We start from the raw sequence: 72,089 nt of genomic DNA, 5'->3' as shown, positions 1-72,089 counted from the left end.
CTTGTTAAGTAAACAATAACCAAACAATACAGCAAATAGAGAATATCAACAGGGGCACTCCCGAGGTACCGCCTCGTAGTCCCAAATCATAAAAATAACTCATTTTCCTTTTATCACCGCGGGAGCCTTTACATTTAGTTTTGAAAATCATTTTCCCAAAATAGCATCCCACGTTTTACCCCACCTTATCACATCGCATGGCTTCTAGAAGTTCCCCTAATAGCCACGCATATCAAGCCCACCATATCTCACCGCATACGTATCAATACCCACACCTTATACCACCGCATGCGTATCAATAATCACAACGGCACGAAAGAAACCTCGTGCAAATAGTAACAACCGCACGATAGAAACCTCATGCAAATAGTAACAACAACATGACAGAAACCTCGTGCAACAACCAAGTAATAACACGAAAATCAAAGCATAGAAACTAAATAAAATGAAATTTCACAACTTACACCTTGCCTCAACAGAAACCACGATCTTTTGCAAATCAACACCAAACTCAACAACAAGATATTTCAAGGATAGCAATTTCAAGTAGAGAATCTCTTAGGTAAGTAATGAATATGGAATTAAGAAAGCAAGTAACTCAACTAAATATGTAGTTCAAGTTGCAAATAAGAGATAAGACAGTAAGATGTGTGAAATTAGGCTAAACATGATGACTACAACATGCTAAAGTAACTCAATTAAGGCATAAAAAGGAAACTACGTAGCTAAAATCGTAATTTAAACATTTAGACCGCGTACACACTCGTCACCTTGCGTACACGGCCTTCATATATCACAAATTATCACCACAATACCAAATCCTAAGGGGAATTTCCCTCACATAAGTTTAGACAAGTTACTTACCTCAAAACACGCTAAATCAATCAACTAGAATGCCTTTCCCTCGATTTTCCGACTTCAAACGGCTCTAATCTAGCCAAAACAATTGCATACTATAAATATAACTATAAGAAACTAATTTAAATAATGAAATCATGATGTTAGAAAAGAATTGGAAAATCGCCCCCAAAAAGTCACCCCGAGCCCGCGTCTCGGAATCCGACCAAAATTATAAAATCCGAACACCCATTCGCAATCGAGTCCAACCATAAAAGAATTACTCAAATCTGACCTCAGTTCACCTTTCAGAACTCAAATATTAAGTCTAAGTACTTCTACACTTTTCTCCCAATATTTCCATCCCAAATCTCTAATTACATGATGAAATCAATGATAGATTAGTGGAATTTAATCAAAAACGAGTTAAGAACTCTTACCCCAACAATCCCCATGAAAATCCCTCGAAAATTCGCCTTAAACCGATCTCTCAAAGTCCAAATTGTGAAATAAGAAAATAAACCCTCGTTTTAAAATTTAAGTCTACTGCCCAGTTATTTACACTACCCGATCGCAAAAATTCCTACGTGATCGCGAAGAACAAAAATACCAACAACTCAATAACCTACTACGCGAACGTGGAAGACCGCACGAGAATGCGGTGAGAAACTTTCTAGGGGTTACGCGATCGTGTGAACCAAAACGCGACCGCATAGAGTAGTGCACTCACCTCCCAGACCTCCCCTTCCTTCATCGCGAACGTGGCATCACCCACGCGTTCAAGCGATGCACCGATCTACCCAGCCTCGTGATCGCATAAGCCATCTCGCGATCGCATAGCACCAAACCATGCTTGCCAAATCTCAGAGCTTCGTAATCGCATAAGAGAAAACCAGAACTGGGAGAACCAGAATTTCTTTAAATTCCAAAATGAATCGAAATGCGTCGAACATGGTCTGAATTACACCCGAGGCCCCCGGGGCCTCAACCAAACATACCAACAAGTCCTAAAATATCATACAAACACGCTCGAAGCGAAAAATCACATCAAACAATGCTAAAATCGATTCAAGCCTAAGCACTTATGAACTTCTGAATTTCAAAACCAACGCCGATTCATACCAAAACAACTATGATTAACCCCAAATTTTGCACACAAGTAATAATTGACATTACGAACCTATTCTAACTTCCAGAATCAAAATCTGACCCTGATATCTAAAAGTCTACTCCCAGTCAAACTTCCTAAAATTCCACCAATTTCCAACTTCCGCCAATTAATGCCAAAATGACCTACGGACCTCCAAATCAACATACAGACACGCTTCTAAGACTCAAATCACCATACGGAGCTATAGGAACCGAGGAAACTTCATTCCGGAGTCGTATTCACACAAATCAAACTACGATCAACATTTATAACTTAACCTTCCAGTGTAGGGACTATATGTCCCATTTTACTCCGAAACTTACCCGAAACCAAAACCAAATATCCCAAAAAGTTATGTAACCACAGTATAACACAGAGAAGGAAATAAATAAGGGATTGGGGCTAATACAGTCAAAACGATCGGTCGGGTCGTTACATTCTCCCCCTCTTAAAACAAACGTTCATCATCGAACGAGTATAGAGACATATCTGAAGTGGTGAAAAGATGAGGATAACAGCTGCGCATATCATGATTGGTCTCCCAAGTCGCCTCCTCGACTAGCTGACCCCTCCATTGAACCTTCACTGAAGCAATATTCTTCGACCTCAACTTTCGGACCTACCTGTCCAAAATGGCCAACGACTCCTCAACATAAGACAGATCCTTGTCCAACTGGACTGAGCTGAACTCTAACACATGAGACAGATCCCCATGATACTTTCGAAGCATAGAAACATGGAACACTAGATGAACTGCAGCTAGACTTGGTGGTAGTGCAAGTCTGTAGGCCACCTCTCCAACTCTCTCAAGAATCTCAAAAGGTTCGATATACCTAGGGCTCAGCTTGCCCTTATTCCCGAACCATATAACACCCTTCATGGGCAAAACCCAGAGCAAGACATGCTCCCCAACCATGAATACAACGTCACAAACCTTCCGATCCGTATAACTCTTCTGTCTGGATTGGGCTATATGATATCGATCTTGAACCAATTTAATCTTTTCCAAAGCATCCTGAACCAAGTCTGTACCCAATAGCCTAGCCTCACCCGGCTCGAAGATGGGCGTCATCATACTGACGCTCTCTGATACTATCATAAAGAGAAGACCGAGAAACCACACAAGACAAAACTCGGCTCGGCTCAGAAACATTCTATCTAACAAACTGGTTGGCCAAGGCCCGATCAACTAAGGCTAATGGCCTCTCTACTACTGGTAGATATGCTAAGCTGCCCAAACTCTCCCGCCTTGCAACTCAAGGCATCAGCCATCACATTGGCCTTCCCGGGATGATATAGAATGGTGTTATCATTGTCCTTAAGCAAATCTAACCACCTCCGTTGTCGCAAGTTAAGATCCTTCTGTTTGAACAGATGTTGTAGACTCCGGTGATTGGTGTAGACCTCACAAGGGACACCATACAAATAGTACAGCCAGATCTTCAAGGCATGAACAATAGCTGCTAAATCGAGGTTGTGGACAAGATAGTTCTTCTCATGCACCTTTAGTTGTCTAGACGTGTAGGAAATCACCCTACCATCCTGCACCAATACCGCGCCGAGACGAATAGGCAACGCATCACAGTATACGGTATAAGATCCCGAACCCGAAGGCAACACCAACATTAGGGCTGTAGTTAAAGTTGTCTTGAGCTTTTGAAAGCTCTCCTCACACTCCTCGGTCCACCTGAATGGAGCACCCTTCTGGGTCAATCTAGTCATAGGTGCTTCAATAGACGAGAAACCTTCTACAAATCGATGGTAATACCCCGCCAAACCTAGAAAAATCTGAATTTCCGTAGCTGAAGATGGTCTTGGCCAACTATGGACTGCTTCAATCTTCTTTGGATCCACCTTGATCCTTTCACTCGATACTACATGACCATAAAATGCCACCGAATCTAGCCAAAATTCGCACTTTGTAAATTTTGCATATAACTTCTTTTCTCTCAAGATCTGAAGCATAGTCCTCGGGTGCGTCCTAAGTAAGTGTTGAGCCTAACCCCAATGAGGTAGTAACGAGACTAAGTGTCACGACCCGTAATCCCAACCTCGGGGTTGTGATGGTGCCTAACATCCACTTGTTAGGCTAGCCGGCGTGAAATAGGTAATTAGCCAATTTTAACAGTTAAAAATAAAATAATGACATTCAACAAGAAATCAATGTCAAACCCAACACAGTGCGAATATAAACCACATGATACTAACTACTCCCAGAAATTTGGAGTCACGAGTACACAAGCAACTAGAAGTCTATAAACATAGTCTGATATAAATAAAACTGTTCGAAAGAGATAAACAATAAAAGTAGGAAATTAAAGGGGACTTCAAGGTCTGCGAATGCCAGCAGATCTACCTCAAGTTTTCGAAGTGAATGTGATTCGAGCCGTCGCATCTCAAGCATCGATGTGACCAATACTGGTATTTGCACAAGAAGTGCAGAAGTGTAGTATGAGTACAACCGACTCAATGTACTCCGTAAGTATCAAGCCTAACCTCGATAAGGTAGTGATGAGGCTATGACAAGACACCTACATAAAAATCATGTACAAGTATGTATAAAGCAGCAAAGTAACAAGAAGAATGATAGAATATTAACTTGGAGGGGACATACGAAAGGAGAAAATATCGTAAAAATGGCAAGTACGAAATTATGAAATAACATCCTCCGAATTAAGCAACAATATAACCAAGTGAATCACCAAAATCGGAAATCAAATTAAACAATGATATAAAAATGGCACGGCATCAGCCTTCGTGCTTTTACTCTCGTCCTCACCATGTAATATCATGAATGTAATGGCACGGCATCACCCTTCGTGCTTTTAATCTCAAATCTCTCAATATGTGATGATGAATGCAAATAAGGCACGGCAACACCCTTATATTATTCCTCACCAAGCAACAATATAAATTTGAATAATAAAAACAAGGCGGAAAATAATTTCACTTCAAATTTTGTGCCATGATATCAAACTTCAACTTCTAAAATATTCAACAACTTTAAAATACGCAATAAATACAAAATGATTAATTAAAAGAAGTAATAATCTAACCTAAGCACGGATAACACAATTAACGAAACAATATAATACAGAGAAGCAATTTTTGCCCGTATGCTTTAACCCAATGACAACGCATAGGTACCCGTCACTTCACATATATGTTGTCCCCACACATAAAACATGTAGTAAATAGACCAACAAGTCCTAATTCCTCAAGTTAAGGTCAATCACGACACGTACCTCACTCCGTAACCAAATCAATGCGCAACCGCAGTTTTTCTTCTAGAATTAGCCTCCCAACCAATCAAATCTAACCAAATATAGTTCAAATAATTCAAAATAAGCTTTAGAAACTACCCATGAGTGAAAAAGATTCAGTCTTCAATGTTTTAGGAAAATTCAACAAAAGTCAACCCCATACCCGCTTGGTCAAAACTCGAGATTCAGACCAATACCCAATTACCCAATTACCCATTCACCCCCGAGCCCGGTTATGTGATTAGTTTCGAAATCCGGCCTCAATTTGAGGTCTAAATCTCAATGTCTCAAAATCCCCAATTTCTACCTAATTCTACCATGAGAAAACATAGATTAAAGGTTAAAAACAATGGGTGTTTATGAAAATGTAAGGAAACAAGTTAAAATCTACTAACCTATGAAGTTGGGGTGAAAAACCTCTTCAAAATCGCCTCTAGTCCGAGCTTAAACTTGAAAATAGTGAGAAATGGGAAGAATCCTGATTTTTGGATTGTTTTAATCACTGGCGTCAGGTATTCTTCGCGTTCGCGAAGGACCTGACGCGATTGTGAAGCAGCAGCAGCCAAAGGCCTTCGCATTTGGGAGCAACTCTTTGCGTTCACGAAGGCTTACTCCCCCCCCCCCTGTCATCACATTCACGGCCCAATGAGCGCGTTCGGGAAGAGTTACTGACAGGCTCCCTCTCAGGACCCCATAACCATACGCGTTCGGGAGAGAGAGGACGCGTTCGCGAAAAGTGGGGTCTTTCAACACTTGCAAACTTCTCAGGGTTACAACATTCACTGTTTCTTTGGGATTTCTTTCAGTATTAGCAGGGAGAGTTCATGGAACCCTCTAAGAAAATATTGTTGCAATTTGTCCCACTTGCTTCTCTAAAATTCGAATTGATGCCCCTTGTACTTCAAATCTTTCATCAGTTTTAGCAATGAAGGCCTCTCAGTATCAGCAGGGATAGTACCTGGAATGCCTCTCGTGCATCCAAATCTACATTATCATCTTCGTTTCTAGCCATAAGTTCTTTGGTTGAGGATTGCTCGACCTTTTCTAACGTCTGAGCGAGATTTCTTTCCTTCTTCAGTTGTCATAGTTGTTTTTCTATCTATGGCTCGTATGGTATCACTTCTTTCATAGAAGATCGAGTCATGCACCAATCTTAACCTGTAACCTGCGCACAGTCAAAGAACACCAACCGTAGAAAGGGAAAAATAAAATAAAATAAAAGAAAATTGAAAGAAAAATTCCTGAATTAGCACTACAAACTATTTCAAACACTATTGATTGCCAATCCCCGGTAATAGCGCCAAAATTTGATGAGCGCATAACACATACTTAAATTCTGCTCGCTAGACAAATATAGTATTGTATAATATCGTATCCACATGGATTGGATTTAAACAGTATTCTCTTAGTTTATAGCTTGATTGCTATCCAACATGATCAACAGCTGAATTTTATTAGATGTCTAGCTAAAATTACTAAGAATTCTAAAGTTATTGACTAATGGCAATCGAAACAAGGACTAAGCCAAGAAGGCTATCAATAGGGGAAGATAGGGTTTTGATAGGATAGGTGCAAGCTAATTGTTCGGGATCTAACTCTAGATAATTAACTTCTAAGGTTCAAGTGAGTCTCTCGAATTCACTCAATTATTAGTTCAAACGTTCAGGGAAAACTCCTCTCTCGATTAAGTTTTAACCTCACAAGATGAACCAATTTAAGCACGTGAAAATATGCAAGAATGCTTAATGGATTGGTCTTTAGGAAAATCTCTTTTGATTATTCTCCTAACTAGGTTTAATCAATGATTCAACTAGCCTCTTTCGATTACTTAGAAGAATCTATGAACTCAACCAATAATATAATGCAAAGATATCACAAGTTATGCCTCTCTCGATTACATGAACAAGTGAATATAGATGCAACAATTAATTCATCCAAAAATGAATCAATACATAAAACTAGAGTTATAATCCACAAACAATAATCAATACACCAAATCCATCAAACCCTAAAAGGAACTACTCCATAGATATGGAGCAATTCATCACAAATAAAATTAAAGTATAGGAAAACATAAATTCAATCCAAACTCGGGTCTTGAGTGAGGAAGGAATGATGAAATTTTTGTGCTCGTGTTCTTCCAACTCTTCCTTAGCCTCCTTAGGTCGAATATATGTCCAGATTTGAGAAAATAATATTTTTTCATGTATTTATATCAAGTAGGGTCGGGCCCAGATGAAATCACCTTTTCCTAGCCGAAATAGGATATTTACTCTGTAAAACAAATACACAGGCGCGTTGCATGATGAGATGCGCTATGCGGGGCATTAGTGGGGAAATCCAGAGAGCTCAACATTTGTGAGGCAGCAAAAATTAGGCAGCCGCGGCGCCCCACGCACCGCGACAGTGGGGTTTTCTCAGAGTATGGATCAAACTTCAATTTTTGACGTCCAGACTTGGTCCTCGACCCCCGAACACGATCCCGGCCTAATCCCTTGGGCTTTTTCTCAGACTTCAAAGCTCCAAATAGCTTGAATTCATTCCATAACATCTACATAGCTCAGACTCACTCCTACAAGGCATAAAACACACATTACGTGCAAAATACTACCAATTAAAGCTCAAACACAAATAAAGTGCAGTGAATTAGAGTGTAATATGCGACTAAAACACGAGATTATAGCCTACCATCAACACCCCACACTTAAACCATTGCTCATCCTCGAGCAATTAAACTACACTTCATATAGACACGACATTTTTCAACAATTCTCATAACTCATCACACCAAGACTATTTAAAACAGATTAATCACAATACCGTAACATCCTCGCCACAAGATTTGACTCAAAAGCACCATGCATTTCTCACAACCCGCTCACTTACTCTAACAGTGAGGTCAACGATATTACCTTCAAAGACACTAGTAGCTGCAGAACGGATCAGAAAGGCAGCTCACCACTATGCCCCTGGATAACGTGGGTGTAAGACGATAGGTCCCCCACTAGTACTTGCCTCAGGTCCTGCACAAAAAGTACAACAAGTGTAGTATGAGTACATAAACAACGTGTACCCAGTAAGTATCAAGCCTAATCTAGAAGTGGTAGAGACGGGATAGCCGACTTTGACACTCACTATAGGTCAATAATGATAATTGTAACATAACTAGGATATTTAAATCAGCATGATTTACAGAATTTAAAAATAATTTATTTAATCAGCGAAAATAATCAAATTCCTTCAAATGCAACCATTCTCAATATATTAATTAAATTCCTTAAAATTCAAATAATTTCCAATTTATCAATTAAATATCATTTACAAGAATAACAATTAATTCTTTAACAAGCAAGAATAATAATTCATTAAATTCCATGTATTTTCCAATTTTTCAATTAGCTTCGCAAACTGAAATAAACTATTAAAGTATCGTGTAATTATTATTATTATTAAGCACGATTTCTGCCGAGGACGTACGGCCCGATCCAGAGTGTCGTGTACATTGCCGAGGGACGTGCGGCGCGATCCATAGATGCATCTATCCTGCCGAGGCATTCGGCTCGCTCCACAAGAAAGGAGGACATTTTCTTATGTACCTCCGGAACGAGAGTATATTTATTATAAGATAAATTCGGGAGGAAGAATAATTTCTTTTAATAATTAATTAATTAAAACAGAAAATCAAACAAATGAGATTTCCATCCTTTAATATCTTTATCTAAGAATTCACAATATATTCATATATATCAATTAATATTAATTAAACAAAGAATACAAGTTACACAAGTAGTTCATGCTTTGAGTTCTAAACTACCCGGACTTTAGCATTAATAGTAGCTACGTATGGACTCTCGTCAGCTCGTGCGTACGTAGCCCCCGCAATTAGCAACAATTATTCAATTTAATCCCTATGGGGTAATTTTTCCCTCACAAGATTAGACAATAGACTTACCTCGTCTTGCTCCAATTTAATCCACTAGTAGGCCTTTTCCTCGATTATCCAACTTCGATTGGCTCGAATCTAACCAAAAATAATTCGATACAATCACTAAAATTTATAGAAATCAATTCTATAAGGAAATACTACATTTTCAATAAAAATCCCGAAATTAATTAAAATTTCGTTTGTGGGGCCCACAACTCGGAATCCGACAAAAGTTACGAAATCCAACAACCTATTCAATTACGAGTCCAACCATACCAGTTTCACTCAAATTCGACTCTGAATCGATACCGAAATCTCACAAATTTGTTTCTAAAAAATTTCCAAAATTTCAATCTCAAAGCACTAATTAAACGGTGAAAACAATTATATATTTGTGTATATAGACCAAATTCGAGTTAGAATCACTTACCCCAATGTATTTCCTTGAAAATCTATCCAAAATTGTCTCTGCTCAAGCTCCAATTTGTTAAAAATGGCGAATGGGACGAATGCCCTCTTTTTATAAAACTGCCTAGAAAGCCTTCGGAACTGGGCGTCGATCGTGTCTTCGATCAAGGGCCTCGAGCCTAGGCCTCGATCATGGCTTCGATCACAGGCTCGAGCATGCACCTCAATCATGGCCTCGATTATGGCATCGAGCTTGTTCCTTCGATCATAACCTTGATCATGGCATCGAGCCTGAGCCTTCGATCATGGCCCTCGATCATGGCCCTCGAGCTGGACCTTCAATCATAGCTTCGACACACAAGCTCGAGCATGAGCCTCGTCAACCCTGCGCTCGATACCTGGGCTCAATATCTGGGCTCAATACCTGGGCTCGATCACAGCGCACAATGTCCAACAGAAGAGGAAAAATTGCAGCAGCTTTTTAAGTTCAACTTTTGATCCGTTAACCATCTGAAACTCACCTGAGGCCCTCGGGACCTCAACCAAATATACCAACAAGTCTTAAAACATCATACGAACTTATTTGAAACCTCAAATCACATAAAACGATGCTAAAATCACGAATCATGCTCCCATTCAAGCTTAATGAAACTTAAAATTTCCAACTTCTACATTCGATGTCGAAACTTATCAAATCAACTCTGATTGACATCAAATTTTGCACACAAGTCATAAATGACATAACGGAGCTATGAAAATTTTCGGAACTGGATTCCGACTCCGGTATCAAAAAGTCAACTCCCCGGTCAAACTTCCAAACTTAAATTCTTGTTTTAGCCATTTCAAGCCTAATTTCACTACGGACTTCCAAATAAAATTTCGATCACACTCCTAGGTCCAAAATCACCATACAGAGATGTTGGAATTATTAAAATTCTATTCCGGGGTCGTTTGCACATAATTCGACATCCGGTTACTATTTGAACTTAAACTTTTAATTTTTCATCAAAATTCCATATCTCGGGCTAGGGACCTCGGAATTTGATTCCGGTCATACGCCCAAGTCCCAAATCACGATACGAATCTACCGAAACTGAAAAAACACTGATCCAAGTCCGTTTACTTAAAATGTTGACCAAAGTCAACTCAATTGAGTTTTAAAGCTCTAATTCACATTTTAATCCATTTTTCACATAAACACTTTCCGAAAAATTTTACGGACTGCGCACGCAAGTCAAGGAATGATAAATTATGCTTTTCGAGGTCTTAGAACACATAATTAATTATTAAATTTAAATATGACATTTTGGGTCATCACATTCTCCACCTCTAAAACAAACGTTCGTTCCCGAACGGGTTTAGAATTATACCTGAAGTGCTAAATAAGTGTGGATATCTGCTCCGCATATTTTCCTCGGCCTCCCAAATCGTTTCCTCGACTGGTTGGCCCCTCCACTATACTTTAACTGCAAAAATCCTCTTGGACCTCAACTGGCGAACCTGTTTATCAATAATGGCAATTGGCTCCTCTTCATTACCCAAGATATTATCTAGTTGAACTGTGCTGAAGTCTAACACATGTGATAGGTCGGCATGATACTTCCGGAGCATACCGGATGAACTCCCGATAGGGTGGCAGGTAATGCAAGCTCATAAGCAACCTCCCCAACTAGTCTCAACACCTCAAATGGGCCTATAAACCTTGGGCTCAACTTGCCCTTCTTCCCGAATCTCATAATTCCCTTCATCGACGAAACCTTCAAGAGAACCTTTTCACCTACCATAAATGATATATCACGTGTTTTCTGATCCGCATAACTCTTATGTCTAGACTGTGCTGTACGAAGTCACTCCTGAATCAACTTTACCTTTTCCAAGGCATCCCTTACCAAATCAGTACCATATAACTTAGCCTCACCTGGCTCAAACCATCCGATAGGTGAACGACATCGTCGACCATACAAAGCCTCAAATGGAGCCATCTGGATGCTAGATTGGTAACTGTTGTTATAGGCAAACTCGGCCAAAGGCAAGAAACGATCCTACTGACCTCCAAAGTCAATCACACATGCCCTGAGCATATCCTCCAAAATTTGAATTGTTCGCTCTGACTGACCATCGGTCTGCGGATGAAAGGCTGTGCTGAGCTCTACACGGGTCCCCAACTCACTCTGTACTGCTCTCTAGAAATGTGAAGTAAACTGAGGGCCCATATCTGATATGATAGAAATTGGAACATCGTGCAACCAAACTATCTCCTGAATATAAATCTGGGCCAACCTCTCTGAAGTATACGTAGTCACAACGGGAATAAAATGTGCTGACTTGGTCAACCTGTCAACAATGACCCAAACTGCATCAAACTTCCGCAAGGTCAGCGGCAATCCAACTACAAAGTCCATATTGATGCGTTCCCATTTCCACTTCAGTATAGTCATCTGCTGAAGTAGGCCACCTGACCTCTAGTGCTCATATTTAACTTGCTGGCAATTTAGACACCTAGCTACATACTCAACTATGTCCTTTTTCATTCGTCACCATCAATAATGCTGCCTCAGGTCACGATACATCTTCGTAGCACCTGGATGAATAGAATACCAAGAAATGTGTGCCTCCTCTAGGATCTTTTTCCTCAGTCCATCCACATTAGGAAAACATAGATGACCCCGGAGTTGCAGAACACCATTCACACCAATAGTAACTTCCTTGGCACCACCTTGTAGTACCGTTTCATGAAGAACCATAAAGTGTGGGTCATTATACTGGCGAGCTTTGATCTGCTCAAATAGTGAAGATTGGGCCACAACACATGCAAGAACTCGGCTGGGGTCTAAAATATCCAGCCTCACAAGTCTATTAGCCAAGGACTGAATATCCGAGGCTAATGGCCTTTCCTCTACTAAAATGAAAGACAAACTACCCATACTCTCCACCTTTCTGCTCAAGGCATCTGCAGCCACATTTGCTTTGCCCGAATAATACAGGATAGTAATATAATAATCTTTTAGTAACTCCAGCCATCTGTGTTGCCTCAAATTTAGGTCCCTCTTCTTGAACAAATGTTGTAAACTGCGATGATCAGTGTAAACTTCACAAGACACCCCATAAAGATAATGCCTCCAAATCTTAAGAGCGTGAACAATCGCAACTAACTCCAAATCATATACCGGATAATTCTTTTTGTGGGGCTTCAGCCGACGTGAAGCATATGCAATAACTTGCCCTTCCTGCATCAATACACAACCCAAACCAATGCATGAAGCATCACAGTACACTTTATACATCCCCGAACTGGAAGGCAACACTAACATTGGTGTTGTAGTCAATGCTGTCTTGAGCTTCTGAAAGCTCACCTCACAATCATCAGACCATTGGAACGGAGAACCCTTATGGGTTAATTTGGTCAAAGGTGCTGCAATAGATGAAAAGCCCTCCACGAACCGACGATAATAACCTACTAAACCCAGGAAACTCTCGATCTCAGTCGCCGAAGTGGGACGATGCCAATTCTGCACTGCCTCAATCTTTTTGGGATCAACTTTAATACCCTCGCCCGATACAATATGTCCCAAAAATGCTATAGACTTAAGCTAGAACTCACATTTAGAGAACTTAGCATATAGCTTTTGTTCCCGAAGCACTACTCTCATATGCTGCTCATGCTCCTCCTTATTGTGCGAGTAGATCAAGATGTCATCAATGAAGACGATGACAAACGAATCAATATATGGCCTGAATACCCTGTTCATCAAATCCATAAATGCTGCCAGGGCATTAGTTAAACCGAAAGGCATTACCAGAAACTCATAATGACCATATCTAGTACGGAAAGCAGTTTTCGGAACATCCAAATCTCGAATCTTCAACTGATGATACCCCGACCTCAAGTCGATCTTAGAGAACAGCCTAGAACCCTGCAACTGGTCAAATAGATCATCAATATGCGTCAACGGGTACTTGTTCTTAATAGTGACATTGTTCAATTGGTGATAATCAATACACATCTGCATTGTTCCATCCTTTTTTTTCACAAATAATACCGGTGCACCCCAAGGCGATACATTATGTCTGACAAATCCTTTGTCTAGTAACTCTCCAAGTTGTTCTTTTAATTCTTTCGGAGCCATGCGATACGGTGGGATAGATATAGGTTGAGTATATGGAGCCAAGTCAATAGAGAAATCAATATCATGATCAAGTGGCATACCTGGAAGATCTGAAGGAAATACATCGGAGAACTCCCAAACTACAGGCACTGAATCAATAGCTGGAGTCTCTACAGTAGTATCCTAGATAAGCCAATCAACCCTTCTCAACCATGTGTTGAGCCTTTATAAAAGAAATAACTCGAGTAAATGAACTAACAGACTAACCCTTCCACTCCAGCCTAGACAAAGATGGAATAGCCAAGATAACAGTTTTGGCATGACAATCTAGAATAGCATGATATGGAGATAAACAGTCCATACCTAGAATAATTTCAAAATTGGTCATCTCGAGCAATAAGAGATCTGCTCTAGTTTCATAACCACAAAATGTAATAATCCAAGACCGGTAGATCCGATTCACAATAACAGAATCGCCTACAGGAGTGGACACATAAACATAAGTACTCAAGGACTCACGAGAAACACCCAAGAATGGAGAAAATAGAGATGACACATATGAATATGTGGATCCTAGATCAAATAATACTGAGGCATCTTTGTCACAAACAGAAATAATACTTGTAATCATAGCATCTGAGGCCTCTGTATCTGGTCAAGCCGGAAAAGTATAGAACCGAGTTGGAGCGCCAACTGGCTGGCCGCCGCCTGGCTGACCTCTACCTTTAGGACGGCCCCTACCCACCTGTCCTCCACCTCTTGGTGGTCATACTACTGGTGGGGCAACTGGTCCGGTAAGCATAGGTTGTTGACCCTACTATACTGGTCTACCCCAAAGCCTGCGCAAAACCTCTGCATGTGACTGGGATCCCCGCACACGTAACAACTCTTCGGTGCGATGGCCTGCTGACTAAGAGTCTAGCCCTGGGGACCTGAATACCCACTGGGAGGACCCTAAATAGCTGGTGGGTGGTAAGAACTCTCTGATATAGCACTGAGATAATGTCGCACTGGAGTACCCCGAGGAGGTGGTGGTGCTGGAAATGGGGGTCTGCTGGACTGCCCCCTCACGAACTGACCTCTGCCCCCAGACGGAGCACCTCTAAACTCTCTAGAGTACTTGAACCGCTTATCTCTCATAATTTTATCTCGGCTCCACTGACGCACACCCTCAATCCTCTGGGCTATCTCCACAACTCGCTCATAAGAAGTACCCATCTCAACCTCTCAAGCCATAGTGGCCTGAATACCAGTATGTAAACCGGATTCAAACCTCCGCACTCTCTCCGCCTCCGTAGGGAGTATCATAAGTGCATGGCGAGATAATTCAGAAAACCTCACCTCATAATCAGTCACTGACATCTGACCCTGCTGAAGCTGCTCAAAGTGAAACCGCAACTCTTCCCTCTGGGAGGGTGAAATATACCTGTCCAGGAAGATACGGGTGAACCTGTCCCAAGTCATGGGAGGAGAATCTGCTGGTTTGCCAAGGACATAAGACTGCCACCATCTACGGGATTTTTCCTCTAGCTGAAAAGTAGCAAAGTCTACCCCATTAGACTCCAATATCCTCATGTTGTGCAGTTTGTCCCTGCAACAATCAATGAAGTCCTGTGGATCCTCAGGTCGCTCACCCTCAAAGACAGGAGGATGTAATATAGTCCATCGCTCCAATAGTTTCTGAGGATCGGCGGCTACAGCTGGCCTGGGCTCAGGTGTAGCTGTTGTCACTGGCTGGGCTCCACCCACGGGTAGTGCACCCTGGGTCTGATATACAGCAGCTGCCTATCCATGAGCCTGCACGGTAGGGGTATGTGCTCTCCCGCCCGCCTGAGATATGGCTGGGTCTGTCGGAAATAAACCGGCCTGAGTCATATTATCCATGAACCGCAGCATACGACCCATGACATCCTGAAATCCAGGTACATATATGAAATCCACCTGAGCTAGCTCTGCCACAGGCACCTCACCCTGCTCCTCAATAATGGGATTCTCTGCTGGACCCACTGGCAGCATAACTGGAACAGTCCTGAGACGTCCTCACCCGCTACCACGGCCTGGAGCCCTCCCTTGGCCTCTGCCTCGGCCTCTAGCAACTGGGGGAGTAGCTCTTCCCTGGTTTGGAACCTCATTAGAGCGTGTTCCCACCATCTTTGAGAGAATAAGAAAAGGATATTTAGTATTACATTAATTGCACGATGGAATATAAAGAAAGGTAGTTTCCTAACACCCCTTAGCCTCTCGAAGATAAGTACAGACGTCTCCGTACCGATCCGCAAGACTATATTAGGTCTGCTCATAACTTGTGAGACCTACTTGAACCTAGTGCTCTGATACCATGTTGTCACGACCCAATTTTACCTATAGGTCGTGGTGGCACCCAACACTACAGTTAGGCAAGCCAACTTAATAAATTAAGCATATATTGACAAAATTTAAAACCAAGAAAATAATAAAACACCAAATTCTACCAATGTGTGTGCCAAGACCTGGTGTCACAAGTGTATGAGCATCTAGTAGATTATACATAACCTCAAACAATGTCTGAAATAAAAATAGACTGAATGAAAAATACAAGGAGAGACACTAGTAGCTGCAGAACGGATCAGAAAGGCAGCTCACCACTATGCCCCTGGATAACGTGGGTGTAAGACGATAGGTCCCCCACTAGTTCTTGCCTCAGGTCCTGCACAAAAAGTGCAGCAAGTGTAGTATGAGTACGTAAACAGCGTGTACCCAGTAAGTATCAAGCCTAATCTCGAAGTGGTAGAGACGAGATGGCCGACTTTGACACTCACTATGGGTCAATAATAATAATTGAAATATAACTAGGATATTTAAATCAGCATGATTTAAATAATTTAAAAATAATTTATTTAATCAGCGAAAATAATCAAATTCCTTCAAATGCAACCATTCTCAATATATTAATTATATTCCTCAAAATTCAAATAATTTCCAATTTATCAATTAAATATCATTTACAAGAATAAAAATTAATTCTTTAACAAGCAAGAATAATAATTCATTAAATTCCATAGATTTTCCAATTAGCTTCGCAAGCTGAAATAAACTATTAAAGTATCGTGTAATTATTATTATTATTATTATTAAGCACGATTTCTGTCGAGGATGTACGGCCCGATCCAGAGTGACGTGTACACTGCTGAGGGACGTGCGGCGCGATCCATAGATGCATCTATCCTGCCGAGGCGTTCAGTCCGCTCCACAAGAAATGAGGACATTTTCTTATGTACCTCCGGAAGGAGAGTATATTTATTATAAGATAAATTCGGGAGGAAGAATAATTTCTTTTAACAATTAATTAATTTAAACAGAAAATCAAATATATGAGATTTCCATCCTTTAATATATTTATCTAACAGTTCACAATATATTCAAATATATCAATTAATATTAATTAAATAAAGAATATAAGTTACACAAGTAGTTCATGCTTTGAGTTCTAAACTACTCGGACTTTAGCATTAATAGTAGCAACGCACAAACTCTCGTCAGCTCGTGCGTACGTAGCCCTCGCAATTAGCAACAATTATTCAATTTAATCCCCATAGGGTAATTTCCTCCTCACACGATGAGACAAGAGACTTACCTCGTCTTGTTCCAATTTAATCCACTAGTAGGCCTTTTCCTCGATTATCCAACTTCGATTGGCTCGAATCTAACAAAAAATAATTCAATACAATCACTAAAATTTATAGGAATCAATTCTATAAGGAAATGCTACATTTTCAATAAAAATCCCGAAATTAATTAAAACTTCGTCTGTGGGGCCCACATCTCGGAATTCGATGAAAGTTACGAAATACGATAACCCATTCAATGACGAGTCCAACCATACCAGTTCCACTCAAATCCAACTACGAATCGATATTGAAAACTCACAAATTCATTTCTAAAAAATGTCCCAAATTTCAATCTCAAAGCACTAATTAAACGGTGAAAACAATGATATATTTGTGTATATAGACCAAATCTGAGTTAGAATCACTTACCTCCAATGTCTTTCCTTGAAAATCTATCCAAAATCGCCTCTGCTCAAGCTCCAATTTGTTAAAAATGGCGAATGGGACGAATGTCCTCTTTTTATAAAACTGCCCAGACAGTCTACGGAACTAGGCCTCGATCGTGGCTTCGATCGTGTCCCTCGAGCATAGTCCTTGATTGTGGCTTCAATCACAGGCTCGAGCATGCACCTCGGTCATGGCCTCGATTATGGCATCGAGCATGGTCCTTCGATCAAAGCCTTGATCATGGCATCGAGCATGAGCCTTTGATCATGGCCCTCGAGCATTGCCTTCGATCATGGCCCTCGAGCTGGACCTTCGATCATGACCCTCGAGCTGGACCTTCAATCATAACTTCGATACACAAGCTCGATCTTGAGCCTCATCAACCCTGGGCTCGATATCTGGACTCGATACCTGGGCTCGATCACAGCCCAGAATGTCCAACAGAAGAAAAGATATTGCAGCAGCTTTTTAAGTTCAACTTTTGATCCGTTAACCATCTGAAACTCACCCGAGGCCCTCGGGACCTCAACCAAATATACCAACAAGTCCTAAAACATCATACGAACTTATTGGAAATCTCAAATCACATAAAACGACGCTAAAAGCACAAATCATGCTCCCATTCAAGCTTAATGAAACTTAAAATTTCCAACTTCTACATTCGATGTCGAAACCTATCAAATCAACTCTGATTGACCTCAAATTTTGCACACAAGTCATAAATGACATAACGGAGCTATAAAAATTTTCGAAACTGGATTCCGACTCCGGTATCAAAAAGTCAACTCCCCGGTCAAACTTCAAAACTTAAATTCTTGTTTTAGCCATTTCAAGCCTAATTTCACTACGGACTTCCAAATAAAATTCAGATCACGCTTCTAAGTCCAAAATCACCATACGGAGCTGTTGGAATCATCAAAATACGGACCTCGAAATTTGATTCTAGGCATACACCCAAGTCCCAAATCACGATACGGACCTACCGAAACTATAAAAATACTGATCCTAGTCTGTTTGCTCAAAATGTTGACCAAAGTCAACTCAGTTGAGTTTTAAAGCTCTAATTCACATTTTAATCCATTTTTCACATAAAAACTTTTCGAAAAATTTTACGGACTGCGCACGCAAGTCGAGGAATGATAAATAGTGCTTTTCGAGGTCTTAGAACACATAATTAATTATTAAATTTAAAGATGACATTTTGGGTCATCACAAGAGTAGTCCCACACACAATAAAATTTAAAAACAATTGGGAACTCAAACTAAAAAAAATTCGCTCACTATCAGAAACAACATTCATGTGCCACAAAAGACGTACCATAGGCTTGCCCGTAGTGTACTACTCTACTAATTGAGCTCATTCAGTCAAGGATCATGTATGACTTTAATTGGTTGTAATGTAGGCTACGGGATAGGTAGGATACATTTAGATATAAGAGTGACTACACCTTCCTAAGCACTTTAATACATACAATTAACCATTCAAACCCCACACTTATGTCAAACCATAAATCCACCTTCACATCAATATACTTTAAGTCCATGTTTCTTTTAGCACAAATACATAAAAAGTTATCACTATCAAGGAATATTTTTCACAATCATACACTACTTTTTTTTCTCAATTCAAGTGGCTCTTACTTTTTCAAAAGCCAAACTAACCACCCCGCACTTCAACTTTTACAAAGTTCATAACAAATTCAAGTGCTAAACATTCAAGTGCTCATAACAAATTCAGATAGATGGTCAATTAAAACAAATGGGTAAGACTTGTAATGTGTTTGCCAAAAAAATAGGATTACACATAGAAAATACATACAAAGCATAACATTAGTTAAAACAACCACATATGGGCATCACTTGAGTACATTAACTTTTAAGCAATTCTATTTTCGAAGTCAATTTGGAACAATTGAATCAAAGATCATTTCATAATCTTTCTTACATCATTTCATTTCATTGACGTAGAGGTAAAGCTTGATGCTCAAGTTATCCCCAAGAGAGCGAGTTTTAAGTATCTCGGGTCTATTATCCAAGGTAACGGGGAGATTGACAAAAATATCGCACATCATATCAGAGCAGGATGTATGAAGTAGAGGCTCGCTTCCGGTGTTTTATTTGATAAGAGTGTGCTGCCAAGACTTAAGGGTAAATTTTATAGAGTGGTGGTTCGACCGGCTATGCTGTATGGGGCTAAGTGTTGGCCAGTCAAGAACTCACACGTGCAGAAGATGAAAGTAGCAGAGATGAGGATGTTGAGATGGATGAGTGGGTGTACTAGGAGAGATAAGATTAAGAATGAAGATATCCGGGACAGAGTGGGAGTAGTCTCCATGGAGGACAAGATGCAGAAGTCGAGGCTGAGATGGTTCAGACATGTTAAGAGAAGAAGCATTGATGCTCATGTTAGGAGGTGTGAGAGGTTGGCCATGGAGAGTTTGAGAAGAGGTCGGGGTAGGCCTAAGAAGTACTAGGGAGAGGTGATTAGATAGGACATGGCACTGCTTCAGCTCATTGAGGACATGACCCATGATAGAAGGGTGTGGAGGTCGAGGATTAAGGTAGAAGGTTTGTGGGTAGATTTTAGTTGTTCACCGATAGTCTTAGTAGCATGCATGTCCCTTCATATTCTTAGATTTTTATTACGTTATGTGGTTTTGTTCGCCTCAGGTATTGTATTCCATGTTGCTATTATTTGGTACTACTTATCCTTTATCTCTCCTTTTTTCTTTTTTCTTCCTTCCTTGCTTTACTCTTTTTCTTCTTACCCTTCCTGAGTTGAGGGTCTATTAGAAACAGACTCTCTACCTGCATTAGGTAGGGGTAAGGTCTGCATATAGACTACCCTCCCCAGACCCCACCTGTTGGGAACATACTGGGTTTGTTGTTGTTGTTATTGGCACCACTAGCCACAAGTATAACTTTCACTCTTGGCACGTTGGCCACACTTTATATCCCCAATTCACTTATTTCACTTCCAATCATCTTTATAGATTATCCACAATAAGACATTTCCAGCCATGACTTTAGGTACATATATGAGCAATTAAGAGTCTTAAGCATATTAAGTTTTTCTCACATAATTTGGCATACTAGCTTTCATTTGAAACACAAATCAAAGCCATAACATTTTAATACACAACCCATACTTTGAACATATATAATTTGACATAAGGCTCAATCAGAATAGTTAAGTTTATAAGGGATAACCCGAAACATAGGAATTAGGAACTTGATCCAACAATACTTGAAACTTACGGGTACATTATAGAATTCGATTCTAAGAGAGTAGTTTAGCCAACATACCTGAAATTCTCCCCTTAATGATACTACAATGATACACTACACTAAGAAACTTCAATCTACAATAACAACATCCAATGGGAACAACATTAGTAACAAATCCCATAGTTTAGGCCATTTAGGCATTTTATCAAACACCTAGTAGGTATGAATCTCTACATCTCTTAACCATAGAATTAGTTCATCCAACTACTACCATTTACCAACAATTTATCCCACCATCATTATTAAACAATTCATGACTTCCAACATCACATACATGGCCATCCATCCACACCCAACCAACAAAATTCCATCAAATAATCACCTTTCAATCTTTACAATGGTTATGTATTTAAATTGGGAACTTATGGCTTCCAATCACCATACTATAAGTTCCAATACTTAATTCATACTCATATTCCAATAATATATAGATACATGTAAGTCTAAGGGTGTAGGATTACCTTTTGGAAGAAATCTTGCAAAATCCTCCTTTGAGTTCTTGAAGAAATTTTTTGAAGATCTATGTATTTTATGGAGGATTGAGTTAGTTTTAGGGTGGAATTGATGGAATAAAACACCAAAGTAGTAGGGATTACTCACCTTGAAGATGGGTGGATTTGGATGTTTTGAGAGAGTGAAGAAAAACCCCAAAGTTTGGCCAAGAGAAATGGAGAAAAATGAACCCCGAAATGAGTATATAGTGTTTCTGGTGCCACAGTGGCATGGGGCGCTACCTATGGCTCTGGTTCCAGAACCTAAAAGAAATCTCAGTGCCAGGGATAGCGCCCCCATGCTACCCTAGGCGTTGGCGATGGGAAATCATTTCTATTTCACCCAAAAATGGGCATAACTCTCTTATACGATGTCTGAATTCGACGATTCATTTTGCTATGGCTCCGTAATTTCCATACGGATCTAATGCTTCAATCAAAACTAAATTTGGAGATAATTTGCTTAATTTGATACCACTTATGCTTGAAGCAACGATGTCGAAACATCCTAGAAATATCCAAATTAAATTCCAGGCATACACCCATGTCTAAAATCACCATCCGGGCCTAACGAAATCATCAAAACTCCGTTCCGAGGTCGAATACAAACACAAACTCAAACTTGGTCACAATAAAGCATATGAAGCTACTCAAGACTTCAATTAGTTGAAAGGAGCGTAAATGTTCAAAACGATAAGTCGGGTCGTTACATTATCCCCCACTTAAGATCATTCGTCCTCGAATGAGGAGTAGAGTCCGTCCCCAAATACTCAACATAACCGGTTTCTTCTTCCACACATCTTAAGATCCCAAATTTGACTAACTCACAATTCATTTCAGAAATTTCGGCAGAGTTTCCTCTGCAATTGGGCCTATCCACTTATCAGAAAATCCCAGAAACCAATCCTAACAACATATCCATAACTCAACAAAGCATCAAAGTATATATCAACAACACTAATCTCAGCATTACAGGCATTGCAATATCAAAATGATGTCTGGACATGAACTGCACATTTTTATATCATAACACCTAAAAAGTACTTTTCAAATCAAAACCAATTGCTATACAATCAAGCAAAAATATTTTCTTTCCACAATAATTTCGGCCTTCGAGGTGGACTCTTCGACTCAAAGACTTTGCCATAACACACGACGGAGGCAATCTCAACTTTCAGACTTATCTAACAAGGATGATAATTAAATACCTCTCATAGGCCAATTATCCAATAACTTCACCTTCACTAGTTTTCACCTAAATGATAGACAAAGGATTTCCAAATACCTCCTTAGATATAGACACATGAAACACCGGGTACATAGAGGATAATGATGGAGAAATATCATACTCATAGTTCGGCATATTTCCTTCGAGATTTCATAAGGCCTAATGTGACTACACATACTTTACCTTTATTAGAAATTCACATAATATTTTCATGGAGAAAATCCTAAGAATAATATGTTCACTTTCTTCAGCTCTAAATCTCTACTGCGAACATCCAAACTAAACCTTTGGCGGCCTTCATCAATTATTCTAAGATGTGCGGGCATAAATATGACCATTAAGCTTCCTACCTAATATGTTTGATCATGGGATGATGCTCCTTCTTTGACTTGTTTGAACCTTCAACCCCCATAGGTTTACTATAAATAGGAACAACGAGGTTCGAGATTAGGCTAGAATTATTCAAAAATTATAAATGTGTCGAAAAGGGTATTTCAGGAAGTCATATCCTAAGAGACATGAAGGTTACTACCAATAGCACTGACATGATTAATCATTGTGATGACATCATCAATTCGACAAATGAGGCATAGAGTTGCCTAGTATACATTGATAACGTGGAAACATGTACATGATCTGGAGATGTAAAAGAAGTGAGTCATTTTAGACATGTGATATATGGGAGGCATGATCTGGACGATAAAATATTAGCGTAAGTTATTCTGGGAAGATGATGAGTTATGAAAGTGATAGTAACAATTATTTCACTCCACATGTTCTTTGTTCGGCAATAGTAAGCCTCAAGGAGAAATAGCCAAGTACGTGACCCCAGTTGTCTCCTGGAGTATAGGAAAAATTAGTTTAACTCGAAATAAGAATATTTTGGCACCCTGAATGTGATATGGGTTTCAAAATACATGAAGTTGAATTACGCTCTTAACATTAACTGACACAAGAAATAGGTATGCCACAAGCCCGTGAGGTTGAGAAAAGAAGTTGAACACTTGTGAGATAATTATAATTCTGACAGTTTAACCCTTGTCAATAGTTGATCCTATATGAGAGGACTAGAGATACGACAAACTTGTCTTTCAAATCAATATGCTCACGATATGTGCCAAAATCTAAAAGCATCTAATTTCAACCTTTCACGAGTGAAACCACATAGCTAGGACATCTTAATATTGGGGTGAAATCATGTATTTGTTATAGAGAATGAACAATTTGCTATGAGCTAGACATGTTTCTACCATAACAACTCTTAAGCTGCAATACTAGACCACTTCGTCGGCAACTACAATACTAGGAACAAAGTGAGTTAGTCACTGAGGCATGATCTAGGTGGACACGAAAGTCATACTGAGATGGGTGAACAAAAAGATCTTCCCGTGACGAATTTGTGAAAATCTCAAATTTTCCAGAAACATTATGCGGACAAGTGACCCCTTTCAATTGACAGGTACACATATGATAGGTGCCGAGATATGCTCTCATATTACTAGACATTGAAAAGGATTCATGATAATATTCACATAGGAGTAAAGTGATTGTTCCAACCATATGAGCCACATACACCGGAGAGAGAAAGAGTGGCTCTAGAAGGATCTCAACACTAGGTTGCTTTACATTGGATTTGATACCACATAGGTAAACTTTATGACGATGCATGAATAAGCACAAGTGAGCAGATGTTATCAATTTGAATCAAAAGGTTTTGTAAGAAATTCATCAAGTACAGTCCCTTGTTGAGAATTTAGGGAAGTAAGTGGGAAATATTAGCCTAGAGTTATAACTTAATCCAAAGAAATAATTATAGAGCTTAGTTCCACCAGAGATTGTAAGTAAGTGAATTTTGATAAAGATCCTTTACGAATAATGCGTCTCATTCAGAAAGTGAGTACATGCAATGTTTTGTGATTCGGTGTCTTGTTAAGACCATGTTTATGAAGGCTATTCAATATGGATGTACATATACAACAAGAAAACATTATGCATGTTCATAATGATGTACTAAGGAGTGACTTACTTGATGACTTTAGGTTGACAGGAGAGTATCTTAACTAATGCCCCTTGAATCCACATCCATAACATACATTGGTACCATAGTGACATACCCTCGAATGATATCTCCTACACTTCACGCAATGAGGATGAGGTCCACTAAAATGACTCCCCCCACTAACCTAAAATTTACCCTTTCTGCATACATAAAAAACATTCCCTTTGTCCTTCCTCCAAGACTTCACAGCGGTAGTAACAATCTCTATACCGATTTGTTATGTGGGCCATTGGAATTCCCAAGCCTGCCACCCCTAACACACTCTTGAGCATAATCACAACACATTGCAAAATATTCCTGCCTGCATATCGGGCAGACCGGGCTAGGTGTACCTAGCATAGGGCATTTGTTCTTCTTGTGCCTCCTCTTTCCACAACCATAACATATTTCAAGAGTCATCAAACACATCCCCAAGTGACGCTTCATAAAAATCAAACATTCCGGCTTATTGGTACAAATAACCCTCTTTCGTTTCTTAGGTTCTCTCACTACATGATCTGGTGGCATGGTGAAATTAATAGGAACAGGGTTCATTTCCCCTAGAAACTGGTTCTTTCATTCCCTCCTCGCTGCCTCGAACCCGTGGGTTACTAATATGGAAAATGAGACAAGACGAGGAAATTAGCTTCCTGTCTTTAGCTCTATCGCACGATCTGGAGTATCAAAGAAGGGTGAAATTCCTAAATATCCAAATAGCCTCCTCATTATAGATGTGGTCGACAACACACCGATAAGAAGGACTCTACCAGACATGGCTCCGAGACATCCTAGGACACTTTAAAACCTTAGGCTCTGATTCCAAGTTTGTCATGCCTCGAAATCGAGGAGCGCGACTGGCGCTCAACTGAGTAAACCCGGCCGAGCAAGCCTGTTAGATTTCCTTCTACCCAAACTCATCCATGAATAAAGAGGAGATGAACTCCATTAATCAAACATTGAAAAGATTTCATTATCAACTCCTATTTCATTTTCATTAGTAGCTTAATTCATAATTTCCAAAATATAACAAGTTTAAAGATGTAATGAAAAACATGTTTGCTAAATACCAACATTTCTAGTTCAATTCCCCACATCAAACACCACCCACAACCTATCTACGGAGCCTCTAAGTACAACAGAAAAGTAATATGGAAATGTCGGCAACAAGGTCCAGGCTATACCTCAAAATACAAAGTACAACTTCAAATGATATCAGGCCCGGAATAGAGTAGGGCACACCAAAACCTGCTGAATAGGGAGTAACAGCTAACGAGGACCAAAGTTGCCTGCTGATGAACCACATGCATCCATTGAAGATGTAGCGCCCCCGACAAAAGGGACGTTAGTATATATGGAATAGTACTAGTATGTAAATCCAACTGTCCTCTTTCAAAATAGAATGTCAATATAAGAAAGAGAATGTCGTAGAAGCAACAAGTCACAATCAACCATATCCAAATGTCCAGTTAAAACATAACAATTTTCAAAATACAAAATTAATATATATTATTGGTTGGGAGATCATTAGCACCGATATACCACCATGTTTTTAGTACGAAGTCCAATCATGCCTGATCGGCTAGGCCATCTCCCCATGGACAATATGATTTAACATGTAATGCAAAAATAAATATAGTGTTACCAAGAGTAGTACCACCATGTGCGCAATATGGCGTCCGATGGAATGGGTATAACTCTCACATACGATGTCTGAATTTGATGATTTTTTTTGTTATGGCTCCGTAATTTCCATACGGATCTAATGCGTCAATCAAAACTGCATTTGGAGCTCATTTTCTTAATGTTATGCCACGTATACTTGAAGCAACGGCGTGAAAACATCCTAGAAATATCCAAATTAAATTTCGGGCATACTCCCGAGTCCAAAATTACCATACGGACCTAACGGAATCATCAAAACTCCATTCCGAGGTCCAATACAAAAAAAACTCAAACTTGGTCATAATACATCATATGAAGCTACTCAAGACTTCAATTAGTTGAAAGAAGCGTAGATGTTCAAAACGAAAAGTCATGTCGTTACATTTGATGTAATGGACCGACTTATCATTTTGAGAATTAGTGTTTGTGGTTGAGTTTGATTTTCGGACGATTTGGGATCAAATTGGGAGAATAATTCGTATTTAAGAAGCTTAAAAGAAAAGAGTTGACCGGAGAGTCGACTTTTGTGTAAACGACTCCGGAATGGAGTTTTGATGGTTCAAATACCTTCGTATGGTGATTTCGAACGTAGGCGTATGTCTGGATTTGGATTTGGAAGTCTGAAGGGAAATTTAACACACAAGTTTGTCATGCCTCAAAATTGGGGAGCGCGACTGGCGCTCAACTGAGTAAACCCGGCCGAGCAAGCCTGTTAGATTTTCTTCTACCCAAACTCATCCATGAATAAAGAGGAGATTAACTCCATTAATCAAACATTGAAAAGATTTCATTATCAACTCCTATTTCATTTCCATTAGTAGCTTAATTCATAATTTCCAAAATATAACAAGTTTAAAGATGTAATGAAAAACATGTTTGCCAAATACCAACATTTCTAGTTCAATTCCCCACATCAAACACCACCCACAACCTATCTACGGAGCCTCTAAGTACAACAGAAGAGTAATATGGAAATATCGGCAACAAGGTCCAGGCTATACCTCAAAACACAAAGTACAACTTCAAATGATATCAGGCCCGGAATAGAGTAGGGCACACCAAAACCTGCTGAATAGGGAGTAATAGCTAACGAGGACCAAAGTTGTCTGCTGATGAACCACATGCATCCATTGAAGATGTAGCGCCCCCAACAAAAGGACGTTAGTATATATGGAATAGTACTAGTATGTAAATCCAACTGTCCTCTTTCAAAATAGAATGCCAATATAAGAAAGAGAATTTCGTAGAAGCAACAAGTCACAATCAACCATATCCAAATGTCTAGTTAAAACATAACAATTTTCATAATACGAAATTAATATATATTATTGATTGGGAGATCATTAGCACCGATATACCACCGTATTTTTAGCATGGAGTCCGATCACGCCTGATCGGCTAGGCCATCTCCCCACGAACAATGTGGTTTGACATGTGATGCGTAAAAAAAAGTGTTACTAAGAGTAGTACTGCCATGTGTGCAACATGGCGTCCGATCTCCACCCGATCAGCTAGGTTGCCTTCCCACATATGTCGTGTGGGTTGGCTTTTCCGATTCACGAATATTATCAACCTCATCCCAATTTAGGGGAATAACCACAACCATATCAATATTTCAATCTCATCCCAAATAAGGGGAATAATCACAATCCACCCCTACACCGACACGTGTAGTTTTGGGTATGGGCTTTATGACCCACCCTTCCTCGGTTTGCTAATAATACTTCCAAAAACATTTTTGGTTTGCACACGAGGTAACATAGATACAAATTTAATTACGTCATCATCTTTCACATTGTTTAAATCTTCACTAGTATTTTCAACCAATCACAACAATAATATTTCCTTGGCTCTTTTGGCCATTCACAATATTCTTTATTCATGTCACGATGACTGTATTTCATATTTCACACTTTCATATCTTCCCTTCCATGGATCATCATCATAAATATCAACATATATAATATTTCGGAAATCACAACATTAAGTTCATTAGTTATGACTTTAAACACAATAGATTTTTTTTCAAGAAATGGAGTAAAATGATTGGCAATCGAAGCGCAAGTTAAAATCATAAACAAGTAGCACACCATTTATTCTTGAAATACTTTTCCCCAAAAAGGGCAATATACAATTTTCACTCACAAATATGTAAGAACGCAAAACACATCGAAAATACATGCAAAGCATAGCATTAGTTAAAACAGGCACATATGGGAATCACTTGAGTACATAAACTTTTAGGCAATTCTATTTTCGAAGTCAATTTGGAACAGTTGAATCAAAGCTTATTTCATAATCTTTCTCACATCATTTCATTTCATTGGCACCACTAGCCACAAGTATAACTTTCACTCTCGGCACATTGGCCACACTTTATATCCCTAATTCACTAATTTCACTTCCAACCATCTTTATAGATTATCAACAATAAGACATTTTCAATCAAGACTTTAGGTACATATATGAGCAATTAAGAGTCTTAAGCATATTGAGTTTTTCTCATACAATTTGGCATACTTGCTTTCATTTGAAACACGACTCAAAGCCATAACAGTTTAATACGTAACCCATACTTCGAACATATATACTTTGACATAAGGCTCATTCGTAAGAGTAAAGTGTAAAAGGGATAACCCGGAACATAGGAATTAGGAACTTGAGCAACCATACTTGAAACTTACGGGAACATTATGGGATTCGATTTTAAGAGAGTAGTTTAGTAAACATACCTGAAATGCGCTCCTTAATGATACTACAATGATCCACTATACTAAGAAACTTCAATCTACAATAACAACATCCAATGGGAACAACATTAGTAACAAATCTCATAGTTTAGGCCCTTTAGGCATTTTATCAAACACTTAGTAGGCATGAATATCTACATCTCATAACCATAGAATTAGTTCATTCAACTACTATCATTTACCAACAATTTATCCCGCCATCATTCTTAAACAATTCATGACTTCCAACATCACATACATGGCCATCCATCCACACCCAACCAACAAAATTCCATCAAATAATCACCTTTCAATCTTTACAATGATTATGTATTTAAATTGAGAACTTATGGCTTCCAATCACCATACTATAAATTCCAATACTTAATTCATACCCATATTCCCATAATATATCCATACATGTAAGTCTAAGGGTGTAGGATTACCTTTTGGAAGAAATATTGCAAAATCCTCCTTTGAGTTCTTGAATAAATTTCTTAAAGCTCTATGCATTTTATGGAGGATTGAGTTAGTTTTAGGGTGGAATTGATGGAATGAAACACCAAATTAGTAGGGATTGCTCACCTTGAAGATGGGGGGAGTTGGAGGTCTTGAGAGAGTGAAGGAAAACCTCAAATTTCGGCCAAGAGTAATGGGGAAAAATGAACCCCAAAATGAGTATATAGTATTTCGGGCACCACAGGTGGCGTGGGGCGCTGGTTCCAGAACCAAAATGAAATCCCACTGCCAGGTATAGCTCCCCACGCTACCCTAGGCATTGGCGATGGGAAATTGTTTCTATTTATCCAGGAAATGGACATAACTCTCTCATACGATGTCCGAATTCGACGATTCATTTTGCTATGGCTCCATAATTTCCATACGGATCTAATGCTTCAATCAAAACTGAATTTGGAGATAATTTGTTTAATTCTACACCACTTATGCTTGAAGCAACGATGTCGAAACATCCTAGAAATGTCCAAATTAAATTCTGAGCATACGCCCGAGTCCAAAATCACCATCCGGACCTAACGGAATCATCAAAACTCCATTCCGAGGTCGAATACAAAAATAAACTCAAACTTGGTTATAGTACAGCATATGAAGCTACTCAAGACTTCAATTAATTGAAAGGAGCGCAGATGTTCAAAATGAAAAGTCGGGTCGTTACAAATACATAACAATTAGGTGGGTAAAAGCATATATTTGGCTCAACAAAGAAATGCCTATATCACTTCCAAAATTGAATAAACTACTATTTCGCTTTGAAAATACACAGGGCAAGTTATAGACATCAAATGCAATGCATAGAATATACAAAACCTCACACACACATGACACAAAACTCACTCAAGATTGGACTATCAAGACACTCTAGTCAAAGTAGTTAAGCAAAGTTAAGATCATACAATTTAAGGTATTTATACAAGAATAAAAAACTGAGCCTAAGCGTCACAACTAAAACACTTACTATTCTCAAGGTATAATATAGTCATGAGATATTGCCTTCAATTCAAATCATAGCACAAGGTTTCCTACTTTTAAAAAAATAAAAACTACTACTAACTACACCCGGTTCAAACAAAACCCTTAAAAAAGTACCGCGGCCCAAAGAAAAACCAAGGGGGAATTATTATACTACCTACAAACAAAATCTTTGTCTTTTTTTTTCTTTCGACTTTAATCCCTCAAGAAACCTGTCGATGATATTCATCGTCGAGAAAATCGAAAATTTTAAGAAATTTATGATTTTTTTGAATTTTGTTTTCTATCTCTACCTACTAAAACTAACAAAAAAAGAACTAATATACATACATACATACAACATATCCCCCACCCCACACTTTAAGTTGTGGCATGTCCGCGTGACATACAATTAAAAAGCATAAGGTAGAGAAAACTTCCCTGAATATCTAGTTGGGGTGTGAGTCGAAGTCGGGCTCCATTCCTCGCACCCAAACTAATGCACACATCCATGCAGACATCATCTTCTCAGCCTTTTTAGGGTACACTCCACACTTATCTTTCTCACTCACTGCAACATTCTCTTTTAAGCCCTTCATTTTCCATTCAACATTTGCAGCTGGTTTTCCTTTTTGCACCCCCATTTCTCCATCCATCTTGAAAGTCACATTCTCCCCACCCACTCAAAGCAAGAATTTTCTCTCTTGTATATCTAATATTGCTCTTCCCGTCGCTAAGAATGGTCTTCTTATGATAAGGAGAGCCTCTTTGTTTACCTCCATATGCACCACTATAAAATCCATAGGAAATATGAACTTATCCACCCAAACTAACACATCTTCCACTACCCCTCGGGTATTAAAGTCATTTGGTATGCCAGCTGCAAAGGTATTTGTGCAGACATTATCTCTCCAATCTCTTTCTCAAGTTTTCTGTAAATAGATAGAGGCATTAAATTAATTGAGGCACCAGAATCACATAACGATTTATCAAAATTAATAGTTCTTAAATAGCAAGGTGTAGTAAAACACTCTAGATCTCCATACTTTTGTAGGAGTTTATCTTACAATATCGCATTGCAATGCTCTGTGAGCTTGACCACTGAGGTCTCCTCTATTTTCCTCTTCTTTGTAAGGATCTCCTTCAAGAATTTGGCATAAGAAGGCATTTGTGAGAGAACTTCTGTGAATGATAAGTTTGCATGAACCAATTTCAGAACATCCAGAAATCTCTCAAACTGTTTGTCCATCTTTTCTCTACATAGTTTTTTGAGGGAAAGGTAGCGCATACATATGTTTGCTCTCCTCATGTTCCTCCCTTCTCGATTTTTCTTCCTTCTTCTTTTTCTCAGCTTTCATTGGGCCTTTCTTCTTCTTGTCATCATCACTTTTCAGTTGCTCCCCACTTTCTTTTTCAAGTATTACCTCTTTTTGGATCGGGGTGGAGTTTTTCAACACTTGCCCACTTCTCAAGGTTACAACATTCATTGTTTCTTTGGGATTTCTTTCAGTATCAGTAGGGCGAGTTCCTGGAACCCTCTCAGATAATATTGTTGCGATATGTCCCACTTGCTTCTCTAAATTTCGAATTGCTGCCCCTTGTACTTCAAATCTTTCATCAGTTTTCACAATGAAGGCCTTTGTGAGATCTTCTAGACCAGGCTGATTGGGCTATTGAGGCTGAAACTGCTACCTCGGGTGATTCATAAAATCAGGAGCTCTTTGTCCCTGAAATTTGGGGTTGTTTTGTTGCCATGCATTTGCAGTACCCCCAGGTGAACTCCATGAAAAACCGGGGTGCTTCTGACCCATTGCATTCAAGTTGTAATTTCCCACAGCATTCACTTCCTCAGTTGAGGCTTGACACTCATGAGTAGGGTGTCCTCTTCCACATATATCACAGGCTGCATGAGGCTTATTTTGTATTGTAGCCAAGGTCAGTCTCCTTATTTCTTTAGCCATATCATCAAGATGTACTTGCATAGATATGTTAACATCAACTTGGTGAACACCATTTGATCTCCTTCTTTGAGCACTCTCAGAGGGCCACTGATTAGCATCTTCAATAACTCATCAAGAATTATAACTATCTCCTCTGGAGTCTTCTTCATCAAAGGGCCTCCAGTTGCATTGCTCAATGTTCTACATGACGCCGGTGTCAATCCATCCCAAAAGTCTTGGAGTTGCATCCAGAGTTCAATTCCACTATGTTGACACTTTCAAACAATCTCCTTAAACCTCTCACATGCTTCAAAAATAGTTTCAGTCTCTTTCTGACAGAAGTTATGGATCTCTCTTCTAAACTTACCCGTTTTATCTAAGGAAAAATATTTATCAAAGAATTTTCTGGTCATCTCCTCTCATATTCTGATCGATCCAGTTGGAAAACTTTGAAGCCACTTCTTTGCGTTATCTTTGAGTGTGAAGGGGAATGCCCTTAAGTACACTGCATCTTGTGACACAACATTATATTAAAAGGTATTCATAATCTCCTCGAAGTCCATTAGATGTGTATTTGGATCTTCGTTAATCTTCCCCATGAAGACACAACAATTTTGAAGGGTTTGGAGCAACCCTTGCTTCAATTCAAAATTGTTAGCTGCAATTAGAGGTGGTCTAACACTTGATAAGCCTTGATTGTAGACCAGTCTAGCATAATCGCCCAGTGATCTCCCAGGCATAAGAGCTATATTTCTGAACTGGTCTGCAGCCAAGGGTTGATTTTGAGCAATTCTCCGACCCTTCTCTTCTTCATAAATAATCTGTGCTTCTCGAATAGTTACTTTCTTAGCATCCCGTGCAACTTTTTCCCATTGTTGGGCTGCCTCTCTTGCAGCCAAATCTACATTATCGTCACCGTTTCCAGCCTTAAGTTCTTTGGTTGAGGATTGCCCAACCTTTTCTAACGTCTCGGCGAGATTTCTTTCCTTCCTCAGTTGTCGCAGTTGTTTTTCTATCTCTGGCTCATATGGTATCACTTCTTTCACAGAAGATCAAGTCATGAATCAATCTTAACCTGTAACCTACGCACAGTCAAAGAACACCAACCGTAAAAAGGGGGAAAAAAGAATTCCTGAATTAGCACTACAAACTATTTCAAACACTATTGATTGTCAATCCTCGGCAACGATGCCAAAATTTGACGAGTGCATAACACATACTTAAATTCTGATCGCTAGTCAAATATAGTATAGTTGAATTTTATAAGATGTCTAACTAAAATTAACTAAGAATTCTAAAGCTATTGACTAATGACAATCGAAACAAGGACTAAGCAAAGAAGGTTATCAATGGGAGAAGATAGGGTTTTGATAGGATAGGTGTAAGCTAATTGTTCGGGATCTAACTCTAGATAATTCACTTCTAAGGTTCAAGTGAGTCTCTCAAATTCACTCAATTATTAGTTCAAACGTTCAGCAAAAACTCCTCTCTCGATTAAGTTTTATACTCACAAGATTAACCAATTTAAGCACGTGAAGATATGCAAGAATGCGTAATGGATTGGTCTTTAGGAAAACCTCTTTCGATTATTCTCCTAACTAGGTTTAATAAATGATTCAACTAGCCTCTTTTGATTACTTAGAAGAATCTATGAACTCAACCAACAATATAATGCAAAGATATCACAAGTTATGCCTCTCTTGATTACATGAACAAGTGAATATAGATGCAACAATTAATTCATCCAAAAACGATTCAATACATAAAACTAGAGTTATAATCCACAAACAATCATCAATACACCAAATCCATCAAACCCAAAATGGAACTACTCCATAGATATGGAGCAATTCATCACAAATAAAATTAAAGTATAGAAAAACATAAATTCAATCCAAACTCAGGTCTTGAGTGAGGAAGAAATGATGAAATACGTGTGCTCGTGTTCTTCCAACTCCCCCTTAGCCTCCTTAGGTCGAATATGTGTCCAAAGTCGAGAAAATAACATTTTTCATGTATTTATACCAAGTAGGGACAGGCCCAGATGAAATCACCTTTTCCTAGCCGAAATAGGATATTTACTCTGTAAAAAATACACAGGCGCGCCGCATGGGGCGACGTGCCATGCGGGGCATTAGTGGGGAAATCCAGAGAGCTCAACATATGTCAGGCAACAGAAAATAGGTAGTCGCGGTGCCCCACGCACTGCGACAGTGGGGTTTTCTCAGAATGCAGATCAAACTTCGATTTTTGACATCCAGAATTGGTCCTCGACCCACGAACACGATCCCGGCTTAGTCCCTTGGGCTTTTGCTCAGACTTCAAAGCTCCAAATAGTTCGAATTCATTCCATAACATCTGCATAGCTCAGAAAAGGGTCCAAGTCAACCCAAAAGCTTTCCGAAATGAAACTAACCAACCCCGCAAGTCATAAAATCATAAACACATATATGAGAAGCATAAAAGGGGGTAATGGGACACAATTGTACAAAATGACCGATCGGGTCGTTACTTACTAGGTCTAATAAATCCTTTATCAAGCAAATCCTGCAAATGCTCCTTCAGTTCCTTCAACTCAGACGGGGCCATGCAGTATGGTGGAATAGAAATGGCTGATTGTCCGGAGCCAAGTCAATACATAAGTCGATATCTCTATCGGGTGGCATCCCCGGCAAATCTGCAGGAAACAACTCTGGAAACTCACGCACAAATGGTACTGAATCCATGGAAGGAACCTCTGCGCTAGAATCACGGATATAGGCCAAATATGCTAGACATACCTTCTCGACCATACGTCGAGCCTTCACATAAAAAATAACCCTACTGGTACAATGGCTAAGAGTCCCATTCAACTCTAATCGGGGCAACCCCGGCATGGCAAGGGTCACCGTCTTGGGGTGACAATCCAATATAGCATGATAAGGTGACAACCAATCTATGCCTAGAATAATATCAAAGTCCACCATATTAAGAAGTAGGAGATCTACACTAGTCTCAAGGCTCCCGATAGAAACCACACACGAGCGATAAACATGATCCACAACAATAGAATCTCCCACAGGTGTGGACACATATACAGGAGCACTCAAAGAATTATGAGGCATAACCAGATATGAAGCAAAATAGGATGACACGTAGGAATAAGTAGAGCCAGGATCAAATAGAACTGAAGCATATCTATGGAAAACTAGAACAATACATGTGATGACGATGTCAAATGACTCGACTTCAAGTCTAGCTGGAAATACATAAAAAAAATAGGGATGGGCCCCCACCACTTTGACTTCCGACTCTCTGACGACCTCTAGCTGGCTGGCCTCCACCTCTAATGGCCTGACCTCCACTTCTAATGGCTTGACCTCTACCTCTAATGGCTTGACCTCCACCTCTGGTAGCCTGACCCCCGCCTCAAGTTGGCTGAGCAGGCGGTGAAGCAACCAGTGATATAACCATATCGCGAGAACTTTGTTGCGGCATGTTGCTCTATGACCTAGGGTAAAATCTAGCAACGTACCTTAGATCTCCACAAGTATAACAAGCCATCGTCTACTATGACTGTTGACCCTGGAACTAGCCCTGTCAATCTGAATAACCACCCTGATAACTCTAGATCGGAGGTGCACTAATAGTAGAGATGGTGCACTATAGGCTAGCTACTCAGGATAAGGCACATAAGGACCACGACTACCCGAAGCACCGTGGGATGCCTGAAGCGCCGACTAAAATGGCATGGGAGAATATCCCCTACCAGATGAACCCCTTCCTCCAGACGAGGCAACACTGAAACTATCAAAATGACGAGGCCTCTTCTCAGATACCGCCCCTTATCCTGACCACGAACCATCTCGATCCATCTAGCAATCTCTACGACCCTCTGGAAAGAAATATCATCTTCGGTCGCCTTGGCCATCTATAGCCTAATACTGAAAGTAAGTCCATCAATGAATCTCCTCACTCTCTCCCTGTTAGTAAGGAGTAAGATAATTGTATGGCGAGCTAGGTCCACAAATCGGGTCTCATATTGGGCAACAGTCATGTACCTTGCTGAAGGCACTCAAACTACCTGCGGTACTCCTCTCTCAGAGTGAAAGGAATAAACTTCTCCAGAAATAGCTGCAAAAAACTAATCCCGGGTAAGTGAAGGTGAACCAGCTGGCCTGGTCAATACATAATCCTGCCACCATCTCTTAGCAAAACCGGTCATTTGGAACACTGCAAAGTCAATCCTATTGGTCTTAACAAAAACCATGTTGTGCAACACCTCGTGGAAAATGTCCAGGTAATCATGTGGGTCCTCATAAGGTGCACTACTGAAGTGAATAGGAAAGATCTTTGTGAACTTATCCAATCTCATCAATCCCTCAGAAGACATCGGGGGCCTCTCCCCGGTCTGTGCAGCAGCAACATGCTGAACTACCCCAACTGGCTGGACTGCTGGAGTTAAATATATAGGAGCCATCTGCTCCGGAGTGTGAGTAGCAGGAGTTTGTGCTCCTCCCCCAGCCTAAGAGATGGATGGTGCCACCAAAAATGCACCGGTTTGGGCCACACTCTCCATAAGGCCCACTAAACGGACTAGAGCGTCCAGAAGCATGGGAGTGGCTATAAATCCCTCTAGGACCTGAGCGAGTCCAACTGGTGCAGTCTGAGATGGGATCTCCTCCTCATGATCAATCTGAGGCTCCACTATGGGTATTGTTTCTCGAGCTCTAGACTCAGCTCTACCTCTACCCCGGCCTCTGGCTCGACCTCGGCCTTGGCCTCTACCCCTGGTAGTGGCTGCAACATGGGGCTCCGTCTCCTATCTGGCTGTAGATGTTGTGCGTGTTCTCACCATCTGCAAGAGAACAAGAATGGAATGATTCAAACATTAATGATAGAATAAAATCACACGACAAAGAAAGAAATAAGTGATTTTTTTCCTAAAACTCCATAACCTCTAGAAGATAAGTACAAACATCTCTGTACCGATCCTCCCGACTCTACTAAGCTTGTTCATGACTCGTGTGACCTAAGCAACCTAGTGCTCTGATACCAACTGATTGTCACGGCCTGGAATCCCAACCTCGGGATCGTGATGGCGCCTAACATCCACTTGCTAGGCAAGACAATGTGAAATAGGCAACTGACCAATTTTAACAGTTAAAAACAAAACAATGACATTCAACGGGAAATAAATGCCAAACGCAACACAATGCGAATATAAACCACGTGATACTAAATACTCCCAGAAATTCGGAGTCATGAGTACACGAGAAACTAGAAGTCTACAAACATAGTCTGAAATAAATACAACTGTTGGAAAGAGATAAACAGTAAAAGTAGGAAATGAAAGGGGACTTCAAGGTCTGTGAACGCCAGCAGATCTACCTCAAGTCTCCGAAGTGAATGTTATCCGAGTTGTCGCACCTCAAGCACTGTTAGGACCAATACCAGTATCTGCACAAGAAGTGCATAAGTGTAGTATGAGTACAATCGACCCAATATACTCCATAAGTGTCGAGCCTAACCTTGACGGGGTAGTGACAAGGCGATGACAAGACACCTACATAAAAACTTTGTAAAAGTATGTATAAAGCAGAAAAATAACAAGAATGATAGAATATTAACTGTGAGGGAACATGCGAAAGGGAAAAATATTATAAAAACGGCAAGTACGAAATCATGAAATAACATCCTCTGAATTAAGCAATAGTATAACTAAGTGAATCTCCAAAACTGAAAATCAAATTAAACAATGATATGAAAATGGCATGGCATCACTCTTCGTGTGTTTACTCTCGTCTCCACCATATAATATCATGAATATAATGGCACGGCATCACCCTTTGTGCTTTTACTCACCGGCACGGCATCACCCTTCGTGCTTTTACTCTCAATCTCTCAATATATGATAATGAATGCAAATAAGACACGGAAACACCCTTCGTACTTTTCTTTCTTCCTCACCAAGCAACAATATAAATCTGAATAATAAAAACAAGGCGAATAGTTTCACTCCAAATTTGGTTCCATGATATCAAATTTCAATTCCAAAATATTCAACATCTTTAAAATAAGCAATAAATGCAAAACGATTAATTAAAAGAAGTAATAATCTAACCTAAGCTAACACAATTAACGAAAATATAATACAAAGAAGTAATTTCAGCCCGCATGCTTTAACCCAATGACAATGCGTAGGAACCCGTCACCTCACATATACGTTGTCCCCACACATAAAATATGTAGCAAATAGACCAACAAGTCCTAATCTCTCAAGTTAAGATTAATCACGACACTTACCTCATTCTGCATTCAAATCAATGTAGAACCGCGGTTTTTCCTCTAGAATTAGCCTCCAAACCAATCAAATCTAACCAAATATAGTTCAAATAATTCAAAATAAGCTTTAGAAACTACCCACGAGTGAAAAAGATTCAATCTTTAATGTTTTTGAAAAAGTCAACAAAAGTCAACCCTAGGCCCGCTTGGTCAAAATCCGAGATTCAGACCAAAACCCAATTACTCATTCACCCCCGAGCCTGGTTATGTGATTAGTTTTGAAATTCGACCTCAATTTGAGGTCCAAATCTCAATTTCTCAAAATCCCCAATTTCTACCTAAATCCATAATTTCTACCATAAAAAAGCATAGATTAAAGGTTACAAATCAATGGGTGTATATGAAAATGTAAGGAAACAAGTTAAAATCTACTAACCTATGAAGTTGGGGTGAAAAACCTCTTCAAAATCGCCTCTAGGTTGAGCTTAAACTTGAAAATGGTGAGAAATGGGAAGAATCCGGATTTTTGGACTGTTTTAATCATTGGCGTTAGGTCTTCTTCGCGTTTGCGAAGGACCTGACGCGATCGCGAAGTAGCAGCAGCCAAAGGCCTACATTTTCGCTAGCCACTCTCCGCGTTCGCGAAGTCTTACTTCCCCCTGCCTTCATGTTCGCGACCCAATGAACGCGTTAGCGAAGAGTAACTGACAGGCTCCCTCCCAGGACCCTATAACCCTACACGTTCACGAGAGAGAGGACGTGTTCATGAAGGGTAAACCCCCAACTACTTCGCGTTCGCAAAGAAGAAAGTCCTCCCCAACCCAGATTCGCCTTCGCGATCGCAAGAGATGGTTCGCGATCGTGAAGCACATGACATCAGATATCAGCAGCAGCCAAAACCAGCAATTCTTTCTATATTCAAATGGTCTGTAGCCTATCCGAAACTCACCAATCCATTTGCGCTCCAAACAAAATATGCACACAAGTGTAATAAAATCATACGAACTCATTCACGCGATCAAAACACCAAAAGAACATCTAGAACTATGAATCAGACATCAAAATGCATGAAAGTTTCAAAGAAACTCAAGAACTTCCAAATTCACAACCGAGCGTCCAAATCCTATCAAATCAACTCCGTTTTACACCAAATTTTGCACACAAGTTTCAAATAGTAAAATGAACCTATAACAAATTTCAAAACCGAAATTCGAACCCGGTAGAAATAAAGTCAACCTACCGTCAAACATAGAAATTCTTTAAACATTCAAGTTAATAGTTTTCAACAAATCACGTCAAATTAAGTTAGGGACTTTTTAATTTAATTTCGGGCATATCCCAAGTCTAAAATCACTATACGGACCCACTGGGATCGTCAAATTACCGATCCGGAGTCATTTACATAAAATATTGACCGTAGTCAACTCAAGTCATTTTTAAAGCTAAAAATCATGTTTTCTTCAAATTTTCACATAAATGAATTTCGGGGGAAAGAAAATATTGACTGTGCACGCAAGTCGAAAAATACAAAATGGAGCTAATCGAGATCTCGAAACACAGAAATAAGGGCTAGAGCTCAAAATAACCTATTAGGTCATCACACTAAGGCAAGACATCTACTAAAACTTGTGCAGTTATATACATAAAGAAACTGAACAACAAATAAAACATCAAAAGTAACAACAGAGTAGGGACATGTAGAAAGGGACAATGAGCAAAAACAATAAGCGAGAATCACTCTCTTTCAAAATAAGTACCGAAAGCATCAAGTCAAGTTCACATTTCAAATAACAAGTCAAAGCAAATAAGTCAACAATTTGCACGGTATCACCCTTCGTGCTTTACCCCCATTCTCAACATATATCATAAATGAAAGTGCACGGCATCACCCGTCATGCTTTTATCCTCATCCTCACCATATACCATAAATACAAGTGCACGGCATCGCCCTTCATGCTTTTACCCTCATCCTCACCATGTAATGTAAATAATCATGGGCACGGCATCACCCTTTGTGCTTTAGCCTCACGTTCACTCAAGCAAGATATCAATATGCAAACAAGGCACAACAACACCCTTCGCCCTTTTCACTCTTCCTCACCAGGCAACAACAACAACACCAATACCAAGCGAGGTAGGAAGAAAATACACTTCATCAATAGTACTGAACTCCGCTCGTCGTACAAAACATTTTCCTCAATTAGAGGCAACAACCAATTATAAGTTTCATATTCTCAACACCCAATATTGCAATAATTCAATATAAGAAACAACTTGAAAGCGGCTAGTCAAAGAATAAGCGATCTATCTATGGCATGGAAGGCATAGTAAATGAAATAACTTGGTATAATTAAGGCAAATTCCACTCGCATGCTTATCCCATAGCAAACGCATATGCACTCGTCACCTTGCATACACATAGTTCACCTGGCAAATAGACTCGATTCTATCTTAATTCACTCAAATCAAAGTTAACTACGATACTTACCTCTTTTCACAACCAATCAATAATCAACCACGACTTTTTCCTTCGAACAATCCTCGAAACCAACCGAATCTAGCCAATTATCGTTCAAACAATTAAAACCAAGCTTTAGAAATTACCCACAAATGAAAAAGGTTCAATCTTTAGCTAAATTAAAAAGGTCAACAAAAGTCAACTCCATGCCCACTTAGTCAAAATCCGAGATTCGTACTAAATCCTGGTTACCTATTTACCCTTGAGCTCAGTTATGTGATTTATTTCGAAATTCGACCTAAATTGGAGGTCTAAATCTCAATTTTACAAAATCTCTAAATTCTACCTAAAACCCCTAATTTCTATCTTGAAATTCATCGATTTGATGTTAAAAATTCATGAAAAGTAGTTGAAGTTGATTGAAAACTAGTTAAAGATGCTTATCAATAAATTTTGAAAGAAAAAACTATCAAGAAATCGCCTCTATGAAGTCTAAGGTTGAAAATTAGTATAAAATGAGCTAAGTCCCATTTTCCCCAACTTTTACCGAGTTGTAGATGTCGCAATTGCGAACAAGTTTTCCAAACTTTTACGCAGGTGCAGATGTCGCAATTGCGAACTCTTGTTCGCAATTGTGATATCCGCAAATGCGAACAACTGATCGCAAATGCGATCACTATCACAGACATGCATAAGTCAAAAATGCGACATATTCATTGCATTTGAGAATAGCCCCCTAATCACAAATGCGAGTAATGCTTCGCAAATACGAAGTTGTTCTTACTATGCACTATGTCGCAAATGCGACTTTGAGATCGTAAATGTGATCCCAGCCCAGTCCGCAAAAGCGAACTTTACTTAGCAAATGCGAAGTTCCAGCCCCCAGCCCATGTTCGCATTTGCGAGCCGGACATTACAAATGCGAGGCTCGCAATTGCGATCAGGTCTTCACAATTGCGAGACCTGCAAGTCTACGCCAGCAATAGTTATGCATCAGGTGTTCCAAATAAGTCCGTAATGCATCCGAAACTCATCTGAGCCCCTCGAGCACCAAATCAAACATGTACATAAGTGTAATAATATTATACAAACTCACTTACTAACTCAAATTATCAAAATAACATTAAATATCAAGAATCGATCATCAAAACTCAAAATTTTCAACTCAAAACTCACTTTTGTCAATTTCACATAATGCGTCGAAACGCGCACGGGTCACCCAAGACCCCAACCAAGCACACATACAAGTCCAAAAATATCTTACAAACCTATCAGAATCGTCAAAATATTATTCCGAGGTCGTTTACCAAAAACTATTGACCGTGGTCAACTCTTGCCTCATTTTAAGTCCAAAATCATGTTTTCTTCAAAAATTTATATAAAAGCTTTCCGATAAAAAGGACACGGACCACACACATAAGTCATATAACATCAAGTGGAGCTATAAAAGGTCTTAGAACACAAAAATAAAAGCTAGTAGTCAAAATGACCTATCGGGTCGTCACAGTTATTCTGGGGGGCGTCTGTTAGTTGACCTTCTGGTCCCGTTCTTATGAGTTTATCCGGGTTTTTTTTATATTTGTGTTGTCTTCTATTTACTATTCGTACATGTTTATAGTGAGTGTCTTGTCATAACCTCATCACTAATTCATTGAGGTTAGGCTCGGCACTTACAGAGTACATGGGGTCGGTTGTACTCATATTATACTTCTAGACTTCTTGTGCAGATCCCGGTGTTGGTCCTAGCGGTGCTAGTGGAGATTGCTCGGGCCTGATCTATCTAGGAGACTTGGGGTAGAGCTGCATGGCGTTCGCAGTCCCTGAAGTCCCCTTCCTATCTTGTTTATTGTTTATTTCATTTCGGACAATTGTATTTTATTTCAGACTTTATTTGTAGCATATTCCTGTCGCTCATGTACTTGCGACTCCGGTTTCTAGGATTAGCATAGACAATGTTACTTATAGATTTATTATATGTATTTCAAAGTATTTTAGACTTTAATTCTTAATATTTTATTTTTAAATTGTTAAACTGGTTAATTCTTTAGCTAATGTTGGCTTGCCTAGCAAGCGGATGTTAGACGTTATCACGGCCTCGTGGTTGGGATTTTGGGTCGTGACACTTTCTATCCTTAATTCCATATATACCATATCAATTTTTTTAATTTTGGATCATTGTATTTGAAGAACCATTAGTGTTATGGACTTTTGTCACCCCCCCCCCCCTATCACTCTCTTGTATTCTTAACTATTTTCTTAGTTATTTTTTCTAATTGCCGAGCGTAGTTTTCAAATATTGTAAAAAAAAATTGATAAAAAAAAATATTGATTGAGTAGGAAAGGAGTTCAAATTAATATAAAATTAATTATAATTCATATACATAATGGCAATTATATTTTAAACTCTAGATGAACTAAATATTTAAGGCTTTAAATTATACTATAGTATATATTTTCACTTTGACTTTTGTACAATTCTTTTTACCTTTTGAATAAAAAATATAAGAACTCTGTCTCCTTTTTAAAAAAAAGTCCTTTGCAGTTAAAGATTGCCCACCCAATCTAATTCCTCCGAAGATAGAAGTTTATTCTTATATATTCTGAAATATTATTCTTTTAATTCTTGTGATGGAATGAAGTATTTTTAATATATTTCCTATATTTGTTGTAGGCTAAGCCTCTTTGAGTATATATGTACGTTTATATGGTTTGACTTATTGTTTAAAAGTAATCTAAGAGAATAACGATTGATTGCATTATAGATACTTTATACAATTTAAATACGGACACACTAACACACAAAATTTAATTGATTTTGGAGTTCTAAATATTAGGAAAATAATTAAATAATTATTCCTAAATATGAGAAAATAATTAAAATAATTATGTTATCTAGTGTGAAAACTATTTTTAAAGGGTAAAAAATACGAACAATATTTCACTACATACTTCGTGCTTTTAATATGATACTAGTTTCTATGAACGTGCGTTGCACTATAACAATTGCACGTTGATTTTCGAGCGCTAAAATTTTGACATTCATACTTTTCATGTAAATTATCAATTAATTATTTATAAATATTAAGGAACCAAAAATTAAATTTACCTAAAATATTATATATATATATATATATATATATATATATATGAATGAATGAAATAGTTGATGTGAAAGAAAATGTAACCATTTTCAAATGTTATTACACTTACATTATACTTGAATTTAAAATAATTCGACATCACGTCTGAACCTGCAAATGATATATGTATTAATAGTATAGACATAAAAAAACATAATCATATCTTACCTAATACTTCTTTATATACGATATTTTTGGGTTTGTTCCCTTATGATACTTTGGCTGCTTGTTATGATTTGAACTCTTATTGTCGATATTGATATTCCTTTTGAAAATGCGACATATAATAGTCAATGTAATAAAATATGTTGCATCAAATATAGTCCAACGCTTGAAAATGTTTGACTATGTGTAAGAGGATATCATTCATTTTCTGTGGTAAAAGTTGAATTTTATATAAGGTTCCCCATAAGTATTTCATCCCAAATAACTAATTCTGCTTCCTAATATTTAGCACCACCACTCTATTATATTGTTGGCATCTTTTTTGTCCTTTGATATAAAAAAGAGTTGTTACAAATAGTATTATAGAAAGAATAAAATGAACATAATCTGCTCGTAATAGTCTAGAAGTAATATTCCTACATAACATATAAAAAGATCAATTTCAGAATGTGTGCATGCGATATACATTGAAAGAAACTAACGAACCTTTGAACAAAAGAGCAGAAGCTGAATAGTATTGCTAGAGAAATTGCCTATATTTGTAATCTTAGAGCTCCACATGGAGCTAGGAACATAGTACAACAACTTATGTTTTAGCAATAACTTTATGCTAGGGATGCTATTTGAGTAGCAAAGATGTATTTGGATAAAAGTTGTGATCGCTTAGCTATGGTTATGTATTTCTTCATGGTGATTTATAAAATAAATTTAATTACCAAAAACAGATCAATTTTCATTTTTTTAATGCAAAAAGACTATTATAAGACAAAATTAGAGCAATATGAAAATAGAGCAATTGAATTTTTCTAAAATATTTATTTCATATTTTCTCAGAAATAGTTCACAAAGTTTTAAATGACGTCCTAAAGCTGTACAATCAAAATTTTGATTTGTAAAATATATTTCTTACATCAAAATTTGATTTTGAATCATTTGCAATATATTATAACTATTTGATTCTTTTGACTTTCTTTCACTCCAATATTAATTTTATATATTATCATTCATTTGTTTACAACACTAATCGCAATAAATGAACAATAATGTCAAAAATTGAATTAAATGTAGTTATATTCCTGCAGTATTTTTTTTAAGCAACTATACCACTCGGCAGCACTTGCCTAGTGGCTAATATATAAATAAAATCCCAAAATGGGTCCAAAGCTTACAAGATGTCCAAACCAAAATAGAAGATGCATGAAGCTACTAGCTATTAAAAAGATAGAAAAGCTAAAATATAATGAACTAGCTATTACAACATGATAAGTTGAATGTTTCCTTCTCCTATTAGTGTATGTGAATCCAATTGTCATTGGCAAATACCAAGCAACACCTATCAAGCTCTCACCAGGCGTCAGGGTATATTGTCCATAGGCTAAAATGAATTCCAAACATCTCCACCACAGAGTTGAAGCCAACATAGTCTTCCAAGTGTAGGTACTATATGATCTCCATATGCAGTGGACTGATTTTGTCCAACTATTAATCATGTGCTCACTCATCAAAATTAATATGTAGGAGAGGAGTCTGGCTTTAGGCAGGCTTTGCAAGGTAAAAGTCAGGCTTGAGCTAGCTTTAGGAAGGCTTTTCAGGGCAAAAGCCAGGCTTGAGCTGGCTTTAGCCAGGCTTTGTAAGGCAAAAGCCAGGCATGAGCTGGCTTTAGGCCGGCTTTGCAAGGCAAAAGCCAGGAATGAGCTGGCTTTAAGCAGGCTTTGCAAGGCAAAGGCCATGCTTTGAAATTGTTCCTTTTTGTGATCTTGTAAGCTCAGATCCTTCCCTACTAGAACCTTTAATGTAGACATTATTCTAAACATTGCTAAACCATCCTCAGATTGAGCATGAAAGCATGCTAATACCACTGAGAAATGATTCAACAATCTTCAAAAATACCATATGATGGTTTCAGCATTTTCCTTAGCATTTGGACATATCAGAAGTAGGATATATTGTACCATCCCACACCTGCCTATCGCATTTTTTCTGTACACTATCAAAGAACCCCCAAAATTGGAAAGTACCTTAATAGCATACTGACATGCAGGTTTGTGCATAGTCCAATCCTTTGAAGCCATCAGTCTGGGGTTCTTCTCTTTGCTATCCTAACCCTAAGGTTAGGTGATTGAGATTTGTCTAAATTGATCAACCTCTTCCCTGCACTAGGTAGTTCAAAGAATGAATGAAACTCAGATGTACCTGCAAAAGAGAACACAATGTTAGCTATAAAATCCGCCATTGAGTTGCCTTCTCTAAACACATGTTGAAAGATCACATTGAAGTCGTCCTTCATCTCTATAATTTTCTTCACATCCTGTGCAATTACCCATGGAGGATCCCATTCCCCTTCTATCGCCTTCTTCCTCACCAATGAATCAGTCTCCAATAAGAGAGGGTGAAGATCATGCTCCACACAGTATTCCAACCCTTGAAGAATAGCCTTAGCTTCAGCTACCACATTAGTTGTCACTCCCAGGTCTATTGCCCTAGCATACACCACATCACCTTCATCATCCCTCACAAAAAGCCTAGGGAGCTAAGTCCAGGATTGCCCTTTGAAGCTCCATTAGTATTACATTTGTACCAACCATGAAAAGGAAGCTGCCATGTTACTCTTGTAGTGATCAATATAGGTTTATATACTTCAAAGTATTGAATCATGTATGGCCATAACAATGGAATATTAGGGATCCAAGCATACATCACCCTTGCCAGTTGATGCAATGTCCTATTTATCTCATGAATCACCCTATTTGTGGACACTGAACCACCATGTTTACCTGCATTTCTTCTCTTCCAAAGCTCCCAAGTGATGATAGCTGGTACTGCTTGAAATAGTGGCTTTAATTTTGGGCAACACTGAGCATACCACCAATGCCTTATAATCTGCTTCAATTGAATCAATTGCACAGAAATTCCAGCAGCCCCCATGAACAAGTTCCATACCTTAGAGACAGTAGGACTTGTGACAAATATATGCTCAATGGATTCCTCTTGGGGCTACTGACAACACCAACACCTAGACATCACCATTTCCCCTTGCCTCCTCCACATGTCATCGGTGGTTATTTTCTGCCTCCACAATCTCCACAAGAAGAAGGATATCTTGAATGGCAAACCTTTAATCCACATTAACTTGAATTCCTGATTAGGATCAGCCCTATGCCTTAATATTTGCCAAGCACTCCTAACACTGAACTTGCCTGAAGGAGTTGGCATCCAGTATGGCCTATCCCAATATCCTTCACTGCCTTCATAATGCACATTTAGCCTTATATGTTTTGTAATTTCCTTATTGAAAGTTTGATCTAGCAGTTGAGCATCCCATGCTTCCCCTTGTCATAGTTCTACCACCTCCTAAAGATCTTCATTGATTGGAAAGTCTTCAGGTAATACGTGATAAAGTGCACCCAATCCAGTCCAATTTTCATGCCAAATATTAGTTGTTCCACTCTTCAATTCCCATACGATCTCATGTTCTACTTCTTCCCTAGCATTTGTCTCCAAACATGAGACCCTCTCCTAAAATGCACCACTGTTAGTAGCTCCTTCTTGCAATACTTATTCCTCATGAAATTAGACCACAAAGATTTTATGGTCCTAAACCTCCAACATAGTTTAGCAAACAATGCCCTTGAGACATCATATAAGGACCTAAAACCTAGGCCCCCTTCCTCTTTAGGAAGGCAAAGATTTTGCCATGAAGGCTAGTGTTTGTTTCTCCCTTCTTCCTTTGTGCTCCAAAAGAACCTAGAAAAGTCTTATGTAGATGCCCAGGATGTTGTTTGGAGGATCAAGGACTGATAACATGTGAACTGGCATACTTTGCAACACACTAGAAATGAGTGTTGCCTTTTCTCCAAATGACAACAGCTTTCCTTTCCATGAATGCAATTTAGCCTCCACCTTCTTGATAAGATCCTCATAATAGTCCTTCCCCATTCTAATGTAAAAAATAGGACACCCTAGATATGTGAAGGGGAATTTACCTCTTGCAAATCCTGTAATAGCTCCAACTGCCTGAAACAATCCATTAGCAACCTTTGAATGCATGTAGTATGAACTTTTATCTTTGTTGATCATCTGACGTGATATCTTCTCATAGTTCCCCAACACTGCCATAATCTTGCTCAAAGATGGAGGATGAGCAGATGCAAAGATTATCGTATCATCAGCATATGCCAAGTGGTTTAAAGGATCAGACCACTTAGGCATTCCAAATCCCACAAATGACTTGTCTTCAAAGAGCTTATTCAAAGACCTGGAAAGTACCTCAGCTGACAGAATGAACAATGCTGGAGATAGGGGATCCCCTTGTTTCACACCCCTTGTCGACTTAAAGAACCCTGAGGACTGCCCATTCACTAATACTAAATACCAGTTATTTGACATCAAGTTCCACACCATGTTGATGAAGTGTTCAGAAAATCCCATCTTCCTTAACACATGCAATAAGTACTTCCATGAAACCCTATCATAGGCATTAGCCATATCAATCTTGATCACCACATTAGCTGGCTTTCCCCTTAACCTTATGCCAGTGACAATTTCTTGAGTCAATAAGATGTTCTCAAATATACTCCTACCCTTTACAAATTTGGATTGATTAGGAGTTATTAGATATGGCAAAAAACTCTCCAATCTGCCATGTAACACCCTAGACAAGACCTTGTTAATGAAGTTGCTCAAACTAATAGGTCTTAAGTCAGAGAAGGTCTCAACTCTAGGTTTCTTGGGCAGCAACACTGGATTGGTGTGAGTGATGGATTTAGGCAATGCAGCTCCTCCATAGAAGTGTAGCACTATGTTGTGTATATCAGCACCAATAACATCCCAGCAAGTTTGATAAAACATGCCAGTGAATCCATCAGGACCACTAGCACTCTCCCTACTAAGCTCAAAAACTGATGCCCTTACTTCTTCAATTGTTGGCAATCTGCTAAGTTCCAAATTCTGATCCATAGTGACCATTGAAGGTACATTATTGAGCAAGGAAAATTCAGAAGCATCACCTTCATTTGTGAACTGTTTTTGATAGAAGTCCACCGCAGCTTTAGCCAATTGCTCCTGGTCTTCAATCCATACCCCACTGCCACTTTTGATCCTATTCAGTTGTAATGTCTTTCTTTTTCCATTGACATGATTGTGAAAGAAACTTGTATTCCTATCTACTTCAGCAAACCAAGTCATCCCAGCTTTTTGCTTCCAATACTGCTCCTCAATACTCAAGTATTTCTTCAATTCAGATTGAGCCTTTTGAAGCACAATCCTATTCTCAGTTGTAGGCTCTTCTTCAAACAACATCTCCTTCACCCTAACAATGTCCTCCAAAATAGCCAATTGCTTGAAGATATCACCAAATATTTCCCTACTCCATTTTGAGAGTGCTGCCTTCACCCTCTTGATATTCTTCTTGAACATCAAAAACGGATCCCCTATGAAATCAGCTTCCCAGTTCTGCCTCACCACATCCATAAATGTATCATGCTTTGTCCAAAAGTTCAAGAATCTGAAAGGCTTGACAAAATTGATTGTCTGCACCCTACATGTCATTAGCAATGGTGCATGATCTGATCCAGTTCTGATTAGATACTCAACTTCAATAGTTGGCAACATGTTCTGAAATGGAAAATTCACAAAAATCCTATTGAATCTCTTGAATATACACTCAGCATTGGATCTCCCATTCCACCATGTGAATGGACTTCCTTTGTACCCTTGCTCAAACAAACCACAAGAGTTTACACAAAATACAAAATCCTCATATTCAGGAGGGTGTACTGGAAGTCCCCCTATTGTCTCATCTTCATGCAATATCACATTGAAATCCCCTCCTACCAACCATGGTAATTCCATATCACTTGCTAAGTAGTACAAGTGATCCCACAAATCTAACCTCTCAATTGCTGAACATTTTGTATAAACAAATATCATCATAATGTGCTGCCCTAGGTCATGGTGAAATACTCTAACAGTCACCTGTTGCTCAGTATCCTCCACTAATTCTCATTCCACCACTGCATCGAAGAACAACCATATTTGCCCATTAATATTTGCATAAGCAGTCTCCATATTCAATGTCCTTTTATATCTATCAATGAGTCCCTTCTTTTAAAAAGGCTCCATCAATGCAACTACACAAAAATTTTGCTCCCTATTCATGTTGATCACCCTAGGAAAGACCTGTTATGTATTCACAGACCTTATGTTCCATATTAATATTTTGATCATCATCATTTAGATAGAGAAGCTGCCCTCCTGGGCATTATTCTTGAAGGTTGTGGTGGATCTTTATTCTGATTCTTCTTAGTTTTTTTTACCTCCTTTAGCACTAGTTGTGGGTGATAAATCCCCTTCCCTAGCCACTTGTTTGAAGTTTTCTGCAGTTGATTCATCATCTCCTTCATCTTCCATTGGATTTTGTCTCAATAAGTCTTCATCAATTGGGGTCACATTGTGTGTAACTAAATCATGTAAATGTTGTAGAGGAGTCTTAAGTGGAACATTAAGATGTAGCTGCATAATTTGATCAGTACCGGATTTCATAGGCACTTTCTTTATTTCCCCCGATGCTCTTGGAACAATTGCCCGCTCATCAGCCTGTTCATACTCCTTGAATTGTAGCTCATAGACACTGCCTCGCCCAGGAGTATCTATAGCAGTCTGCTCTGAAAGCAATGTTCTAGTGAGATCACCACCCTTTCCATTGCCTGAAATTTGGTCTGACCCCACTATATCATCCCTAATCTTCACAGCAACATCTCCATCAAGTTTGTTCTTTGATGCATACACTGGAACACCATCTATGGAATTGTTAAAGGAGTTTTTTATCCAATTATGGAATTGTTTCTTTGAAGCAAAATTTTATATTTTAGAATAGATTGAGTCCCAACAGAAAAAGGTTACTTAGTCCTAACCCAAAATTATATTTATATCCATCTATAAATTGCTACAAAACGAAAATATTAACTTTAACGGACAAAATGATTGATTAATTTATCGGGAATATTTTCGTCTCTCAACATTTGGCTTCATAACATTCGTATTTTTATAATAATATAGATAGATAGATAGTTATATTACAAGTTCTATCCAATATGAAATACATAAGTAATAGTATATAACTTTCTGACAACGTTTCTCATTAAAATCATGTTATACTATTAGTAACATAGAAATTAATATTAGTTATATATACCGGATTTTATTGTAGAAACCAAATAAATTAGTACGGATCTGATACTTCAAAGCGAGCAATAAGCTTTCTTGTTTAATTTTCATATTTGTCCTTTATTTCATTAGCTTCGACAAACTTTTGAAGAACAGTATTGACTTGACTTTGAAGTTTACAAATTTATCAAATTAATCGTAGTCAAGGAAGAAAACAAAAACCACTGCCACTAAAATCCAAGAAACGGGAAGCACTTTTGGGTCACTCGCGTACGTTACTGAAACAGTGGAAACATACGAATTACATGTCCAATTTTGTCGTTTAAGCTTCTTCTTGGAATTACCAGTCAACTTTTGCCGACTTCAATATATTTAATGCGTTTCAATTTCAAAGCCATGAGTAACTCTTTGGCCTTTGGGATTTCTTCAACTCTTTACACATTTTCTCCCTTTTATGGACCAAAGAAAAACACCCCAACATGGAGTTTCTGGATAAATTTTACTGTGTTTCTCACAGTTAGAGCACTAGATTCTGAAAATTGTTATTTTCTTCATTGCTTCTGAGTTTTTATTTTTATTTATTTATTGAGATATGGGTTGGAAATACAATGCTGGATTGGGGTTAATAGGAGCTTTTGTGTTTATATGGGTTGCTTCTGCTGAGGTTACTCAGGTAATTAAGCCTTTTCATTTCCACTCTTTTTATTTCGTTTTGGTGTTTTCCCCTGCTTTCTGGGATTATAAAATATAGTCTTGGTTTATTTTGTGTACTGATTGTTTATTTTTATAGCTTAATTCTAATTTTGTATTTCTTTTCCATACCAGTAGTACTAGTATTGTTCTGGTATTTCCATTACTACCTATTATTTGTTTTGCTTCAGTTATCATAGTGCTTTTTTTCCCATGGCTTCTCCACTACTACCGTATTTCTTTTTCAACTGTTGTGATTATGCTTATCTTGAGGCGAGGATCTATCGGAAACAGAGGCGGAGCCGGAGCCAGGATTTGAAATTTATGGGTTCGAGATTTTAAATTCTTTAAGTTACTGAGTTCTAAATTAATAATTTATACATATTCAATGAATTTGTTAAGATAAATATATGGTTTGTACCAAAGTCAGAAACAACCTCTCTACCTACACACTAACCTCCCAGAACCCACTTGTGTAATTACACTTTGTTGTTGTTGTATGCAGCAATTAAATAGGGAAAGATTGATAAGAAGTAAAGGGAATATGTAGACTAAGCTTAATTGCTAAAAAGTGCAAACAACTTCTGAATGGGAAAATATAAAGCTGATATTATAAATTTAGTTCTAAAATGAATAAGATTATAGCAAAATGTAGTCTTGTTCATGAATTTATGCAGAAATACAAGTAACTCCTTTTTGTTTCTGTATTTAGATGGTCCAGACAGAATTTTATGCTGAAAAAGGAACAGTTAGGAATAACTTTAAGGATAATATTGGGTTGTGGATTATGTTTAAGAAGTTATCTCAAAGGAAGATCAAACAGAGGTTAGGATTTCCAGTGAATTTTGGCCTCATATATTGCTGAGATGGGGAAAAGCTTTGTTTTTCAATGGTAAAGCAACTAAAAGCACTTGCAAAAGGAGGTTCGCAAACATCAATGGTGAGAAAGAGTAGGACTACAGTAAAAATGCATAGAGATTGAGCTTAAGTACCGAGAGCGATAGGGGAAGAGTGTAAAGTTGGAAAATTTGACTGATTGGTTGTAGGAGGCTAGATACTGTTGCGACTAGGAATATGATTAAGGTAAAGAAGTTCAAAAAGACAGGCTGCAATATTGTTGAAATGCATAGAGTCTTAGTTATAATCAGGCAAAGGCAAAGTCACGTGAATGTTCTAGCTGCCGATTTCAGGTAGTAGCATTATGTAGAATTTGTTGTTGTTATTGACGTCATCATCTTACTAGGTTTTATCAATGATACTGCCTGTACAGTATCCATTATACAAGAACATCATTTGATTGATTATCTGCTTTCAGACTTTATGTACCTTATTTTGGTTTCTGTTCATGTAATTATTTTATTATCTTTATCCGCTATGACGTAGTTGTTGTATCTGCTATCACTTGCTGGGAAAGAAATGAGAAGCAACAGATTATCATGCACTATTGCAATGTTTAGACTGCTATCTGAGAGTACATTCAGAGAGGCAAGTTAGCGTCAACCATTTTCCAATTTTGTTTTGTTCTAAACATATGCATTTGCATAAAATCTGACACAGAATAACTTTTTGAATGCAAAGCCCATTGACTGATGATACTCGCAGTATTACCACTAAGGGTGCTGATTGCATCTATCTAATATCATAGGTTTACTTGTCTCATTTAGATTAGCTAAGGATGTCGCATCGTCTATGCATATCATATTCAGTAACTTGTGCGTATTCTACTAGTATTAACTGTTTTTTCACAAGAGATACTTTGTTTTCAGAGTACAATCTTTCTAAGAGTTGGTTTTAAACCAGTGTTTTGCTATATGAATTATATGTCCATTTCCATGTCAATATTGGAAATTTTCTATCATAGTATCTTAACAACAACGGAAAAGGGTCAGAAATGCCCTTAACGTATTAGAAATGGCTCAAAAATGCCCTCCTTCCACCTATGTGTTCAAATTTGCCCTTAATGTTATTTTTAGGCTTAAAAATGCCCCGCTCTTAACGGAAAGATGACATGGCATTGATGTGCATTTTAACATTAAGGGCAAATTTGAACACATAGGTGGAAGGAGGGCATATTTGAGCCATTTCTAATACGTTAAGGGCATTTCTGACCCTTTTCCGTTTTAATTAAACATGTAGCATTTATTTAGTCTGAAAAAAGTGATTTATTTTTTACTAAAAACTGAAAAAAATGAAAATATTTTTTTTTCCAGTTTTTACAAAAAAACTGCTTTAAAAAAGCTGAAAAATATTTTCTAAAACAATATTTTTGTAAAAACTGAAAAGCAATTTTCTAAAGCAATGTTTTTGTAAAAGCTGAAAAAAAACATTTCCTTTTCTTCTTCCTTCCTTGTTTGTCCATATGCTTTCTGAGTTCATTTTTTATATATTTTAGGTCTTCTAATGAGTTAGTACATCAAAACTGAAATATTTTCGTTTTTTTCAGTTTTTAGTAAAAACAAACTCACTTTTTTCCAGACTAAATAAATGCTTCATGTTTAATTAAAATGCCATTTTTCCAGAACTCAGAAAGCCAATCTATTCCTAAATAAATGCTACATGTTTAACTAAATAAATGCGACATTTTTCGAGACTAATGAATTTTTTTTTTACTAAAAACTAAAAAAAACGAAAATATTTCAGTTTTGATATACTGACTCATTAGAAGAACTAAAATATATAAAAAAAATGAACTCATAAAGCATATGGACAAACAAGGAAGGAAGAAGAAGAGGAAATATTTTTTTTCAGCTTTTACAAAAACATTGCTTTAGAAAATTGCTTTTCAGTTTTTTTTTTTTTCTGTTTTTTACAAAAATATTGTTTTAGAAAATATTTTTCAGCTTTTTTTAAAACAGTTTTTTTGTAAAAACTGGAAAATTTTTTTTTTTTTGTTTTTTTCAGTTTTTAGTAAAAAAAATTCACTTTTTTTCAGACTAAATAAATGCTACATGTTTAATTAAAATGTCCATCAATGCCATGTCATCTTTCCGTTAAGAGGGGGGCATTTTTAAGCCTAAAAATAACATTAAGGGTAAATTTGAACCCATAGGTGGAAGGAGGGCATTTTTGAGCCATTTCTAATACGTTAAGGGCATTTCTGACCCTTTTCCGTAACAACAATTACTAGGGATTTATTGGTAAAGAAATGCTTCGAGCTGTGCAATAGGGAAAATTAGAATGTTTATTTCATTATGTTGTAGTTCTTATTTGCTGAAGATGCTGATCTTTTCATTGTTGGTGAAGGCATTTCTAAACAACTTTCCTTTTGCCATTCACTTGTTTCTGTTGCCATTAAATTCTCTCGATTCAAAGCTTCGCAATCATATTGTGCAGATGTTTTTGGACAGAAGATACTAAGATAAAACCATTTATGTGCTGCAGAAAATTTTTGTAGAGTATAAACAACCTTTTGTGGTTACATATCTGGGGATCTCTCTTATGGCAATCTTCCTGCCTATAGCAGTTTGTAAAGATTGGTTATGCAATTTATTAGAGAAGAGTTCATTGAAGAAACTATACAATGAAAATCTTCTCCTGGACTCATCAGTCCTAGATGTGCCACTTAAACTCAATGACATGCACAATCATCCCGAAGGAGCTTTGAAGAATTATTTTTCAGCAGACATGGATTGCAGTGACCCTGAAGAAGGCTTGCCGTTGGTTGATATCAACCATAAATATGAGTTCCACTTTCTTGAAGAGGACGACCATGAACGTAACTCATGGGACCTTGTTAAATGTAGTTTGTATCTTGCTCCTTTATGGTTTGCAACAGAGGTACTTGTTTCTATCTAAAACCTTTAACACTTTTTATGTTGAACAATATACTGCTTTCAGTACTTGCATCAAACATTTCTCTGTCTGTCTCCATCCTCTCCCCTAAAACAAAAACAAAACACAAAGACAAGTGGAGAGCAAGAACCAGCCAAAGGATCCCTATAGTGGAAAAAAAAAAAAAGGAAGCTGGTAAATTTGATAAAATGCGTTTCAAATGGGTATGCTTCATTACCCAATCCTTTTGCTTCAAGATTCACGGTCATGTATTTAACCGAGCACAAGCTTTTTACATCTCGTTTTGGAAAACAAATGTTTGCTGGTTGCTCAAAATTGCTACAACGCATTTAACATCTATGAGATCTCCCATTCGGAGCTCTAGGAAATATGAAAATATTATTTAAAACATTTCCAAACAGAAAGATCAGAAAGATGGAGAACTTGTTTTGTCCAAATCTAGGATTTCACAATCGATGTTTCCTTTCGTATTTCTTGAAAATGTTTAACGGATGAGAATTAGAAGATAGAGAATTCATGCGAGAGTTGATGCAGTCAAGTTGTCATCAATTGAGTTGGTCTGATTATGGATCAAAATGGTCATGCTTAGATCAAAGGAGTGTTAAATGTATCTAGGTGACTGACTGTTTGTTGTCTTATTCTGTCTTTATGTAGGGGACTGACTGTTGTTTGTCATATTCCTTCTTTGCAAGATGAATTATATAGTTGCAACTTGAATGCCCAACTTAATTGCTTTATGGCTTGCAGTATTTTTCTAACACAGCACTGGCAAATACAAGTGTGGCTAGTACTACTATTTTGACCTCTACATCAGGGCTTTTTACGCTTCTTTTTGGAGCACTCCTCGGCCGGGACTCAATAACTATTGCGAAGATGATTGCTGTTATAATCAGTATGAGTGGTGTGGCACTGACTACAGCTGGAAAAACATGGGCTCCTGATGAAATGCTGAGTGCATCTGAGTAAGTTTTAAATAAGCATCGGTCTGTCTATGTTGAGGTCTTAACTTGTTAATATGTCTTCAGATTCTCCAGACGAACCATTTTTACTATAAAAGCTATCTATGGAATAAAATGCATGCATAGGTGCAGAAGATGCTTTATCCATGTTTAGCATATAGGCATAGTATCTCAAGTTCTTCAGTGCCGGAACATCTTAATCTGCCATTAGACGACGAACATGCTATGTTAATATTGCAAAAGTTGTGCTTCTATATTACTTTTTTCAAGTCATTTCCATGTTTTAATTGGAGAATTTTTAGAAATTACCTATAATTGCTATTGATAAAAAAATAAATGTGAAAAAATTCCAATAAGATGCTTTGGAATGATAAATGCTGTTTAAGCTCAGGATGTATTTGCAAATTTAAAAGTCATCTCTGCTAATATCAATTAAATTGGTGCACTATTGATTTTCATTTTCACTTCAGGACTTCAGCTTCCTCCCATCTCATGTATTATGGCAAAGATGGAGTTTTTACTGGTGAAAGTTACCTAAAAAGTGCTGATGGCTTATAGGAAAAGATAATATAACAGTTCAACAGTTCAAGGCTCATACCTACTTTAAAGAGCTTGGTTTTTGGACCTGTAATTTGAAATGGTCAATTATCAAACTTAATGCAATAGAGAGATAGAAAGCAAGATATAGGTGTGCCGAGAAGTAAATGGTGTAGGACATCTGAAATTAGGCAGTTAAATCCAGAACGAGTGGTAAATAAATAATGACGAAAAAAGCACAGGATTCATGGAAAACGTCAATATCTCAAAGGTCCTCTAGGAATGGCACCTAACAGAAGCTTAAAGGAGGTTCCTCTTACCATTTAGAAGATCCAAAGAATTCTATGAGTAAAATTATACAGTTCTTCTCGTAAGGAACAAATCTTATTCATAAACTCTACAACCTAAACCTATTTTGTGGAGGATTTTCTGAACTAATTAGGAAACTAATACTGATACCTACTTGCAAAAAGTTTAAATTACTAAAATTATAACCAGTTTGCCAAAGAAAAGATTTCTTTTTGCAAAAACTTCTGCATATTGCAAGAATTCTTATAAGCAAAATACCCCTTGAACTGGAAAATTATAGAATAAGGAAATCTAATCGAAAATAATTGACACAAAATAAGAAAAGACTTTGAAAAAGTATTAGAAGCCTTAATCTGCTGGTCACAAAAGGGAAAAGGAGGGGAAAACAAGGAAACATGCCTCCAGATAATGCAAATTCTCTAACAGGTTAAACTGCTCTTCCATATGTTATTTTAATTGTCTGCATCACTAGACTCATTTGACCTGGATCAACATATACACCTCTTAAGTCTTAATTAAGGAATACTGGTGATGAGGCATCGGAGTACCCCCCCCCCCCCAAGGGAAAGCAATAGAAATGAGCTCTCTCTAGGTGGTCATGGTAGTTTCTCCGATGCTTATATCACAATCATACAAATGCCATACTTTTTCTAGTTCAAATTTATGTTTCTTATAAGAGAAATGTAACGACTCTTGAATGGCGCCTTTATCAAGAGGTTGTGTTACAGCTCATGCTTGGTCTATTGCCTTATTTCCTTTTATTTTAAATTGTCTCGATCCATTTCTTTTGTTTCAATGGCACTCGAACGGAAAGCTAATGATTAATCCAAGATTAAGGGACACTAATTGTCAAATGTATTATTAGATGATCAGGTGAAAATTTTGTGATTCGGAATGTAATCTTTACCGCTCAGTTTATTTCAGTTAACAATTTCTGGTGTTGATTTTCAACTACATTATGCTATGTGAAGCAATTTGGGCGTCTAGAGTAACTTTTCTTTCTCTGTTTCGATAACAATATGTTTAAGCGGAGTTACCTGTTCCCTTGACAAGTAACTCCACAATATATTTATTTTGTTTCTGGTCATGGCTAACCTGTCTGGTTCGTGACATATTCAGCTTTTAAATTTTTGTATGGAGTACAAATATTGGGTACTTCTAAATTTGCTTCCATCTGCTACTTTTGTGCTAAATCTAGTGCATCATTTTTGTTGATCCTTTGCTGCTGGCAGGACTGCTAAGCACTCCATTATTGGTGATGTTTTTGGTCTTCTTTCAGCAGTTTGTTATGGCCTATTTACAGGTAAGATACCTGTCATGTTTGGGATGAAATTTTCACTTTTATTTTATAATGATAATACTAATTTCATGATTCTTATTTTGATCTATGTACGGCTTTCTGATGTGCTCAGTGCTCCTCGAGAAATCTGCTGGATCAGGAGAAAAGGCAGATATGGAGAGGTTCTTTGGATATCTTGGAATATTCACTTTGTTCGGCCTTTGGTGGATTGGTAATGGACATTTTGAAAATTTGTGCCCCCCGGGAATAACATTATGAATTTCTTAATTTTTCTTTCATATTCAGAGAAGCTGCCTACTATTCTCTCTTTTTGGCCTATCAACAACAACCCAGTAAAATCCCACAAGTGGAGGTTTGGAGAGGGTAGTGTGTACGCAGACCTTATCCCTACTCCGGAGGAGTAGATAGGCCGTAAAATTGAACGAGAAACACACGAATTGAACAAGGTGACCAGTTCGTGTTTTCTTCTTCATATTTGTGTAGAATGATTAGGGGATGCAGAAAAGAAACCCAGATTTCTGCTAAAGGGGAAGCAAGAGGGAAAATATAGGATAATCATGCACAGAGGTTAAATTCTTCAGGACTTCAGGTGTCTAAGTAAACAGCATAACACAACTTCTCTGTAAGGAAGGTGATTTTTCTGGTAGTGCTTAAATTCCGGAACTGATTTCATTAAGTTCACACACAAAAAGAAATCTTTTGGCTTTTAGGTTTGGAGTTGATCTCTTGTGTTTCGTAATTGTCTTTGTGATGAAAATGTGCTTTTGGGGCTTTTAGGTTTGGTTTGGTCTCTGTTGTTTTATTGTTGTACTTTATGATGATATTCTGTTCCATGTACTAGCACCATTCTATTTAATTGTCACGGAGTTTAAGAGTATTTGAAGAGTTGGAAGGTTGAAATTACAATTTATTGGAAGCGGATCCAAAGTTAGAGTGTACTTTTATAAGAATAGAAGTCGGACCAGCTACTTTTGAAGTACTATATTATTGCAAAAGCAAACGAAGGAAAAAATTCCCTTTCATGAGAAATGAAACCATTTTGGTTTCGAAAAGGAAAGAAGACAAATAATCTTTTTCGTAATGGGTGGAATTCAAATATTTTCTAAGCCAGTGGAAAGAACTTCCAGAATCCAAGTGTATTGCAACCACTCCTATCTTATACCGTCCTTAATTTGAATCTCTTCCTTAATTGATTGTGGATTACTGATTTTTATCATCCCCAATTCTTTTTCCAGCATGGCCATTAAATGTTGTTGGATTGGAACCTAAGTTTGATTTCCCAAGCTCGGCTTCTGTTGCTGAGGTTGTGCTGCTGAATGGCTTTATTGGGAGTGTTCTCTCTGACTACTTATGGTACGTACCAACACTTATCATCGTGAAAATAAGAAAATAAACAGAGAACTTGTTTTGAGCTGATTATGAAACAAGATACAAGAGGGCTCCTTTATAGGAGTACCACTGCTAGAAATAAGATCTTAAACTATACGAAATGAGGAAAGTTACCTGAATATGGAGATTCCTTATTATATCAGAATTAGGAAGAGCTTTCTATACGTTTGACCTTGTTGAGCTAGCTCCCTCAATGGAGATTTTGAGTAGCTGCAACTGACTGGAAAATAAGAAAAAGATGTTCATTCCATCATCTAGTTCTAGTTACTATTAATTTATAGCAACTTCACTGGCTAATTAACTAAACCAACTACTAGCGAACTAATTAACTTAACTAAGCTCCAGTTCTAACTCGTCACATTTCTCACAGCCTGTCACTCCACCCTCTTTTTTTCCGTATCACTTAGTAGTCCTCGAGTTCAGAGGTACAGAAGATATTTTCTCACCCAGCTTGCACAGGAAGGTATTCATGCCGAGTCTCTTCATGGCTCTTGATTAAGATGTCTGCTAGTTGCTCCTTTGTGCGAACATATTGTCTACCAATAGCATTAACCTTGACCTTCTCCCTTGTGAAATGACATGCAATATCTATGTCAGAACCGATGCTTCTGAGTTTCAATAAACTCATAGAATGAATCTTAGAATATTCTAAGTATACGGGCATTAAATCTTGACTTTGAATAAACCCATTTGGATCTTGTGTTAGGTCACTTTTACATTTGCTGCTTAGGTTAAGGTAATCTTTATCATCTCTATACATATTGATCAACTCTAGGGAAAACATTTTCTGGGGTTAATCCCGCTCCTCTAAACATTTAGCTTGACCACAATATGCTAAATCAGATGACAGTGGAGACAAAACGAAATCAAATTGCAAGGAGAGCAAACCAATTCTCGGGCTCTTCGGAATCTGCCTGTCTTTTTTCTCTACATTGATATCTACTTTTGCGCTATATGTTTTTAGATTAACAGGGGCAAGTTCTTGAATTATGAAACAGGGCCCTTTCAGTAGTATGGACAACACCACTAGTTGCGACACTGGGAATGTCATTGACCATACCTCTTGCTATGATTGCTGACATGCTAGTTCACGGCCGTCATTACTCTGCAGTGTACATTCTTGGATGCATTCAGGTTTTTCTCTTGGCTAACTCCCTACATAGCTTCAAGTTACAGTTTTCATGTAGTTTTTGGTTTGTGTCACAAACTTCTATTTGAATCTACAAGTAGTGGTCTCCAACTTACAGTGGCCACTTGCCATCTTTACTCCTATCTTATGTTAAAAAGAAAAGCACTGGAAAGATCATTAAAGACTTAATTATGGAAAGACTAGGGGTCTGCGATCCAGTTTCTGTTGGATTGGCTGAAACAACGATATTACTTCTCTACTTACTTGAATGGTGTTACGTGTATATTATAGAAACTGAGAAAGATTAGATACCCAAACTTCAAAATTGAAAGGTTTTATTGCACATTTGTTCCTTATTTGAATCATGAATCAAGCCCCTCTTTTTCATCTTTGGCAAGTTCATTAAAGCCGTTTTACTTATTATTTTTCAAGGTTTTTGCTGGATTTGTTATAGCTAACCTCTCTGACAAGTGTTCGTGCCAAAGAAGATAACCTCATGGCTACTCAGTTTCAAGATGGAGAGCATTTTAATCTCAAGTGTATAAAACATATACTGGGGGTAGAGAAATAAAGTTTTCTTCCCCTCGTGAACAAGATTTGTAATATGTGTTTCAAAGTGTATATACTTTGTTATTTTTGCAGTATGTATTCCTTCTCCATGGAAGTATTCCTTAAATTTCTTATCATCTCCCTATTATTATTATTATTTATCCCATCATCTATCCGTCCGTTTGTTAGCTTGTTTTCTTTTTCTCCCTTTCCCTGTCATCCTTTAAATCATTGTGGCTTTCACATAGTTTGATACTACTACCTAGGGGTGGCAAGTGGGCCGGGCCCGGTCCTATGCGGTCTGGTCCTAAACGGTCCCGGGTTTCGCGGGCTTATTGCTGGAACCGGCTCGGGACCGGGACCACGAACTAACGGTCCCGGGCCCAAACGGGCCCAACAGAAACTTTGTATTTTTTATTTTTATTTTTTTTATAGAAGTTAGAGAAAAAAATAGTAATAAAGATATATAAGCTATATTTGATTTATATACTATATATACATCTTAAAATATATATATATATATACATCTTAAAATATATATATATATATATATATATATACTATATTATATATACATAGTATACATCTTAAAATATACTATATATACATCTTAAGATATACTATATATATATAGTATAGTATAGTAGATCTTAAGATATATATACATCTTAAGATATATATAAACTATTTATATATATTATAGTATATATATAGTATATTATAGTATATATATACATCTTATATATACACACACTATACTATATATACATAGTATATAAGTCATATTCGATAGTATACATCTTAAGATATATATAATATATATAGTAAGATGTATATATATTATAATATAGTATAGTATATACTATATATACAACTTAAGATATATAAGCTATATTCGATATATATATATATATATATATATATATATATATATATATATATATATATATATATATAAAAGCTTATATGTATACTATACTATACTATAATATATATACATCTTACTATATATAAGCTATATTCGATTTATATACTATATATACATCTTAAGATATACTATATATACATAGTATACTAGATATACTAGATATAGTATATAGTAGATATACATGTATATATAGTATATCTTAAGATGTATATATAGTATAGTATAGTATATATAGTATATCTTAAGATGTATATATAGTATATCTTAAAATGTATATATAGTATAGTATATATAGTATATCTTAAGATGTATATATAGTATATCGAATATAGTTTATATATCTTAAGTTGTATATATAGTATATATATACTATACTATACTATACTATACTATAGTATATAAGTCGTATTCGATAGTATATATGTATAGGCTTATATATATATATATATATATATATGTATATCGAATATAGCTTATATATCTTATGAGATGTATATATAGTATAGACTATAGTATAGTATAAATATAAGCTTATATATATATATACTATACTATACTATACTATATGTATAGCTTAAGATAAATAAAAGAACAAAAATATTGTAAAGAGATATTCAAATCAATGCGTTATATTTTTATTATAGTATTAAAAATCATGGCAATATCTTTCTTAGTCTTCCTCCCCCCTATGGAATGAGCACAACAAGGTGCTAATACCACCATTGAGAATAAAAAGAAACTAATCAAGATGTGCCAAAATACAAGTTACATATTAATTTACATGGTATCTCTTACAAATTTCATAAATCCTTCAAGGTCCGGAGGAATTTTCGTTGGTGGTGGCGGAAATGAAGCTTGCTCATCACCGCTTCCAGGCGAAACATCATCCTCCGCAAGTTCAGCTAGCATTTCTTCGTAAGTTTCGTCTACCTCTGGTTGTGATTCAACAAGTCCAAAATTTCTTCTTTCCGAACGGATCCAATCTCTGAAAAGTACTGATTTTTTCAAGCTCTCCCTCATAAACGCTCTATAATCACCGAGTTGAAGTTTTTCTTGACTGAAAGCGCTCTATGATGCCACTGTTGAAACTTGAATAGTTAAAATATCTCGGGCCATCCTTGAAAGAATCGGAAAGTATTTTTCTTTGTCCTTCCACCATTCCAAAATATTAAAGGAGCCGTCGGGATTCACTTCCTCAATTCCCTGTGACAAATAAATTTCAAGCTCATTTAGTTGTGAAAAATCACTAGTACTAGAACCTTGAGAACCCCTGAACCCTGCCCAAGCACTAAGTGCCCTTACTCCCTCAGTTCTTTTAGATGATTGAGAACTAGAAGAAGAAGGAGTTGGAACATTTGGTCTAGCATGATCTAATACAACTTGATAAGCATTATAAATAGTTTGAACATTTATTTTAATTGAGGCTATTGCGTTCGGAAGTATAGACAACTCCTCATCTTCAAGTGCTAAACCATTATAAACAGTTTCATACCAAAATTGAGGACCTCCTAATTTCATAGTAGGATTTAACAATGCAGCAATACCATAAATAGGGGGAATAGGGAAAAAATATTTTTTAAACTTTTTTCTCATGGAATCAATAGCAAGTTGATAAATTTCTCCACCCTCTGAAAAATGATCAAACAAATTTGCAAGTTCTGCAATATAAACTAAACAATTAGAAATAGTAGGATAATATTGCCCAGAAAATTCATTTGTAGCAATATGGAATTTTTCTAAAAAAATCTACAAGCATTTTAACATTAGCACAATCCGCATTTGTAAGGTGCTCATCATCATCACTTACATGAGCATTAAACGTTGAGTTTATGTGGTTTCTATATTCATATGCAATAACTAAACTTTCATACATGTAATTCCATCTAGTTGGACAAGGTTTAGGAACCTTTCTTTCTCTTATGCCAAATTCATCGCATCTTTTAAAATATTCTCTAAGTCTACTTCTACGGTTTGAATAAAAAAGCCAATTAAGAGCCATTTTAACCTTTTCAATTTCAACATTTAAAATTCGCATACCATCACCCACAATTAAATGGTAAATATGACAAATATATCTAACATGAAAAATGTTACTAAATACAGGACTTAGTATAGTGGTAAGCAAGGCTACAGCATTTGTGTTACTAGTAGCATTATCCATTGAAACTGACATTATTTTATCACTAATGCAAAAATATCTACAAATATCCGCAATCGTGCTAGAAATAAACTGCCCTGTGTGATGTGAATTAATTATTCTATAAGCAATAATGCGCTTTTGCATTATCCAATGCTCATCAATCCAATGACTGGTAACAGTAAGGTAATCACAGTCATTACCACTTCTACCAATATCAGTTGTAATAGCAATACGACAATTTATATGAGTAAATAAATAGCGCAAATATTGTTCATATTCATGTTTATATTTATAAATATCACTCTTTACGGTTGTGCGAGGAAAACCTTTATAAGTAGGATTATAAATTTTTCTAATATAATGCACAAAAGGGGTTAGAAGGAAAACTATAGGGTAAGCACATAACAGTGATCATTTTTGCCAATTCTTCCCGATCTTTTTTTGGATCATAATATAAAATACCACCGGTAACAGTGTTAATTCCCGGTTGAAATTGATTTGACCCGGTACTAAGGTCAGCCTGACTATGTGCACTTGTCCCCTCAGCCAAAGCTTTCATACGAAAATATCTAACTTTATCTTGAGGGTGTAGCAATATGTGTCTAGTCAAACTTCCCGCGAGTTTCTAGAACTGTGCTAAATGAAACTTTCACCATGCTCGGGCTTTGAGAGATGACTTGGCTAAAGAGAAACAGTTTTCCTTCTGCTTCTTGAACTCATTATAGCGCAGGAAGAAATAACTGATGTAATCAAAATCGATGGGTGACATTTTCGCCTGGGAATGGCAAAAATAAAAAAGACCAAAACTAACTCTTTGCCACAAGTTTTACACTTAGCCCTATTTTTTTCTCTTAATTGAGTAAAAAATTGCCAAACAAGAGATGTTTCTGCCCGTTTAGGAGGTTGTCTAGAAAAAGTAGGGGCACTAATATGAGGGTCAGACGGGGGATCATCTAGATTATTATTAGTTGGGTTAACTTCAGGAACAGGACTAGTGGGTGTATCATCATCCGGTTGCGTTTCATCAAAATCTATTTCTTCATCATCATTTTCATCAATAGTTGGATTACCATAAAGAGCATTCATATATTCATGGTTTAATTGTTCACCGGGTGCAATATTATGGAAAAATTGACTCTCGGTAAATTGTAATAAACTATTATCGCTATCAAGAATAGGAGGTGTAGGACGGGTAACATGTTTGGGTCGGGGAGTCGGGGGAAGTGGAGGAGGAACATATTGACCACTAGATTCACCACTCTTCGATTTTTTCTTATTTTTACTAAACATATTTTTTAAGGAATAAGCCATCTTAATTAATCAAGCAAAGTAAATAAAACAAACAAAATTATAATATTAAAACTTAAGATTTGGAACAAGTTTACCGAATTGACGAACAACTTGTTGGAAATTGATTATCGTTGAAGATTTCAATTCACCAACTTCACAATTGTTTCACAAAATGTAACAATAAAGTAAGCAATAGTAGCAATTATAGAAGTAAATTAGAGAGAGATTGTGATAGATTGATGATTTTGTAAGAAAATATGAAATAATGATGGGGTATTTATAGTTGAAAATAAGGAAAAAGTGTAATTATAAAAAATTTGGGATTAAAACAAAGTTGAGGGGTTAAATGGCTATTTCATAAATAGCCAACGGCTATTTTTGACAGCCCAACGGCTATTTTTGACAGCCTAACGATTTTTTTTAAAAAAAATAGCCGTTGAGCCTGCTAGGCCCGCTAAGGGACCAGGCCGGTTCCGGTCCGGTCCCGGGCCCTGACGGGCCAAACGGTCCCAGGCCTACGGGCCCAAATCATAGGACCGGCCCACGAGACCGGACCAGGCTCGCTAAAACCGGACCAAACGGTCCTGGCCCATTTAGCCGTTTGGCCCGCAGTCCCGGGCCTGGACCGGCCCACTTGCCAGGCTTACTACTACCTAAGGAAAAAAAGAAAAGGAAAAGGGCCAAATACCTCTTTACTATGCGAAAAGGATCAGTTATGCCCTCCTTTACGGTCTATCATTATCTCCGACGTTATAAAACTGGTGGAAAAATAATTAGGATCCTCGGCCATGGATACTACCTCCCACGTGGCATGACATTTTGCTGAGGTGACCTACATATGGCATGCCACCTCACTTTCCCAACCCCACTTTACCCCTCCCCAACTTCTTCTTCCATCACAACCTTCCCCCCTTCACCCAAAATGAATATACCGTCTGAATTCAAATATCTCGCATCCAACAATTAAATACGAACCAAATCCAATGGAATTTTGCACAATTTATGTGTGACATTTGGCAGGTACTAGCTATGTCAAGCCTTAAAGCATAAAACTTTACGGAATCAGATTAAAACTAGAAGTAGTTGAATTAACGAGAAAAGGCCCACGTTTGTTCTATATGTAATTTAAAAGAGACATTTTATTAGAAAATGTTCATTAGAAAAATGCTCACGTTTGCCATATGACTTTGCTTCCTCAGTTTCTTACATTGTTGTTAGCCCACTCTAAAATGTGTGCATCTGTTAATTTTCTTTCATGGAAGTGAAATTTCAAATTCTTAAAGAGCACACTTACACCTCATTAATTGCCATAAGGAGGATGGTGGCTAGGGGTGTCAAACGGGCGGGTCAGATATGAGCGCGTCAAAAACGGATAATTCAAAACGGATAAATTATCCAAACCGACCCGTATTTGAGACGGATAAAAAAGAGTTATCCGGCGGATTATATGGATATCCATATTATCCAAGGTTTTTTTAATATGATCATTTATGCGAGAATTCTAGTCTCCCAAACTTGAGGAATTTGAGCCTTTACAAATATAAAAGTTAAAACACATTAGTTATCTATTTGGTTAACCATTTTCTAAGTGGATAATATGGTTTTTATCCATATTCGATCCGTTTTTTAAAAAGTTCATTATCTAACCCATTTTTTAATGGATAATATGGATGAATAACTATTTTCTTTTAACCATTTTGCCACCTCTAATGGTGGCAGTGGATGGGTGTAAGGGGAGGTGGTGGTGGAAGAAGTTAGGGAGGGGATAAAATAAGGTTAAGGCAGTGAGATGGCATGTCATGTGGCAGCCACCTCAGCAAAATGTTGGGCCATATGGGATGGTGATGTCCATGATGGAAAGCCCTAATAGCGAAAGGGTATTTTCTAGTTTTATAATGACAATGATAGACCAAAAGTATAACAAAAGGCATAACGGATCTTTTTGCATAATAGAGGCGGTTTCCCAAAAATAAATAAAACATTGACCTACTTTCTTTCGGAGACTACAAACATATTGTCTTATTTACGAAGTCTTTTTAAGATAATTCTTGGTTGTTCTTAATTTTGACTACATGTGAAAGTATTTTTTTCATTTCAACTTTAGATAATATACTACTCCTAGTTGAATGCTGAAATCTATTGCGATGATCTATTCTCTTTCACTTTCAACCATTTTGGTAGTAATTGGCATTCTTGGAGTCATGTCTAATAAACATAGAATCAAGGGAATTACTTGGTTAAGCAAATATAATAGGTGAACATAATTTAAAGCAGTGAGTTAAAAAGGACTTCTATAAAACGAATAAAGGTCTATGATCTATTGATCTTCTAATTTTGTTTTAATTGAACTTTGTCATATTTTTAGAGTTGGCAAGAACACATCTTCGGGAATGTAAGAAAAATCTTCTTTCATTTGATATTTTCGTCTAAATTTCTTGACTCTCGAAACTCAATAAAATCCATGTTTTATGAATGAATGTATTTTTGTAGTTCCATATTTGATAATGCATGAGCAAGAATATTATTTCGGCCGAAAATACAATTTATGAAAATTACAGTTGAGATATTCTGCTGACAATGTTTGGCTTGTCCAATGTGGCAATAGTCGAGGATCAAACTGCCAGCAAATAATAATATATTAGTTATCGTCAAGATGCTCGAATTGTATATTTTATATTCTTGCAAAATCATGGATAACTTATGTATTATTTATTAGATTGCCTAAAATTATTCCTTTCTCCTTAAAATACGATATCTTAATATTTTTAAATATATTTTCACGCAACCACTTGGACATCCATTTAGAGCAGACATGTCCTCTCCTTGTAAGTTACTGGGACCAATAGGATCACCAACTAAAAGTTTTTATTATCATGGTTCATGAACTTACTGTTTACCCGTAAAATAGTACTGTTAATTTTGTAACGTAGTTTATAAATACGTGGATCAAATTGATCCTATAAAATAAAGTAACGAAGAACATAGCGATTAAAATAAAGATAATTAAAGAAGAGACAAGCCTGAGCTTCAAAATATTTCTATCGGGATCAATAATAATTGAAAAATCTCGAGCACACTTGTATAAAGCTTAAAAGAATAAGAGAAAGAATATTAGTCTTTTGCTCTTAGTATTTCTTGATGTCTTACAATAGAATGAAAGCCTCTGTTTATACTAGAGCTATCATTACAAATCATGCCCCCTTAACTACCAACATTAATGTTATAATAAAAGGTAATTAAAGGTGATAAAGAATAATAAAGGTTAATAAAGGCCGGAGGAATCTTGGGGTCTTTTGTAATATTTCTATAACGGTCATATCTTGATTATTTCTTATCCAGCCATAGGTTTGTATCCATTGTCGCCATGGTTGAGTCATTGCTGACTGATCATCCTTGACGCGTGTAGCTTCCTAATTCACTGAACTCTTGAGATCGTTTTTTACCGTATATAGGTAGTCCCCCCACTTTTCGGTTACTCACTGTGATATGACCGTGAAGTAAAAGATTTTATCATTTCTACCTTTGTCATTACCTCATTAAAAACTTTGCCAGAAAAATTCAATCGGGACAAAAACCGGGCGAGGAAAAAGAGTGCAGAACTTAAGAATTCAGATGACAACTCCACCACCTATTTTTCTTTCATCAATGATCGGTTGGTGCTGAAAAAGTATCACTACCATAGAAAGCTTGATCTCAGATTTTTAGTATTTACCCAAAAAAATTATATCTTGAGTTTTTACTCTTTGGGTTTTTAGTTGTTCCCAAAACTTCTCTTTGAGTTTTGGCTGAAAACTTTTCTTTAAGTTTTGACTCTTGAATTTTTAGTTGTACTCGAAAGCTTTTATAACCTCACAACCTTAGAGACCAGGGATGATCAAGAATTTTGTACCTCTAATTTTGATAAAGTTCAAAAATTGAATGCATCCGGTTAACTTTGCGATCGGGAAATAAGGTATCCGGCCTTTAGCCATTTGATTGAATGGATTTATAAAAGATGGCCCTTACGTTTACGGTGCTTATGAAGAGGATGCCAGCTATTCATCCGAGCACAATTATTCGGATTTGTGATCCTTATTTGCTTTTAAGTGTGAGCAAATTTTAAGAATGATTTTGTTCATTCAGACATATACGAGAATATTTTAGAAGGTGCAACTTTTTTTTATTCCATTACTTGGATGTACACAAGTTTTTATAACTTTGCATATATGATAGTTTACATAAAATGAGCAAAAATACTTTGCAAGAGAATTGCGGTCGGGCTGATATTTATTGGGTCTAGACGGTTCTTGATTCTGATTCCTTCTATTTCTTTTTTTCCCGTGGCTGATCTGGCAGTCCCCAATTTTCTGGCAGTCTGCTATCCTCTTCTTTATTTCGGAGCCAGTTCGGGCTATCTCCGGTATCCTGTACAGACTGTTTCGGAGCCATCTTCATATGCTTCCTGGTACTTATTGTTGCGGTTTCTGTTGCTCTGATGCAACAGTCCCCATCGTTCGTAGGCATTACTAGTTATTTTTGGGCAACTCATTGCAGGAACGTTCCTGCCTCCGAGCAGTCCGTTATCCTAATAGGTAAGGTTCAAACTGGTGTCTGGAATGCCTTCGATCAAAGATCAGATTGACCTTGATTCCAGGCTATATAAGATGTCGATATAATTATCTGATCATTTTCTATGTGAATCTTTGATTCGTGTCTATTGTGAACTGCCCACGTTATTTTTTGAAATTCCAACAAACTCTCCTTCAACTTCTTTGAGGCATCGGAGATTGAGGGATTAAGACCCTTGGTAAATGCTTCTAGCGCCCATTCATCCGGTACTACCCGCAATAACATTCTCTCCTTTTGGAATCGGATCACGAACTCTCGTAGCAACTTTGAGTCTCCTTGAACGATTCTAAAAATATATGTTTTTTAGCTTGAAATTTTCTTGCTCCATCGTGAGATTCAATGAAAGAATCTGCAAGTATTTCAAAAGAATCAATTGAGTGTTCAGGTAAAAGTGAACACCATGTTAAAACCCCTTTTGTGTAACAATCCAGCCAGTTATTTTGAGATTTGTAGCCATGTTTCCCTATTTAGTGCTTATTTTATGCTTTATATTTGCTATATGACTTGTCGGGGTAGTTGGTTCGGATCCGGTGAGGTTTCAAAATGAATTGAGATACTTAGTCTCAAGGTTGAAAGCTTAAGTTGAAAAGATTGACCGGATATTGACTTATGTGTAAACGACTTTGGAATGGAGTTTTGATGGCTCTGTTAGCTCCGTTGGGTAATTTTGGACTTAGGAGTGTGTCCAGATTGTGATTTGGAGGTCCGTAGT

At 37.5% G+C, this 72,089-nt stretch overlaps 1 protein-coding gene and 1 non-coding gene across 3 annotated transcripts; both read left to right on the top strand.

Annotated features, from left to right (window-relative positions):
* The first annotated feature begins 32,824 nt into the window (after positions 1–32,824).
* LOC117277872 (small nucleolar RNA R71) lies at positions 32,825–32,931 on the top strand. Its single transcript, XR_004508208.1, has one exon. It is a non-coding gene; the product is annotated as a small nucleolar RNA R71 (small nucleolar RNA).
* A 19,023-nt stretch (positions 32,932–51,954) lies between these two features.
* On the top strand, positions 51,955–62,580 carry LOC104085661 (uncharacterized transporter C405.03c-like). Of its 2 annotated transcripts, XM_009589753.4 has the most exons (9): positions 51,955–52,430; positions 53,831–53,932; positions 55,829–56,224; positions 56,987–57,201; positions 59,277–59,347; positions 59,457–59,555; positions 60,580–60,697; positions 61,732–61,867; positions 62,295–62,580. In XM_009589753.4, exons 1-9 carry the CDS (start codon positions 52,350–52,352, stop codon positions 62,352–62,354), a joined length of 1,278 nt encoding a protein of 425 aa, XP_009588048.1. In that variant the 5' UTR covers positions 51,955–52,349; the 3' UTR covers positions 62,355–62,580. The 2 variants fall into 2 exon arrangements, with proteins under 2 accessions (XP_009588048.1, XP_009588049.1); XM_009589754.4 differs by lacking the exon at positions 53,831–53,932 and having other exon boundaries at positions 51,962–52,430.
* Positions 62,581–72,089: the final 9,509 nt, after the last annotated feature.

This window comes from Nicotiana tomentosiformis, chromosome 8 (genome assembly GCF_000390325.3).
Source record: "Nicotiana tomentosiformis chromosome 8, ASM39032v3, whole genome shotgun sequence".
Classification (NCBI taxonomy): Eukaryota; Viridiplantae; Streptophyta; class Magnoliopsida; order Solanales; family Solanaceae; genus Nicotiana; species Nicotiana tomentosiformis.
This window is presented reverse-complemented; position numbering and strand designations above follow the sequence as displayed.

Excerpts from the sequence above, each read along its gene's own strand:
- LOC104085661 (XM_009589753.4), top strand. The coding sequence starts at position 52,350 with ATGGGTTGGAAATACAATGCTGGATTGGGGTTAATAGGAGCTTTTGTG. Across the intron at positions 52,431-53,830 it reads CTTCTGCTGAGGTTACTCAG|TTGTTGTATCTGCTATCACT; the intron begins GTAATTAAGCCT and ends GCTATGACGTAG. Across the intron at positions 59,556-60,579 it reads GTTCGGCCTTTGGTGGATTG|CATGGCCATTAAATGTTGTT; the intron begins GTAATGGACATT and ends TTCTTTTTCCAG.